The sequence below is a fragment of the Physcomitrium patens genome, chromosome 13 (genome assembly GCF_059467195.1).
Source record: "Physcomitrium patens ecotype Gransden chromosome 13, ASM5946719v1, whole genome shotgun sequence".
Classification (NCBI taxonomy): Eukaryota; Viridiplantae; Streptophyta; class Bryopsida; order Funariales; family Funariaceae; genus Physcomitrium; species Physcomitrium patens.
Genome location: NC_143422.1, coordinates 699,772 through 760,719, shown reverse-complemented (window position 1 = coordinate 760,719; position 60,948 = coordinate 699,772). Strand labels below are relative to the sequence as shown.

Below are 60,948 nucleotides of genomic sequence, written 5' to 3'. Positions count from 1 at the left end.
TTGTTTTGCAAGGTTTCATGGTGATGTAAGACTTGAGCATGTCAACTTGTGATGCAACCACCTTTTCAAGCTTCTACATCTAAAGAGAGGATGGCACCTACACCTCAACAAGAAAATTCACCTATACAACAACATAAGTAGCCTTAAATTAGTGTTCTAAAAACATTTAATAATACATGCTTGAAATTTTGAGGATTTATTAATCAAATTTGATTGCAACTACTCTATAATATGAGTGCTATTTAACAAAAGAGTCACAAGTTAGTTTAGTTGGCACCTTGCTTACATGATAAGTCTTATCTTGGTTTGCTCTTTTATTTGAAGAGAGATTTCTAATCTTTACCAACTTTGAAGTTTTTTTAGAATTATTTGTAGATGCACTTGGAGAACATGATAAGGATCGATGGACAATGACAAAGATTTATTCATTATATTAAGGATCACACTCTGTATTAATTTATACATCTGATTTTAGGCAATTAGCCTATGACATCAATTAGGATGAAGAAGTTCTTATGAGGCAATTCTATTAGAGACTAAGAGATAATATAAAAGATCTATTATTATTATTACCTCATTTTCAAATACTCAATGCTATGGTTCAAACTTCTTATAACATAGGACAAAAAGTGCTGATTTTAATAAGGCCTATACTTATATTATGGTGAAGAAGGTCACAAATCTGAATTTTTTTTGAAGAAACAACATACAACTAGGACTAGGAGTGTAATCATTCAAGAAAATAAAGAAACTTATTACAATAGAGACCATGCAGCTGAACATTTCAATACCTCAAATTCATAATAGTTCTTCTCTCTCTGTCCAACCTTCTTATTTTTTTACAATACCTTTATTTCTTAGTCCACAAAAACTTCAAACAAATACCTTATTAGACTCAAAAACATCTGCTTACTTTTTAGATGAAGAGTTTTTAAAATTTTACAAAATTCTTCTATTGCAAAAGCCAAAACTTATATATATATAGAAATAATAAATGGTTTGAAATAAGATCGGTTTATCTCAAGTATCCAAGACCCTTCTAATCCACAGCAACATAAAACTTCATCACAAAGTAAGACAAACCGGACTAAAATAAAATTGAATAGAACTAAACAAAATAGAACATAGAAGACAAAATTGGGCAACTAAAATTAAGACAAAACATAATAAAACAGGAAGATATAAAAACCAATTGTATTAAGAGAAAGGATCCAAAGCTATATTTGACCAAATACTTCAAAAGGCCTTAGCCAATCCTATTCATGCTTTGTTCTAGTACCCTAGACTTTCTAAAATATTCTTATGTGGTAGATCCTACCTAGATAACCACCTTAAGTCTTTTGTAGAAGGTTCTATAGTGGGCTCCACTTAGATATCCATTCTAAGTTATTTTAAAAAGATTCCAAAGTAGGCCTTATTTAAATAACTGCCTTAAATTCTTTCTAGAATGTTTTACAATGGATCTTATCTGATCCACTAACTTAATTCTAAATTTAGAAATTTTCATAGTTTTAACTATCTATTCCTATACAAAATATCTTTCTTATACCATGTTACAATTAATCCCCTTCCATTAATGCAGAATGTCTTTGTTTTGCTTTCAATGGTATTTCCAAATTGTCTCTTAAGAATGGATGAGGTTTTGTGCAGGTTCTCATGTTGCATCGTGAATGGAATAACCTTTTTAAAGAACTTTGTATTGAAGTTGTGGACGTCCATTACTACAACAAAAGTAGCGATGCTGCAAAATGTTATCCATTTCATATTCTTGTTTGTCATCAACTACAATTAGTGGTGGTGGTGATTGATGTCAATCCAAAAAGCACTTTGGCTTGATAGGCAATTCTTTCAATTACAAAACATAGAAGATTAGATGGATCCAAATATATGGCAGAAGCTCAAGGTGATATGTGATATCAAAAATCACTATAGAAATGTAAAAAGGTCAAAGCGATCGAGGTGTTAGTTTATAGATTTAGATTAATGTAGCAAGTGGAAAGTTGGCATTGAAGAGTAATACCTAATCACCTTCCTCGAAGGTCTTGTGTTGTTGATTGTTAACTGCATACTGCTTCTGTCAATTTTATATGGTAAAGAGGCAGTGCCTACTTCTTTGACACTTCATAGAAATGAATTCATAGATTGTATGTTGCAGAAGACTGAGCACATCAACATCATGTAGGGATGGACAACGAGGACGAATTCATCCCAGAGCCGAGGAGGATGAGGGAGCTGCTGTATTGAAATGTGCTTTCGATCACAGAGAGCCGTCGATGCGGGGTCCCGATCCACATTCCTCGGGGAGAGAAGTTGTCGAGGGGGGATTCTGCTGCGGGATGGACTCTCTTGGTTTTTTCCGGGTTTTTGTTTTCGAGAGCTCCGCTTTCTTTGGGTGCTAGGGTTGGTGCTGTTCAGGTGCGGTGTGTTGTGGTGACGGCAGCGGCGTTGCTGCAATCTTAGTTTTGCTACGTCTCTCCTGTTGCCATTCCGGTGGTCAATGCTCCTAGTGTGGCGACGCTGGTTTTGCATTCTCTTCCTCGCAGTCGTGCAGTTGGAGCGAGATCTGGCTTTTTGCTCGCGTTACTGTTCCCGTGGAGGGGGGCTGGTCGTCATTTAGGGCGCTTCTGCAACGCCGTTCCTGGCTGTTCTACCTTTTTTGTTGTCTGTGGCGATCCTGCTTCGGAGTGTGCTGCGATCAAGGCTGGTGGCTGCGGAAGCTCCTGTTGTCAACGTGATCTGGTTTCCGTACTTCTTCCGTTGGTCTATGGTTAGAGGGCGAGCGATACGGGTGTTCATGCTAAGGTGGTAGTTTTCGACGGCGCCTTGTTGCTCTATTGTTGTTATTGCGCCGCCGCCTACCACTGGAGTGTCGACGGGTTCCCTTTTGGGGTATTTGTTTTTTCTCCCTTTTTCCAGCTTCTGATTCGAATCGTGTTGCTGTTTGATGTAGTCGTGCATCGAGCTGGTGCTCGGCCCATGTTCTTCTTCATAGTGTGTGAAGGGGCGTTGGATGGTGCTGGTTGCACTGTGGTGGAAGCATCAAGTGTTCGACGGTGTCTCATGATTCTGTTCCGTTTAGTGCTCTCTGGTGGCGCTTCTTTTTTCGGGTGGGTGGTCCAGTGGTATTGAGGATTGTCGACGCTTTCTTGTTGCTGGCCTCGTCGTTTTCGCCTGGTGATTCTTCGGTTCTGTTCTCCATCATCTTGTTGTACGCCAAGGTTGTTTGATGCCACTGTTGCGGTTGTGGCTGCAAATTCTACTGCTTCACCGACTGTACTCCTTGAAGTCATGGCTGCTGCTGCAAGTTCTTGAAGAGAGTAGTGGACGTTTAGGTCGTGGTTGGTAGCTGTTGGAGAACTTGCGGTATTTGCTATCCGCCGACCCGCGTTTTTGTCGCCGTGGATGCTGGAGGATTAAGTCTTGCGGTGCAGTGCCGTCAATTTTGGCTGGTGGTCGACTTAATCCGGCTCTTGTTGCTGTGCTCGTTCGTCTCCGACTGGTTTTGGGCTCCGGTGTTGTTCGACTATCGCTGAGTTTCCAATCATCGTCGTCGCCTTTAGTCGGCACTGTCGGTGGACTGGCGGGGTTGGCAGGTATTGTAGAATGGGAGAAATGATGTTGTGCAACTAGTAGGCGGACGCGAGTTCGCTGGTGATGTGGGTCTTGATAGCAGATATCGATGCTTAAATTTGGAGATGTGACTGTGTCAGCGAAAAGTTGAGCAAGTAACTTGACGGTTAGGATCCCTACCGACAATTGCAGAGAGGCAACGTTGTTCAGAATTCAGTGTTGCAAGGGTGTTCGAAATGTAGTACCGATTTGTTAGTGCTGATGAGGTAAGGTGGTTGTTCATTAAAACACAAAATTGTGGTGTATGGAAGGTCCTCGTGAGGCAGGCATTGAAGTTGACAGCGTAGTGAAAAATTTATGTAAGCAGCTTGGTTGTCGATAGAACCGTCGGCTTCGCTGAAGAATATCATGTGAGCAGGTAGCATCTGGAGTTCGGATAGCTTCCTGTGATACTCTTGGACTCGGAACAATTGTGATACGATTATCATCCGGCAGCCCTCTTTTCCATATCCCGAGTTTCTGTTGCAAGTCATCTTCGCCTACCCAGTTTCATTTCTGTGAAGGGTTCTGAAGATCGAAGGACTTTGAGGCGCCAGTGGGTCGGCGAGCAATTCCATTTCTTCTTGCACAACTGCTATCGCAGCTACTCCAGGCTCGTTTTCGACATCTTCCACATTGCGGTGAGACTTCCAGATTGGATGAATTGTTGGATTGGACGACTAATTGAGTTGGATAAAGTTAGGTTAGGAATTTGATCTAGCCATGTGGATGAACAACTTGAATGAATACTCAGGTATGGGTGAATTCTTATTGTTAGATGACATCTCATTTATGGATGAAGTTTTGTATAAAGAGGAATACTTGTCAATGGATGAGAATATCTAAATTGAGTGATGATGGAGGAATGATTTTTTATTTATTTATTTTGGTTGCTTGCAATAATTGCAATTCATTGGATATTAAAATTTGGTGAATTATTGCATGGTTGAATAAGCTACCATTAGGGTGGTAATATTTATCTTGCAAGAATCTAATCTAGTTTTTCATAAGTCAAATACTAATATTTGATGTGTGCATTTTCTCATAAGTTAAATATTAATATTTGATGCTTGTATCTTCTATAGGTGACAAGGCCATTTTCTAGTACTAAATTTGAACATCCTAAAGCACTGTTTTCCAATTCTTCTTTGAATTATGGCTAGGTTGGATCCTACAACTCATATTTCAGAATCAATGTTGCCAAATGTTGATGGTGTGGGTAATGCTCTTCCCACTACAAAATCAATATGTCTTGAGTTCAAAATGGTTTTGATACCTTGGTTGCATTATTGTGCTTCTTTTATAATATAGGTAGTGTATTTCCCTATAGGCATGTTTTTGGTTTTTTCTAGTTGTAAGTAATGTTGTGCTAGTCTTTACAATGTCTTTTTGATTGTATTGACAACCATATAATTTAATATTGGTCCATGGTTGTGAAATACATGTAGATCATACTCTTGGTGGAGTTGTATCAAGCAAATATTCAGAGTTGCAATTGTATTTAAAAATTGCAATGAAATCCATGGAAAAAGTGAAGGAGTCAACTTTTCAAAGAGAGGCAACAAATTTGCCAAAGTTCAACAAAGAGGAATGTGAATATTTAGCTTGTAAACTCAAGCTCACCATTGAGAGTGCTAGTTCATTCTTTCTTGCCATATGCCATTGAAAAGACATTCCTGAAGAAGCTTTGGCAAGTTGTGTAGGTAATTTCAAGCTATTTGCTGCAAAGGCAAAAGAAATTGAAAGTTTCATCCAAGATTGTTGCAATGATGCATGGATCGAGGTTGCCATCATATTGACAAAAGTGCAAGAGCGAGTTTCATCATTAGGCTTTAATTTGGAATTATGTAGACTTATATTTGTTGACTATGAGTTTAGAGAACCACTAAGCAAAACTTGGACAGAACTTGTTGAAAAAATTGAAGAGATCAATAGCATTGAAACCAGGATTGTGCAAGAGAAAGCATTTCAAGATGAAGAGGTGTTGTTAAAGAAAGTGGATTTGGAATTGAAATCATTGAATGGTGAGGAGAAGGAGTTAGCTTACATTTTGCTTGAAAGACTTAAAAGCACATGAATTGCATCTTCACGAAATTCATTGAAGGGAGAATTGGAGAAGGTGAAGCAACGCAACCAAATAAGAAAAGGTGCATCTGCAACTGTATTTAAAGTTAATTGGTTAGAGATGGAAGTTGCAAAAAAGGTGTTTTATGGATCAAACAATAAACATTTTGAACAAGGAGTGTCAATTATATTGGGGGTGTTTCATGCAAATATTATGTCCATACTTCACTATACTTCAAGCAAGCATCAGTGCTCTATTTTCATGGAGTTGATGGATGGAGATCTTACTTCTCTAATATGGCATAGATTGGAAACTCTTCATCTAAATATACCATTTTCCAATATAGTAGTTGTTGACATTATTCTTCAAATTGCAGAAGGTATGGTTTGTCTTCACTCAAAAGATATTGTGCACAGGGACTTGAAACCAGACAATGTTTTGGTGAAGATAACAAATATGGAAACTGGTCATGTACATGCCAAATTGGCAGATTTTGGAATGTCCAAAATCAAGAAAAGTAGTTGTTCTACTCAAACACTCAATATAGGTACTACTAGATACATGGCTCCAGAAGTGATTAAAATCTATGAGAAAGGAAGTGAAAACCATATGCTTACAAGTGCAAACAAACGAAAGTATCCACCAAAAAGTGATGTGTATAGTTTTGGTATGGTGTGTTATCAAATACTAACTGGAAAAATCCCTTTCTTTGATCTATCTAATAGTGAAGCCAAGAAAAAGATAAAGAGTGGGGAGTGCCCATCTCTACCTCATCATTGTCCACCAATTTTGAAGAATTTGATAGAAGACTGTTGGAAATTTAATCCCAAAGATCGTCCAACCTTTATAGAGATATGCAAGGATTTAAGGTGTATAAAGTATTTATTGATGACATCATGTTCAAGCTTGATAATATTGCCAAATAAATCAATTAATTTTCTATCTTATACAACCTTGAGAATAAGTGAATCTTCAAGTTTGATATCATTGTTAAATAAATTGGACAATTATTCATCTTTGACTTCTTGTGAAATAGTTAAGTGCTCAAAGTTGACATCATTGCCAAATGAATTGTATAACCTCACATCTTTGATTTCCTTAAATTTAAGTGAATGTTGGGAGTTGACATCATTGCCAAATGAATTGGGCAACCTCACATCTTTGACTTCCATAAATTTAAGTGGGTGCTTGAACTTGACATCATTGCCAGATGAATTGGGCAACCTTTCATCTTTGACTTCCTTAAATTTAAGTGAGTGTTGGAAGTTGACATTATTGCCAAATGAATTGGGTTACCTCACATCTTTGACTTCGTTAGATTTAAGTGGGTGCTCATGGTTGATATTATTACCAAATGAATTGGGCTACCTCACATCATTAACTACTTTAGATGTGAGTAAGTGCCAAAGCTTGGTATCATTGCCAAATGAATTGGGCAATCTCACATCTTTGAATTCCTTAAATTTGAGTGCATGCTTAAACTTGACATCATTGCCAAATGAATTGGGCAACCTTTCATCTTTGACTTCCTTAAAATTAAGTGAGTGTGAGAAGTTGAGATTATTGCCGAATGAATTGGGTTACCTCACATCTTTGACTTCGTTAAATTTGAGTGCGTGCTCAAACTTGACATCATTGCCAAATGAATTGGGCAAACTCACATCATTAACTGCTTTAGATGTGAATAAGTACGAAAGCTTGGCATCATTGCCAAATGAATTGGGCAACCTCACATCTTTGATTTTCTTAAATTTATATGAATGTTGGGAGTTGACATCATTGCCAAATGAATTGTGTAACCTCTTATCTTTGATTTCCTTAAATTTGAGTGAATGTTGGAAGTTGACATCATTGCCAAATGAATTAGGCAACCTCACATCTTTAACTTCCATAAATTTAAGTGGGTGCTTGAACTTGACATCATTGCCAGATGAATTGGGTAACCTTTCATCATTGACTTCCTTAAATTTAAGTGAGTGTTGGAAGTTGACATTATTGCCAAATGAATTGGGTTACCTCACATCTTTGACTTTGTTAGATTTAAGTCGATGCTCATGCTTGATATTATTACCAAATGAAATGGGCTACCTCACATCATTAACTACTTTAGATGTGAGTAAGTGCCAAAGCTTGGCGACATTGCCAAATGAATTAGGCAACCTCACATCTTTGACTTCCTTAAATTTGAGTGCATGCTCAAACTTGACATCATTGCCAAATGAATTGGGCAACCTTTCATCTTTGACTTCCTTAAATTTAAGTGAATGTGAGAAGTTGAGATTATTGCCGAATGAATTGGGTTACCTCACATCTATGACTTCGTTAAATTTGAGTGCGTGCTCAAACTTGACATCATTGCCAAATGAATTGGGCAAACTCACATCATTAACTGCTTTAGATGTGAGTAAGTGCGAAAGCTTGGCATCATTGCCAAATGAATTGGGCAACCTCACATCTTTGATTTTCTTAAATTTATATGAATGTTGGGAGTTGACATCATTGCCAAATGAATTGGGCAACCTCACATCTTTGACTTCCTTAAATTTGAATGCATGCTTAAACTTGACATCATTGCCAAATGAATTGGACAACCTCTCATCTTTGACTTCCTTAAATTTAAGTGAGTGTGAGAAGTTGAGATTATTGCCGAATGAATTGGATTACCTCATATCTTTGACTTCGTTAAGTATGAGTGCATGCTCAAACTTGACATCATTGCCAAATGAATTGCGCAAACTCACATCATTAACTTCTTTAGATGTGAGTAAGTGCGAAAGCTTGGCATCATTGCCAAATGAATTGGGCAACTTCACATCTTTGATTTTCTTAAATTTATGTGAATGTTGGGAGTTGGCATCATTGCCAAATGAATTGGGCAACCTCACATCTTTGACTTATCTAAATTTAGATGAATGCTTGAACTTGACATCATTGCCAAATGAATTGGGCAACCTTTCATCTTTGACTTCCTTAAATTTAAGTGAGTGTGAGAAGTTGAGATTATTGCCAAATGAATTGGGTTACCTCACATCTATGACTTCGTTAAATTTGAGTGCGTGCTCAAACTTGACATCATTGCCAAATGAATTGGGCAAACTCACATCATTAACTGCTTTAGATGTGAGTAAGTGCGAAAGCTTGGCATCATTGCCAAATGAATTGGGCAACTTCACATCTTTGACCTATCTAAATTTAGATGGATGCTTGAACTTGAAATCATTGCCAAATGAATTGGACAATCTTACATCATTGACTTTCTTAAAGTTATGTGAGGGCTCAAGATTGACATCATTGCCAAATGAATTGGACAACCTCACATCTTTGACTTCCTTAAATCTAAGTGAATGTTAGAAGTTGACATCATTGCCAATTGAATTGGACAACCTCACATCTTTGACTTCTTTAAATATAAGTGGATGCTCAAACTTGACATCATTGCCAAATGTATTGAGCAACCTCACATCTTTGACTTCCTTAAGTTTAAGTGAATGTTGGAACTTGACATCATTGCCAAATGAGTTGGGCAACCTCACATCTTTAATTTTTTTAAATTTAAGTTGGTGTATGAACTTGACATCATTGTCAAATGAATTGGACAACTTCTCATCTTTGACTTGCTTGAGTTTAAGTTGATATTCGAACTTGACATCACTGCCAAATGAATTAGGCAACCTCACATCTTTGACTTCCTTAAATTTAAGTGAGTGATGCAAGTTGACTTCATTGCCAAATGACTTGGATAACCTCACATCTTTGACTTTTTTAGATGTGGGAAGTTGAAATCATTGCCAAATGAATTGGATAATTTTATATTTTTGAAAGTCATTGATGAAAAGAGTTAGATATCATTATCTAAAGCAATAATCAATGATTACTTAAGAATATATTTGTAAAAAAGTTTTTAAATTAATCAATTATAAACTTATTTGTTAATAAGAAATATAAAATTAAGCCTAGATAGGATATTTTGAACATACAATAGCACAAAAAAAAAAATAATAATAATTCTAGGAAGATAGAATTTAAATTTAGAATTTAGAATTTGGAGGATGAGATTTATATATTCTCTAATAAATTAATAGAATTTTTAAAGTTCTTAATAAAATTTAAAAATGATCAAAGTTAGAGAATGGGAGATAATAATTTTAATCTACTAAAACATTGGATGTTCTCTCTTTCTAATATTAATGCAAAACTTCAAGCTTTAGTATCTTTCTCTTAAATTGAAATTTTTTTTTCAAATGTTTCAAGAATATTAAAACATTACTCGACCATAAATACAAATAATATTATTCTACTCTAACCAAAAAAAATTCTTAGAACCAAAAGATTTAATTTTTGAGATCCTAATTTTTTTAAATCTTAATTAATTTTTTATTATATCATCTAATTGTGTTCAAATTAACAATACACATACACCACATATGTCTTCACAAATCCACAAAATTTTATTTATGAATTTGTTATAAAACTTATACACTTCATCAAAATAATTTTTTTTTATGTAATACAAAGAAGAGTCAGTCAAGAAAACTTAAATTATATAATAATATCACAAAGTCAATAAGCACTTAATTCCTCAAAACTAATGCTAAAATAAACTTTTTAAAGATTTTTATTAGATAGTGCTTTCAATCAACAAACAAATCCCACATTTGTTGGTATATGGTTTTATGCCTCAAGGACTAATTTTCACCTTGGTTCATTATCAGTTTTCTTTGAGCATCAATCTAAGACTTTTTTGATAATTTTTATTAAAAATTACTCTTTATTTTTACCTTAAGATACCTATAATATTATTTTTGTTAAATTAGTTTATTTTGAGTTATTTTTTATCCTATAATGTAAGTAGAAGATATTTTTTAAAAAAGAAGCATCAACTCTAAATTATTTTATTACCTTTTAATTTTTATTTATATTTTTAATATAATTTTTTATTATAAGATCTTATATAATAAAATTCTTCTATTTGTCTTTTACTTTTAAGCCATACCACAACATAACATTGTTTCTTTAATTGTAATAAGTTTTGTATAATTTTAAATAGATAATTGACTATCACAAAGTAAGATGTAAGAATTCGATAATTAAAAATTTGTAATGAAGTCCATTAAAAAAATGATTGAAGGTTTTCAAAAATACATAGAAGTTGTAAAGTCCATAGAAATGATATTATAGAGTCTTGATTCAAAAATAAATATCACAATATTAAAAAAATTTATTTATTTTATTTTATATTTGATGCTACCAAATATTTTTATAAATAGGATTTTAAATTAAATTATATTTAAAATATTACTTTGCTAGAAAGTCATGTTATACTTACAATGCACATAATAGTACTTAATCCTTTGGATTATATAGTCTTCTTTCAAAATAAAGAATTGTCTTTAAAATCAAATTTTTTAGAATTATTATAATGCTATTTTTTTAATATAAATAAAATAAAATAAAAAAAATTCGGAAAATTTAATTAGTAAAAGTTGTAAATATAAAATTCTTATAATAATGGCTTAAAGATTAGCTACTTTGATTTAATGGTCATCATATACAACATCTTCTTTTTTTTAATGCAAGATAAGAATATCTTGATAAAGAATTTAAAAAGCTTTATTTTTTTTAAAGAAAATACAAATAATTTAAATATAAATCATAACAAAGACATACTCCAACAACCTTGATAATTAATAATTTTTAAAATAATAAACTTGATTGTTTTAAATCATGTCACAAGCAAGCTATAAGAGTTTTGCAATACATATTGCAATTGAATGTGCTTTCTAATGAGAAGACTAGAGTTTTTTTTTACTAGTCTTTTGTAGTTTCTCTTTATTAATGTAATGGCAAATACCTCCAAAAAATATTTTGAATCATAAAAAAGACTTAAATATATATTTTTTTATTTATTTAAGATACAAAGTAAGAAAGAATACTTTTAAATAGAATTGAGTCTATAAATCTATTTAAGTAAATTCATCAAGCTATTAAGAAGGATTTATTTGCAAAAATATTACTCAAAAGACAAGTATCAATAGCCACATGGTACAATTATTGGAATCTAAATTTCAAATCTCTATTTCAAAAAATTCTTCAAAGTTTTTCAAAGAAGATATTCTCTATCCAACATATTTTACCTACTTCTACTTACTTCTATTTACTTAAGTAATATAGAAATTCATTTTAATCTCTAACTTAAGAATACTCAATACGACTTGATTATTAATACAACAATATTTTGATATTAATTATAAGAGTTGATCAATAAAGATCTTATGTCAATGCAAAATAGGTTGCAAAATTATAATCTTGATGCACCATTTTCTAATTTTGTAGCCATTGACATCATTCTTCAACTTCCAAAAGATATGCTTTGTCTTCACTCAAAGGATATTGTGCACAATGACTTAAAACTAGACAATGTTTTGGTGAAGTTAAAAAATATAGAAAATAGATATGTACATATGAAATTGATAGATTTTAAAATATCTAAAACTAAAAAAAATAGTTGTTTACTCAAACATTTAATATAGGTACTTTTAGATATATGGCTCAAAAAGTGATTAAAATCCATGTACTAGAAAGTCAGAACCATGTGCATGCAAGTGCAAAGACACAAAAGTATCTACCAAAAAGTGACACATACATTTAGTATGGTGTATTATAAAATATTAATTAAAAAATTCCTTTTAAAAAAATTAAATCTAAACAAAACAAAGAAAAAGATAATGAGTGGTGATTACCCACCTCTACTTAATCATTGTCCATCACTTTTGGAGATTTTGATAGAAGATTGTTGGAAATTTAATCTCAAATATTGTCCAATGTTTTTGGAGATTTTCAAAGTATTTAGGAATACAAAATACTTATTTATGACATCATGATCAAGTTTGATAATATTACCAAATGAATCAATGAATCTCACATCTTTCACTACCTCAAGAATTAATGAGTCCTAAAGCTTGACATCAATAATAATATTACAAATTTTAATTCAATGTAGTATTCCAAATCAAAACTGAAGACATCAATTAAATTCCAATAATAATTAATATTTTAATTTTATAATATTATTAACATAAATATTGATGTAGAGAGAATTAATATATTCTAAATGATAGCATGTGTCAAATTTATCGACATACATTTTCATGTTGTAATACGACTTATTGGTGAAAATATAAATAAAAAATATTTTATTAATATTTAGTCACCTTTGTTGATAAGAGCTCAAGATAATTTAGGAAGGCTCTATAAAAGCTTTTAGGATATTTTCTTGTCTTGATAGATAGTAGATAAAAGCTTGTCATTAAATTTTCTTTCTAGATTGTAGAAACGATTTTACCACTTTAGAAAGGCTATAAATTAGTAAAAATAACATACATGAAGTAAAAAAATGATATGGTAGATAATAAGATGAAGTTGAGGATAGGGAAGTGCTGAAAAATCTCTGGGATAAGTAGGATTGATATCCGGAGATGACCGTTTGTAGGTCGGGGTCAAAATCAGACCTCTAGCCACTAAAACGGCCGCCTAAGGCAAAATATGGAGGCATTCAGAGATTGGGATTTGGGGTCGGAGAGTTAGCTTCAAGCTCCTTCCAAAGGTATAAGATTTAGTTTCATAGGTTTGAAAGGACTTTGTAATCACTGTTCAAAGTTAGTGTTTGTATTGGTGATTTGGATTTTTTGCAATAAAATTGGGGCTAGTACTCTTGACTGTTTTGTGAAATTAGAGAAATATTTACAGTTGAAATTTTAGAGGTATCTAGATGGTTGAGTATACCAAGTGTATGCAAAGTTTTGAGTTAATCCAATGATTTGGATATTATGAAGGTAAAAAAATTGACATTAGAGCTGAACAAGGTTGAATTATTTCTTCAAGCTTGTGATAGAGAATTACAAGGAAAATTAGAGTTGCTTCTTGAAGACAAAGAAGAAGATGAAGGATTGACAACAAAGTGGAAATTTTTTGAAAATACAGTGGGTTTGCTTGTAAAAAGAGAAAGGAGGAAGGATAAGAGTAATATTCCAAAAGCAGTACAAGCAACTAAAATTCCAGTACATACAACACGACCAACAATGCCTATTGTTCAACCTTCAACACCTTTATCAAAGAAAAGAGATATGGGTATTGAAAAAATTATATGTTATAATATGTGAAGTCTTGCTTCAGAATACTCTAAGAACCTAGCTATAGAAGGAAGAATGGAAATTACAACAACAAAATCTTGATTCTAATAGAATACTAATCAAACTCAAATTAGATCATAATAATGCTAAGCAAGCTTTAATCAAATTCAAAAAAAACTCAAGAAATTTCAAATAAACAATAAGAATTCTTAAAGAAATATTAGAAGGATCACAAATATCACTCAAATACATCTCAATTCAATCTTAATTTAATCCTAGTTAAAATCCTATTGAACTTTAGGCAAAACCTAATTAAATCTTAAATCCTAATAAAATACTAAATCCTAAATGAAATCCTAAACAAACCTTAAACCAAACCCCAACCAAATCCTAAACCAAACTTTAACTAAATCCTAATCAAATCCTAAATCAAATCCTAAATTCTAAATCAAATTCTAACCAAATTCTAATCCAAATCCTAATTCTAAAGCAAACCCTAATCCAAACCCTAAATCAAAGCCTAAACAAACCTTAAACCAAACTCCAACCAAATTCTAAATCAAATCCTAACCAAATCCTAAACCAAATCCTACATCCTAAATCAAATCCTAACCAAATCCTAATCCAAATCCTAAATCCTAAATCAAACCCTAATCCAAAACCTAAATCCTAAACCAAGCTCTAACCAAATTCTAGTAATTCTTACAAAAAATTTAAACCTCAATAACTAATGAATAAACCGTTGATCTTAACTCAAATTTTGCTCCCTTCTTAAAAATTGACTTAAAAACAAACACAAAAAATTTGAAAAGGATTGAAGTTATCAAATTGATGTTAACTTCAAAAATGTTCTTGGATATTGACCGGCCTCCTTCTCCAATCTTAATGCCAATCTTCCAGAGCTGTTATCTCTCCTTTGTACTATTCGATTGATCTCTAAATTATCATGCACATAAGAAAATAAGTCTAATATCCTCTCACATTTTACTCCAATCCAACTAGTAGATTGTAAGAAATCTTAAAAATCCTCACTAGACTTAAAATTCTACTTTCTGAGACCTTGACCCACTTAAACCTCAATATCCTTCAATTCAATTGTTAGATCAAGCTCAAATTTATAATACATATTGAACACAACTATAACCATAAACTCACAAAATTTCACTTATAGATCTGCTACAAAACTCTCAAAATCACCCAAAACATAAATCCTATTTTATTTCATAAAATCGAAGCCATCCAAAGCAAATCTTGACTTTGCAAAGCTTTTATAAAGTCGTAACAACTCTAAATCACCAATAATCAATGCCTTTAGAAATCCTATTCAATCTGCTATCAAACCCCACTCTCCAATCTGCCAAAGAATCCTGGAGTCGTCGTCGAGACTTGGTTTTGTGCCTTAGGATCTGATTTCGATCCTGGTTCATAACTGGCCCTCTTTGGGTATCAACATCTAGTTTTTTTTAGTAATTTTTACTAAAATTTACTCTTAACTTCTTTCTAAAGATGTCTATATTATTTATTTTTCCAATCTACCTTGTTTTGCCTTATTTGTGGCTCTACAAAGTAAGTAGAAGTCACCTTTCTAAAAAGGCAGCATTGCTACTAAAAGTTTTATTATCTTCCTATCTTTTATCCATATTTTTTTACTTTTTCTTTTAACTTGGCTCTTCTATAGTAAGATCCATATTATCTTCTTTTACTATATAGTCGTGTTACAACATGACAACTTGGAATGCGAGATCTTCAAATCAAATTGGCAAGACTTGAAGAAAATACTTTTATAAACAATTTGAAGAATGTTTCAAAACAAGAGTATATACCAAGATGTATTTGGTGTGATGATGCTTCACATACTAGGAAGGATTGCAATGAATTTAATAATATGGTATAATAAAGAATTATTTATTGGAAAGATGGAAAGATTGCATTAAAGGATACAAAGGATCTTCTTCAAACCAATTTTGGCAAATGAGGTATGAGAGCATTGATTCAAGATTATTTAATAGAACATAGAATAGCAACATAAGAGAGTGCAAGTTATGGTGCTAGAGTAGATGATGACTTTGGTAGAAGTATAAAAACTAGTGAATTATGGGCTTCTGTCATTTCTAAAATATAAAAAAGAAAAATGCCTCGGGAAGCATTATTGAGGACTGCAACTACAATACGAGGTGTAATAGGTTGGAAAGATCTTGTTGAGTCTCTTTCAGTTCATGCATATATTGCTAAGAGCCAACATGAAGCCTTGATGGAAGAAAAGAGATGAAGAAATTTTGATGATACAAGAGAAGGAAATTCTTCTAAGAGGTAAACTTGAGGAGACAAGGCTCGTAAGGCGGCTTCACAAGAATTGCATATAAAGGACACTTCAGCATCATTGGAAGAAAAAACAAAGGAGATAAAAGATAAGAGTAAATCAATTGCTTATAAGCTACTTTCTGATATTGAAGCGGCAACAAATTTAAAAGGGGTGTTAGAAGAACATATATTAAATGTTCACGTGGAATTCACATTGAAAGAAATTTTAGAAATTACAAAGAAGAAATTTCATGATATCATTGACAGCATTAAGCAAAAGAGGCAATTAATGGACGAAGCTAGAATGAGTCATGCTATTGATACAAGATTATATAAAGATGAAGAAAAGGTTGATAATAGTTATAAGCAATCAATAAATGAAAAGAATGGATATAATCAACAAGTATATTTTAAAGATTATAGTGATAAGGAAATGAAAGCTTCAAGCCATTATACTCAAAAGTATTGGACAAGAGCAACTACTGAAGTATTGGACAAGAGCAACTATTGAAGTATTGATAAAAGTGGGAGATATAAAAGAACCAATTATTGCTTTAATTGACCATGGTTCTGAAATAAATCTTATATCTAAGGATCTTTATAAGAAGCAAAAATAGACATTCCATACGGAACATGGATGGGCAATACGAGCAGCTAATAATGTATGAGGCAAATTATATGGAGCTTGTCCAGATGTCAAAATTTGGATTAGAGATGTTGCGACAGAACAACATTTTTTTGTTCAAGTTACAAAATCTTATCCATTGATTTTAGGACAACCTTATATTATGGCAACACAAATGAAAACAAAAGTACTTGACGATGGTTCTGCTTATGCAAGGGTACATAGTGAAGATAGAAAGAAAGCTATACAATTTCTAAAAGTACCTCCTAATTATGAATGAAATCGATAATATATTTTTTCTATTTGTAATTTATATAACCACCTTAGCTCCAAAAAATAAAGATTAAGATGGTTTCATAATATTTAGGCTAAATTTTGTAAGGACCTTTTTTAAACTCCAAAAAAAATATCATAATTATATAATTTAAACTTTTTAAATCTATTATCAATAAATATAAACGATATTAAATGATGTTAAAGATAATGTTAGATTCTTCATTTCTAAATGCCACTTTATAAGGCTTATTTTCTTTTATAAAACTTCTAATTGGCTATAATTATATATTAATAAATTTATTTTTTAAAAAAATTCTATAATTGAATTTATGCTCTATATCTTAAATCTATTAGATTTGATATTACAATCTTTTTATTTTATGACATGATTCTCTATAATATAAATATATATTTTTACAAAAATAATTATCATTTATATCTTTTTATTGATTGTTTGAATTGAGTTGAATTGATCTATAAATATTTTGGGCCAAATTAATAGATATATAAAGATTTAGAAGTTATTATCATAACTTGGATTGTCATTCTTTAAATAAATATTTTTACTTGAAATCTTTTAAAGAATTGACTATTTTATTATATTGTTTAAGTGATGAAATATCTTAATGAATCTAATTTTAAAATTATCAACAATAAACTTATAATCTTATCTTTTATTAAAGAAACACAATAAGCAACACACAAGTAAGTAGAAATCAGCAAGGTTAGATACAAGAGAAGTGTGGAATGAGATACCTTTCATTTCCAACACCTTTTACTTATAGGTAGAGGTTACATCTATTTTGGCTAGTATTCATCTTACTTTCATCCAATTAAATCCTAGATTTTTCTTAACTTAGCCGCCACTTATAACCCTAGCTGCCACCTTGGTAACTTTCTTTCATCTTTTTGCTGCCTTTTGACTATTAACTTATCTAAGATAATATCTTTTACCTTCTAACTTATCTTCCATTTACTTTAACACTTCCACTTTACTATTGGTCAAAGGCTAATAAACCTAATGTCTTTGTCAATTTGTAATGTCTATCCTTCACCAATGCTTTTGTGAGTAAATCAGCATGTATGTCTTTTGTTGTACAATACTTCATGTCAATTACTCCCATCTCAATCTTCTCTTATATGAAGTGATGTTGAATGTCAATGTGTTTTATCTTTGAATGATACTTTGGATTCTTGGCAAAAGTAAGGCATCCTTGATTGTCATACTTCATTGGAGTTAGTTCCAATTGTACAAGTCCAATGTCTTCTAAAACTTGTCTTAGCCATATTGCGTCCATTGCACCATGATTTGTTGCCATGTATTCCACCTCCATTGTAGACCTTGCAATTGTTGGTTGTCTCTTACAATTCCATAAAATTGCTCCCACTCTAACAAAGAATACATATCCCATTGTTGATCTTTTATCATTTGCATCTCTAGCCCAATCCGCATCACAATATCCATGTAAAATAATACTATCACGTCCAAAGCACAATTTGAAGTTCAAAGTGTCTTTTAAGTACCTCAAGATCTTCTTAATGATTGTCGAATGAATTGGTCCAGCCTTTGACATGTGTTGACTCACAACACTCACCGCATATGCAAGATCCACCCTTGTACCATTGCATACATAAGTGAGCCTACGATTGCCTTGTATGGAACATCTTTCATTTCTTCTTCAACTTCATCAAATTCCTCATCTGTGAGCTTCATCAACTTCAAATTTGCCTCCAAAGGTGTTCCAATGGACTTGCACTTCTCAGTGTTGAACCGTTTCAATACTTCTTCAATGTACTTCTTTTGGCTCAATGTAATGATCTTCTTAACTCGATCTCTCACAAACTCTACTCCTAAGCAATAATAGAGCTCTTCCAAATCACTCATTTCAAATTCTTTTGCTAACTTTACCTTCTACCAATCCATCTTTTTCAAAGTATTGGTCAAGATGATCAAATCATCAACATAAAGAATAACGATCAGCAAGAAGGCTTTTGATTGCATTACATACATGGAATGATCAGCCTCACTCCTCACAAATCCTTCATTCACAAAGAAGGTGTCGATACGTTGGTACTATGCCTTTGATCATTGCTTGAGCTCATACAATGATTTCTTCAACTTATACACAAGGTGTTGTTTGCCTTCTTCAACAAATCCTTGAAGTAAATCCATGTAGATGTCTTCTTCCAATTCTCCATTCAAGAAAGCCGTCTTCACATCCATTTGGTGCATCTCAAAGTCAATTCCTGCCCTAATTGTCACAATGGTTTTAATGGTGGTGAATTTGGCCACGGGAGCAAATGTCTCATTGAAATCAATACCAGTAACTTGTGAGTAGCCTTTGGCAACCAATCTTACCTTATACCTCACAACATTGCCCATTGTATCCTTCTTTGTTCTAAACATCCATTTACAACCAATTGAAGCTCAATTTGGTGGAAGTTGAATCAATTCCCATATTCCATTGTCCATGAGTGATTTGTACTCTTCTTCCATAGCATTTTCCTACTTCATAGCATCCATGAACTTCATTGCATCATATAAATTCAACGGATGAACAAGAAGTGCAATATTAGCATGTTCTTTACTTGAGGAAAAATGTGGTCTTTTCACCATTCACCACGTTGCTTTCTATCTCTCAAAGGATATCTCCTTTCATTTGAAGAAGACTCAATTTGTTGCACTCTATGGTTACCTCCAACCTTCTTTTCTTTTGAAGATAGTCTTTTCTCACTCAAAGGTTCATAATCCTCATCACCATCATCATCAACATCTTTATGTTCTTCATTGCTGGTCTTAGCAATTATAAAAGCCTTCTTGTCCATCTTCTTTGCCTCTTCATCTTCATTTCTATCTTTACAACCATCATTGTCTTTGTTTTCTTCCTTCTTTATTGAATTTGAAGATGTATCTACAAACACACCATTACTTCTACTTGGAGACATCTCTAAGTGCTCACAAGTACTCTTATGCTCCAAAAACTCAACATCACAACTTTTGATGATCTTTTTAGTCTCCAAATACATGAGCCTGTAAGCCTTTATACCTTCACAATATCCAACAAATATACATTTCGTATCTTTTGCATCAAATTTTGATGTCATACAATCTGGTATCTTTACATATGTTATGCATCCAAAGGTCCTCACATGAAAAATACAAGGTTTTCTCCCAATCCAAGCTTCTTCTGGCATCATTATTATAAGTGCACTTGTAGGACACTTATTTCTTGTGTATATTGCATTCACTATTGCTTCCACCCAAAACTCATGTCCAAGGTGTTGTGCATGAAGCATACTCCTTGCCATCTCCACAATGGTCCGATTTGCTCTTTCAGCAACTCTATTTTGTTTTGGAGTGTAAGGAGTAGAGGTTTGTCTTGCAATACCATGTAACTTTAAGAAATCATTGAATTGCTTTGACATATACTCACCTCCATTGTCTGTATATAATACCTTGATTTTACATTCACATTGCTTCTCCATAAGTGCCTTAAACTCTTTAAACCTTGTAAAACACTCACTCTTTACTTTGAGGATAAAAATCCATACTTTCTTTGAAAAGTGATCAATGAATGTAACAAAATATCTTATACCTCCTATTGATGGCATCTTCATAGGTCCACAAAAATAAGAATGGAAAATCTCCAATAATTTAGTTACATGTATTGCAACTCCACTTGAAAATAAGGCCATTTGTTGTTTGCCTTGAATGCAACCTTCACAAGTAAGTGTCATAGCATTGTGGCTTATATGACCAAGATTTAAGCCACTTACCATGGATTAGAACTCCTTCATGCTCTTGGCATTCAAATGACCAAGGCGTCGATGCCAAATGTCAAACTTATCTTGATCTTGAGGAAATTCAGCAAATGTCGCCACTTCAACTCCATTCACCTTCTTACATTTGATGAAGTAGAGGTTACCATCTCTAAAGCCCTTTGTAATATGATCTCTTTCATATGTCTCCACAAAACACCCATTCTTATAAAATTATACTTTACAACCATGTAAAACAAGTTTACTCACCAAGAGGAGGTTTTTCTTCATCTTTGGCATATGTAAGATGTCCTTCAATATGATCTTCTTGGTTTGGCCTTTCACAACAATCTTTATAACAATAGAGCCCATTTCAATAGCTTGTACTATGCTATTGTCTTCCATGAGAATATTTGCTATTGAAATCTCTTCATAAGTGTCAAATGAATACTTGTATGGAGTCATGTGCTTGGTGGCACTAGAATCAATAATCCACTTGGATATGGCAGCCATGGAAGTACCTTCACTTGCCATGAATGCATAATCATCACCTCTATATTCATCATGAGCATTGTTTACACTTATCTTATGCTATCTCCTTTCTTAATTTTGTAGCAATTTCGAGCAAAGTGACTTGGTTTTCCACAAATGAAGGAACTTCTCACATTATCATGTTGGTTAAGATGACTCCCCTTGCCTTGTCTTGAAAAGAGAGCCGAATCTTCACTTTGGGGCTCTTTTTCTTTCATCTTGGTCACTTCATGGACAAATCTTGTTGTCACATAATCCATTATGTGTTCTTTTATTTTGATGGATTCCAATGCCATAATGAGGTAGTTGTAGGATTCGGAAAGACTCATAAGCAAGGTCATGATAATATCACTCTCTTCTAAAGGCTTGTCAATAATTGCAAGTTGATTAGCAAGGGCCTTTATCTTATTGACATGAGCCATGAGGTATCACGGACATACTCATGTAAGCTAGTAATTACATATATAAATAGATAGAAGTAAATAAAAATAGGTAAAAGTAGGTTAATTCTATAGTATTTAATATGGAAGCTTCTTAGAAGCTTCATAGATGCTGCTTTGACTTCATAAGTATCTTTAATTGATTTTTTGGATTAGAAACGTGGTCAACAAGTTGGCCATGTGCCACACATGTTGTTAGCTTGAAGATCAAGCTAACTATGTAGCCCACACATAGAAAAACTTGCCTTATAAGTCAAGGCATGTGTCCTACAAAGTCAACATATATTGGAGGTCTTATAGAACATTGCCACGTAGCCCTTAGTTAGATAGTATATATAGAGACAAGAGTGAAGCCTTCTTCACTCTTGTCAAGTCCTTTCTTGCTTTTAGTCTAGTTTCAAGGGTCTCTAATTTTCTTGTCTTTTGGCAATAGCCATTCTACTTTTTCTTTCAATATACATACTTATTTATTTATATTTTGTTACCTTTCTTTGAGTGAAGGCTCATTTATCTGGATTGTTTTTTTTTATCAAGTTCTTGTCCTTGACAGATTGACAAGAGTACATCTATAATATCAGAGCTTTGTCTAATCTTGATTAAGAGTGGATTAACCCTTTTTCTTGATAAGATATAAGCATATTAAAAGTTACGGATTACCCTCTTCTAAACTGATACTGTTCTTAGTATTTTCTTTGTTCTCAAGTCCTCTCTTCTATTTGTCTTGAGTGATATTAGACATCTTTTCTTTTCTAAGTATTATCATGGCAAAACTTCTTGAAATGAAAAATGCAATAGCACAAATACAAGAATAATTGAGGGAGTTAATGCTTGCGATGCATCAACTCAATTTACCACTACAAGCAGTAACAAGATTGGCAGAAAGTGAAGATTTAAAAATGGTTGGAGCTGCTTCAACATCTACACCAAACCATGTCCTTTTTTTTATGGTGGAACGTCCTTCCAGTGTTAGAGAACCAAGCATTATCCTACCCGAGAAGTTTGATGGCACCAGATTCAAGTTTCAAGGATTTATCGATCAAGTGTAACTTGTGATTGAACTTCAATTCCAAAGCTATCCAATTCCAAGATCGCAAGTTAGATTCATTGGTACGCTTCTTTCAGGTTCAGTACTATTGTGGTTTTCATCTTTTTTTGAACGATGTCGTGATGTAACACGATTAACAAGTGAAAGAGTGTGGAGATTATTATAATTTAAGAGATCTTAGTTCAAAGTATTAGAACAAATTATCTTAGAAATATAGTTACTAGCCAAAGGGGTAGAAAAATTAAAAGGTACCAATGTTGCCTTTTAGAAAGGTGACTTCTACTTACTTTGTAGTACCATAAGTAAAGTAAATCAAAGTATATTGGGAAAATAAATGATATAAGAATCTTTAGAAGAAAGTTAAGAGTAAATTCTAGAAAAAAGTTACTTAGAAAAACTAGATATTGATATCCAAAGAGGGCCGGTTATGAACCAGGGTCGAAATCAGATCTTGAGGCACAAAACCGAGTCTCGACGACGACTCCATGACTCTTTGGCAAATCGGAGAGTAGGACTTGAGAGAAGATTGAATAAGGTTTTTATGGGCGTTGATTTTGGATGATTTGGAGTTGATATAAATTTGTAAGAGCTTTGCAAAGTTGAGTTCTATTTTGGATGACTTGGGTTTTATGAAATAAAACAAGGTTTATGTTTTGAATGATTTCGAGAGTTTTGTTGCAGATCTATAGGTGAATTTTTTTGGGTTCATGGTTATAGTTGTGTTGAATACATTTTGTGAATTTGAGCTTGATCTAACGGTTGAACTGAGAGATATTGAGGTTTAAGTGAGTCAAGGTCTCAAAAAGTAGAATTTTAGGTTCAGTGAGGGTTTTTAAGATTTCATGCAATCTACTAGTTGGATTAGAGTAAAACTTATGTGAGAGGATATTAGACTTATTTTTCTATGTCCATGAGAAATTTGAAACCAATCTAACGGCGCAAAAAAGAGAAATTGGCTCTGGAAGGTTGGCAATAAGATTGGAGAAGGAGGCCGGCTAACACCCGAAGACATTTTTGAAGTTTTCGTCAATTTGGTAACTCCGATCCTTTTCAAAATATTTTTGCTTGTTTTGAACATGATTTTTAAGAACTATGCAAATTTTGAATTGAGATCGATGGTTTATTCATTAGATATTGAGGTTTAAATTTGTCATAGGAATTAGTAGGATTTGGATTAGGATTTGGCTAGGGTTTGATTTAAGGTTTGGTTTAGGATTTAGGATTTGGATTAGAGTTTAGAGTTAGATTAGGATTTGGTTTAGGGTTTGGATTAGGGTTTAGGATTTGGTAAGGGTTTGATTTAGGGTTTGGATTAGGGTTTGGTTAGGATTTGATTTAAGGTTTGATTTAGAGTTTAGGATTTAGAGTTGGATTAGGGTTTGGATTAGGGTTTGATTTAGGGTTTGGTTTAGGGTTTAGGGTTTGGAATAGGATTTAATTTAAGATTTATTTAGGATTTGACTAAGGATTTAGGAATTATTAGGGTTTAAGATTTAATTAGATTTGGTCTAAAGTTGATTGAAATTCAATAGGATTTTAATTAGAATTAAATTAAGATTGAATTGACATATATTTGAGTAAAATTTGTGATCATTCTAATATTTCTTTAAGAATTTTATTATTTTTTTGAAATTTCTTTGAGTTGTTTTGAATTGGATTACGTTTGTTTACCATTATTATAGTCTAATTAGAGCATTGTTAGTATTCTATTTAGGATTTTGTTATTGCAATTTCCATTCTTCCTTCCACAACCAGGTGCCCAGAGCATTCTCAAGCAAGACTTCACACATTATGACAACGACGAGATCCAATATTGGATAAACTAGAGGCTTTTCTGGTAGAGTTTCGATCCATGTACGAAGAACATGATGCAATTCGTGTTACAACCAATAAGATCCGTATTTTATGACAAGGCAATTGATTAGTAATGTTGTATGCTTCACAATTTCGACAACTTGTAACTGATACTAAGTGGGATGATGCTGCACTTATTAGCCAATTTATCTATGGATTATAATATGAGGTAAAAAAATTAATGCTCAACTTACCTGATCCTCAAACATTGAGTCAAGCAATTTACTTTGCTACGAAGTGCGACAATCACCTTTTTGAATTTTGATCTGAGAACCGTACAAGTGGACCTCAACGTTACTATAATTCAATGGCAACACCAACACCTCTTCAATACATACATTCGGAAGTAGAGGATATTCAAATTGATGCATTACGTTTCAAACCTCTTACTGAGCAAAAAAAGACTTGTCGTCGTCAAGAAGGATTATGTTTATATTGTGGAGAACCAAAGCACACTCCTCAACATTATCTAAAGAAATGTCGCAATTACAAAATCAGGAGTATGGCTGTGAAATAAGATGATATGTCAGAAAACAAATTTGTCCAGCTACAATAGGGACCGTGCGACTGGAATCTTGCACAACATATAGTAACGGTTCTATTCTCTCCTCAGAGCACTCTCTTTGTTTTACATTGAATATTAATTTAGGACCTAAACATTACAAAGTCTCTGTCTTGTTAGATTCGAGAGCCTCAGCATATTTTTTAGATGAAGAATTTACTAAAAGACATAACATATCTTTAGAAAAGAAAACTAAACCTGTTCATGTAGAAGTCATAGATGGTCGTCCATTGTCTTCTGGAGATATTACTCACGAAACCATTCCTATTGAAGTAATAATCAATGATCATAATAGTTTTGTAGTATTTAATATCATTAGATCTCTCTCAAATCTAGTCATTTTAGGTTTATCATGGTTAGAAAAATACAACCCTCAAATAGATTGGATTTCCTGAACTCTTACTTTCTCTAAAAGTACAACTAACAATGTAGTTAATCAAGTAGAGAGTCATAAGTCCAATTCAATTAAACTCATATTTATAGGTGCAAAAGCTTTCTTACATGCTGCTATGAAAGAATCATCATATATTATTTATGCCACATCTGTTCTTACTGGTGAAAAGACTTCAAGTGGCATTCCAAGCCAATATCAAGAATTTCAAGATACATTCGAAAAAAAGAATGCGGATACACTTCTAGAACATCGTCCCTAAGATTGCTCAATTGACCTTCAAGAAGGAGCACAACTGCCATTCGGACCAATCTATAGTTTATTACAAAATGAGTTGACTAAATTCAAGGAGTAAATTGAAGAAAATCTAGCCAAGAATTTCATACGCCATTCTAAAGCTCCGACAAGAGCTCCAATTTTATTTGTGAAGAAAAAAGATGGATCATTGTGGATGGGTGTTGATTATCGAGGACTCAACAAGATTACCATCAAAAATAAGTATCCACTACCTTTAATAATTGGACTTCTTGATCAGTTGAATCAAGCTAAGATCTATACAAAATTAGATCTTCGGGGAGCATACAATCTAGTACGTATCAAAGAAGGAGATGAATGGAAGACTATGTTTCGAACTAGGTATGGACATTTTGAATACAACGTCATGCCTTTTGGACTTATAAATGCACCAACAGCTTTTCAACATGTAATGAATAATATTTTTTGAGAGTTTTTGGACGATTTTGTGGTCTATTATCTAAATGACATCTTGATCTATTTTAAGAATCTAGAAAGACATAAACTTTATGTTGGTCGTGTGTTACAAAAATTAAGAGATGCAGGACTCTATGCCAAGATATAAAAGTGTGTATTCCACACTACTCAAGTTGATTTCTTAGATTACATCATTTCAAATGATGGACTTATGAAGGATCCTAAGAAAATTCAAACTATTATAGATTGGAAGATCCCAAAAATGATAAGAGATGTCCAATGTTTTTTGGGATTTGCCAACTACTATTAGATCTTCATCAAAGACTTTTCTCGAGTTGCAGCTCTACTTACACGTTTGACTTGTAAAGACAAACTCCAATGGAATCAAGAAGCGGAAGTTGCTTTTGAATCTTTGAAGATAACGTTTGTTTCTGCACCAATCTTGTATCGTGTTGATTTTTCCAAAGCATTCTTTATAGAAACACATGCATCAGACTTTGCTCTGGGTGCGGTTTTATCACAAATGGGAACAAATGACAAACTTCATCTAGTAGCCTTTTATACAAGATAATTCTCAACAGCAGAAATCAATTATGAGATCCACAACAAAGAACTTCTTGCAATTGTGGATTCTTTTCAAGAATGGTGTCATTATTTAGAAGGCACTTCCAGTCCAGTCACCGTGTATATGGATCATAGGAACCTCAAATATTTTATGTCAGCACATGTATTAAATCGTCGTCAAACTCGTTAGAGCATGTCTTTATCAAGATTCGAGTTCATCATCACTTATCGGCTAGAAAAACAACAAGGTTTGTCCAATGCCTTGTCTAGACGTTCTTACCTTGTATCAAAAGAAGGAGATGCAGCTTTTGAGTAACATAGAATGGTTTTCTTGAAGCCGGGGCAATTTCATCTTCGAGCAATAAAATCAACATTGACTGTTGATTTAACTTTTCTTAAGTAAGTCCAGTTAAGTATGTCTTCAGACCCTCTTGTTCATGATATCAAGAATAATTCTTCTAAATCTCATGATCTCTCTAAATTTGAATTCAAGAACAACCTACTCTATTTCGAAGGACGCCTATATGTTCCAGAAGGAGAAGCACGTTTACGTATTCTTCAAGCTTCTCATGACTTCTCAATAGTAGGACATTTTGGATATAATAAGACTTTAGAGCTGATATCTAGGGATTTTTGGTGGCCTCAAATGTGGAAGGCAGTCAAAGATTTTGTATAATCATGTGATGTTTGCTCAAGATCAAAAACTCCTCGTCATCGACCTTTTGGACTTCTTCAGCCATTATCCATTCCAGAACAACCATGGTCTTCTGTTTCTATGGACTTCATCACGGATCTTCTAATCTCAAGTTCTTATGATTCTACATTCGTGATAGTAGATCGTTATACCAAGATGGCACACTTTATACCATGTACAAAATCTATCATAGGTGAAGAAACAGCTAAGCTCTTTCTTGACAATATCTATCGCTATCATGGATTATCCAAGGATATTATATCAGATAGAGGAACTCAATATGTATTAAGATTTTGGTAGACTCTTTTCAAGATTCTAAAAGTGGATATAAAACTATCTTCGATATTCCATCCTCAAACTGATGGACAAACGGAGCATATTAATAAAGTTTTGGAGCAAAATTTAAGATGTACCACTAACTACCAACAAGATAATTGGACAACTCTTTTGTCATTGGCAGAGTTTACTTATAATAACACGGTACATTCTTCTACAAAACAAACACTTTTCTTTGTTAATTATGGTTATCATCCACCACTTGATACTTTTGATTTTTCAAAAGTTGATAATCCTGCTGCAAAAGATTTGGCGATTCATTTATAAGAGCTACATGCAACCATGAAGGCGTAGTTAAAAGAGGCTCAAGAACAACAATAGATCAATGCGGATGTCTATCAAAAAGAAAAACCACCATTCCTCTTGAGTGATAAGGTATGGCTACTTCATTGCAATATCAAGACCACTTGTCTTTGTGACAAGTTGGACTATCGAAGGTTGGAACCATTTTCTATTTCTGCACAAATAAATCTAGTTGCATATCGTTTACATCTACTAGAGTCAATGAAAATCCATCCAGTATTCTACGTGTCTCTTCTTGAACCATACAAGATAGTGGACATACCAAGAAGACGACAAGCTCCACCTCATCCTATAGAAGTGGACAATAATAAAGAGTTTGAAGTAAAAGAAGTCTTAGATTCAAGGCAGCGTCAAAATAAATTAGAATATCTTGTCCATTGGCACGGATATGGTATTAGTGAATGCACATAAGAGCCAATAAAGAATCTTGCAAATGCAACAAAGGTGGTAGAGGCTTTTCATCGATGACATCCATCAAAATCAAGATGAAATCCTTCTTTATAAAAGAAACAACATCTAGGCAAGATAACATTCTACTTTCAATCCTTGTTTGTAGTTTCTTTGTAGTTGTGGCGTTCAGGAGATGGAGAACCAACAACCAGTGGATTCGACTGAAGAGCCTGCATTTGCTGATCTACCGAACAAGACATTATAATTATCACAACCTTCTAGACGACGCAATGGAGATGAAGATCTTCAAGAACGATATGTTCTTCCTCAAATAGATGGCGAGATACAACGTGTTTGGTATCACGATTTAGAAAGGGACTTCCAATGTTTGGTGATTTTGTTAGAGATAGGAATAACTCTTGATGGTGTTCCAAATATTCTATTCGAAGGAAGTTATGAAGGCCTCAATAATGATCAAATAAGTGGGTGGTCTTTCCATCCTGATATGAGACACTATCGATGGTTGATAGGCCCTATCAATCATCTTCGAAGAGAACAAAGATTAGAGTATGTGGCGAATACAATTCGTCGCATCATAGATTTTCTCAACATATGATGACCACTCCTCATGGAACTCATTCCTGGAAGGAGGGGTAATGTCACAGACATACTTATGTAAGCTAGTAATTACATATACAAATAGGTAGAAGTAAATAAAAGTAGATAAAAGTAAGTTAATTCTATAGTATTTAATATGGAAGCTTCCTAGAAGCTTCATAGATATTGCTTTGACTTCATAGGTGTCTTTAATTGACTTTTTGGATTAGAAACGTGGTCAACAAGTTGGTCATGTGCCACACATGTTGTTAGCTTGAAGATCAAGCTAATTATGTGGCCCACATGTAGAAAAACTTGCCTTATAAGTCAAGGCATGTGTACTACAAAGTCAATACATATTGGAGGTCCTATAGAACGTCGCCACGTTGTCGTGTTGTAACACGAGTATACCGTGAAAATATAGAAAAAGGGGACTTTTATTAATGTTCAGTTACCTCGAATATTGGGAGCAACGATCAATTCCAGTACCAATATTCAGGGGCCAATTCAAAGACCCCATCACAATCGGTCAGGGCATACTTACCAGTAATGAAATGTTCCATTCGAGTCTAATAATAGGAGTCAATAGAATCGAAAGGACTAAATCGATGATTGAGCGAGCCTGACGCGAAGGACCAATTTGACCCAATTACGGTGTCGTGTTGTAACACGAGTATACCGTGAAAATATAAAGAAATGGGACTTTTATTAATATTAAGTTACCTCAAATATTGGAGGCAACGACCAATTCCAGTGCAAATACTGGGAGACCAGGATCAATCACTGCGTTACAGTCAGCGAGGGCATACTGAAATGCTTCGTTCGATTCCAATAATGAGAGTCAGCAAAAAAAAAAAAAAAAAAAAGACCAATTCAACGATGGGTGAGCCTGGTTCGAAGAGCCAATTGGATCCAATTTCAAGACATCCAATTCGGGTCCTCTTACCCAATATGAGACCTAAATTGGTCTAGTAACCCAATGCAGTCTAATTACGGGTATATTCGGGTCTTACTACTGGACTCTTAGCCAATATGAAACCTGAATTGGTCGGGCGATTCAATGTGGTCCCGATTACGGGGCTCCAATTCCGTTTCAGATTGTTCCGTCCTTTGTACCGTTTCGAAAACGTCCTTTCGGTAAAAGGATCTCTTAAAGGTAAAAATGGAGGAGAAAGCTCTGACAACGGAGCCAATTCCGAATCCAAGACGGAAGGAGCCAATTCTGGATGCAAGACGGAAGATTGAAGAAATTCAAAGGATAAGGTTTAGGAGAGTTTTTTTTTGAGTTTTTTTTGGAGGAGGATCAGAGAGGAGCTTCATGCTTTGGGGAAGAAAAGAGACAGAATTGGGTTTTTCTTCATAGGGTTTTGCGAAGACTGAGGCAATCGTTGCTAAATAGTCAAAGTGTTGTAATGGTGAATCAAGATTTTTAATGAAATGGGTTTGATTACTCTTGACTGTTTTATGAAATCGAGTTACGTGTGTGACAGAGAATTAAAAGGGTGTCTATAGGATTGAGTATGCGGAGTGAATGAAATTTTTTGGATTAATCTAACAAGACAGTCAGTGGATACAAGCTCGTGAATACAAAGCGGTATCGAAGATTAGCAGTTTGGGTTGTTTGGGGTTCTTTGTAACGTTTGGAGACATACCGGCTGGGACATAAAGGACTTCGGCGAGCAATCGAAGGGCATCCGTATAGATTTATGGTATATTCTTACAATCGTTTATATTCCAACAGTCAAAAATTGATAGACTGCTTAAATATTAGCGAATCTCCATACTACCTTCTACAGCGAAATGCCCGACGCGTTCTCGAGCAGGGAAGCACGTAATACAATAAAAATGGTGAACCCGACATGAAAGCTTGAGGTGGAAGGTATTGGATTTCATTTGGTTTTATTTTTATTTTATGGAAAACAAAAATAAAAATTTTGAAGGATTTTTGGGAGGAGTTTCTGGTGGGGGTTCTTCTAAAGGACAAGATATGCACATGGATCCGTCTATTACTAGTATGTTTCAAGCCTTCTCATTATCAATGCAGCAACAACAAAGCAATGATCGAAAGGAAGCTTTGGCAACCAAAGCATTGCAAGCAGTGGTCAATAAAATTGATCAATTTGATGGAAGGAATATTTCAAGGTATTTAAGATGTTATGTTCGTGAAATGGAATTAAATCGGGTTTTTGAGAAGAAAATAGTTGAATTATTTGGACTTGCCATGATACCAGAGATGAGAGACCATATTACATCGATTACGGATCGTTATGGGAATTCATGAGAGGTTTTTTTACATGCATTGAAAGACGAATATTTCTTGAAAGATGCTGATCACGTTCCTAAGAAGTTGTTTCTGGAATGGATTGAATGGCCTAATAAGAATTTGCAAGCAACAGAGCTACTAAGGGAATTTGAGAGGCAGTACTCTCAATTATAGAAGGTAGAAAAATTGATATTGGAGCCAAACAAAGTTGATCTATTTCTTCAAGCTGTTGATGGAGAATTGCAAGAAAAATTAGAACTCCTTCTTGAAGACAAAGAAGAAGATGAAGGATTGACAACAAAGTGGAAGAACATTGAAGATGCGATGGGGTTTCTTACAAAAAGAGAAAGGAGGAAGGATAGGAGCAATATTCCGAAAACAGTAGAAGCACCCAAAGCTCGAATATATACAACACCACTAACAATGCCTACAGTTCAACCTTTGACATCATTATCAAAGAAAGCAGATATGGAAATGGAAGAAATTATACGAAGAATGCGAGAGCTTCAAATCAAATCAGCAAGACTTGAAGAGAATACTTCTACAAACAATTTGAAGAATATTTCAAAACAAGAATATATACAAAGATGTTTTTGGTGTGATGGCGATTCACACACTATAAAAGATTGCAATGAATTTAATAATATGATACGGCAAGGAATTATTTGTTGGAAAGATGGGAAGATAGCATTAAAAGATAGGGACGATCTTCTTCAAACCAATTTTGGCAAAGGAGGAATGAGAGCATTGATTTAAGATTACTTAAAAGAGCAGAAAACAGTAGCACGAGAAAGTGCAAGTTATGGTGCTAGAGTAGATGATGACTTTGGTGGAAGTACAAAAACTAGTGAGTTTTGGGCTTCTACCATTTCTACAATGCAACAAGGGAAATTACCTCGAGAAGCGTTATTGAGGACTACAGCTACAGTACGAGGTAGAACAGGATGGGAGGATCCTGTTGAGTCTCTTTCAGTTCATGCATATATTGCTAAGAGCCAACATGAAGCTTTGACGGAAGAAAAGAGATGAGGAAATTTTGATGATACTAGAGAAGGAAATTCTTCTAAGAGGCAAACTCGAGGAGACAAGGCTCGGGAGGCAGCTTCACAAGAATTGCCTGTAAAGGATACCTCAGCATCATTGGGAGAAAAAACAAGGGAGACAAAAGATAAGGACAAATCAATTGCTTATAAGCTACTTTCTGAAATTGAAGCGGCAACAAATTTGAAAGGGGTATTGGAAGAACGTATATTAAATGCTAAGGTGGAATTCACATTGAAAGAAGTTTTGGAAATTGCAAAGAAGGAGTTTCATGATGTTATCATTGACAGCATTAAGCGAAAGAGGCAATTAATGGACGAAACTGGAATGAGTCATACTATTGATGCAAGAATATACAAAGATGAAGAAAAGGTTGATATTGGTTACAAGCAACCAATAAATAAAAAGAATGGGTATAATCAACGAGTACATTTCAAAGATTATAGTGATAAGGAAATCAAAACTTTGAGCCATTATATTCGAAAGCATTGGGCAAGGGCAACTACAGAGGTATTGGTGAAAGTAGGAGATATAGAAGAACCAATTGTTGCTTTAGTCGACCATGGTTCTGAAATAAATCTCATGTCTAAAGATCTTTATAAGAAGCAAAAATGGCCAATTGATATAGAACATGGATGGGCAATTTGAGCAGCTAATAACACACAGGGCGAATTATATGGAGCTTGTCTAGATGTCAAAATTTGGATTGGGGATGTTGCAACGGAGCAACATTTCTTTGTTCAAGATACAACGTCTTATCCGTTGATTTTAGGACAACCTTATATTACAGTAATACGGATGGAAACAAAAGTATTTGACGATGGTTCTGCTTATGCAAGGGTACCTAGCGAAGATAAGAGGAAAGTTGTACAATTTCTAACAGTACCTCCTAACCATGAACGGAATCGAGATAGGTTGAGGGAAAAGCCGTTGTCAAAGATTGTTGAAGGATTTAAGGATTTTGGGGAGGTACCACTGTAAAGCGAGATTATGAAGGTACAAAAGAGGAGGTACTCTCACGAGATGAAGGTGCCTTTGATGCCAGTTTTATTGGTATATTAGAGAATGGAAATATTATGTATAAGAAAGTTGATGATTTTAAAAGAAAAGAAAGAAAAAGATTATATGATATTGAAAGACAATTATGCAAGTTAGGTACATTGCAAGATGATGAGAGGATTTTAGGTGTTTATGAAGAAAATAGACTGGAAGATTCATTGGAATTGATTACATCTATTGGGTTAGGGGATAATGATAAGATTGTTGAGATTCATTCAAGAGAGGTTTATACCATACTTGAATCTTTTCAAGCACCAGAAGTCACTGTAGAGACGAGATATAAAACGGCAGATAAGAAGGTAAAGCCTGTTGCCAGACCATTACCAGAAGATTCTAAAGAAGAAATGAGAGAAGGATCAAAAGAAGCAAGTTTAAGAGATCTAATGACTATTGGACATCAGTTTACTAAAGAGACTTTTGAAGAGTTGAAGATTGGTTCTGATGGTTCTTTATTGTTGGAGGAAATTACTTGCTTCAAAAAGATGTTGGCTAAATAAGGTAGATCGTTTGCTTTTGAATCTCATGAAATTGAGTGTGTAGATTCAAATATTATAACACCTATGGTTATCTTCACTGTACCGCATGTACCTTGGAATCTAAGACTGATTCCAGTACCGAGGGTACATTTACCTAAATTGGTGGAACTATTAAAAGAAAAGATAAAGATAAAAATATTGGAACCCTCATTTGCGCCGTATTCTAGTCGATGGTTTACGGTACCTAAGAAGAATGGGTCACTACGGTTTATTCAAGATATGCAACCGGTGAATGCAGTAACTGTGAGGAATGCAGGAATTCGACCTATTATAGATGAATTTATTGAGGCGTTTGCTAGAAGGGCGATCTATTCAATGGGTGACTTATATTTCGGTTATGATCAATTTCAACTTGCGGAAGGAAGTAGAGATATGACAACGATGAGGACACTACTTGGATTGGTTAGAATGTGCACTCTTCCTCAAGGCGCGACCACCTCAGTTATGCATATGATGAATGGGATGAATAAGGTATTAAGAGATTTTATTATGGAGAAGACTATGCGTTTTCTGGATGATGTTCCTATAAAAGGATGCAGAGAAGGAGACAAAGATGAAACTTTAGATATGAAGGGATGTTACAAATATGTTGTTGATCATATACAAGATTGTGAAAAGATTTTAACTTGGCTTGGAGAAGTTCATCTTACATTATTGTGTATGAAGTTCGTATTTGGAGTACGAGAGGTTGTAATTGTTGGACATTTATGTGGATCTTATGGAAGAAGACCAGATCCGACTAAAGTTGATGGAGTTGGAAGGATGAAAGAGGATTGTGATTCTTTAACAGAAGTTCGCAGGTTTTTAGGTGCATGTGTATTTTATCGAATCTAGATCCCTCATTATGCTCACATAGTAGATTCATTATATGAACTATTACGCAAGGATTACCGATTTAAATGGAAAGAAAGGCATATTCAGACAAAGCAAAGATTGAAGAAATTATTGATGTCACCTCTAATATTGAGGAAGGTTGATTATAAAAGCAATAGACCAGTGATTCTTACTGTGGACGCTACTCCAATTGCCATTGGATGGGTTGTGGGTCAAGATGATTCAAGTGGGAATAGATTTGCAGTTCAATTTGGAGCTAAAGTTTTAAGTATTCGTTAGCGTGCATATTCGCAAGTCAAAAGAGAACTTTGGGGAGTTGTTTCGCTTATGAAAGCTGAAAAGGACTATTTGATTGAGGCAGTAGTAGTAATTGAAATAGATTGCTTGCCATTGCTTGGAATGATTATTAACTGTTCAACACCAGATATTGTAATGTTGAGATGGATTGCTTATATTTAGTTATTAAATTTGGAATTTAAGCATGTTATTGGGAAGGACAATTTAGTAGCAGACATGCTATCTCGAGCAAGATATGAGAAGGAGGATGAAATGGTTGAAGATATTGATGACGTCGGATTGAAATTCTATTCAATATCAAATCTCAAAAGGGAAGACAAGCTATTTCTTGAAGAATCTTATGAAGGAGAATTATTGGATATTGGTCATTACTTGAATATCTTGACTAAGTAGGGAAGTTGGTCTACAGAAAAATTCAAACAAATAAGAAAAAAAGTATATGGATTTTTGCTTCAAGATGGATTCTTATGGAAGAGACCAAAGAAAGGAATTGGGATGCCACAATGAGTGATAGGCAAAAAGGAAGAAAAACTAAAATTATTAAAGGAGTTCCATGATAGTTTATGGGCAGGGCATAGAAGAATCTGGGCTACTTTTGCTAAACTCAAGGAACGATATGAGTGGAAAAATATGTATCGAGATGTGCTCTCATTTATAGAGTCATGTGAAATTTTTCAATCGTATTCTAATATCTAACATCGAGATGGTCTTCATCCTACGTATCCTCTGGCTATTCATTTTAAATGGGTTGTTGATTTGGTTATTATGCCAGTTGGGTTATGACAGATGAGATATTTGGTTTTAGTTCGTGAAGATTTATCAAATCAAGTCAAAAGAAGAGCATTGAGGACAAAATCTACAGAGGGGATTTGTAGGTTTTTGCTTGAAGATGTCATTTGTCGCTACGAATGCGTAGGAAAAATCATTGCAGATCGTGGAGAATTAAATGCACAAGAAGCTCGTAAGTTCTTTGAAAGATGTAGAGTTAAACTATCACTGACTATTGCTTATAATTCGGAAGGGAACGCAAAAAGCGAACGCGGTCACCCACCGATTGTGAAAGCATTAGTTAAAGCTTGTAATGGGAAAGTTAAAGAGAGGCCACGGCTTTTATCATTTGCATTATGGGTGATCAAACAACACATAGTTCGGTGACAGGATATATGCCAGTAGAACTTATGACAGGTCGAAAATCAATTATGCCGATTGAAGAAAATGTACTTACTTGGAGTATGCTACTATGGGAAGATAGATTGACAAGAGAAGAACTTCTGGCTATTAGGATTCGACAATTGGAGCAAAGATCGGAAGATGTGCAGATAGCATCGGAAAGGTTAAAAAGAGCAAGGTTACAAAACAAGGCGCGATTCGATAAGCAACATTGATTGAGACCTAAAGCAATCGAGGAAGGTGACTGGGTACTTGTTTATGACAATAGTCTGGATAATCAATATAGTACTTTGCGAAAATTTTTAAAACGTTGGTTTGGGCCATATGTGGTAACAACAGTTCATGATAATGCGACTTACTCGTTACGGGAGTTAGATGGTACAAAATTGAAAATACCAAGTGCAGGGAAGCGAGTAAAAATATTTAAACGAAGTCACACAGAGATGAATATAGAAGATCTTAATGAAGGTATAGAGATTCCGTAGCAAGAAGAAGAAAGTGATTTGGATAATGAAGGTCACCAAGACAAACTGGACAAAGACGTAGAGAATATATTTTAAATCAAACAGCAATTGGATAAATTGGTGCATACCGGAGGATGCATAGATTCAGAGGGGGTGGATGTTGTGTTGTAACACGAGTATACCATGAAAATATAAAGAAATGGGACTTTTATTAATATTAAGTTACCTCAAATATTGGGGGCAACGACCAATTCCAGTGCAAATACTGGGAGGCCAGGGTCAGTCACTCCGTTACAGTCAGCGAGGGCATACTGAAATGCTCCGTTCGATTCCAATAATGAGAGTCAGCAAAAAAAAAAAAAAAAAAGACCAATTCAATGATGGGTGAGCCTGGTTCGAAGAGCCAATTGGATCCAATTTCAAGACATCCAATTCGGGTCCTCTTACCCAATATGAGACCTAAATTGGTCCAGTAATCCAATGCAGTCTAATTACGGGTATATCCGGGTCTTACTACTGGACTCTTAGCCAATATGAAACCTGAATTGGTCGGGCGATTCAATGTGGTCCCGATTACGGGGCTCCAATTCCGTTTCAGATTGTTCCGTCCTTTGTGCCGTTCCGAAAACGTCCTTTCGGTAAAAAGATCTCTTAAAGGTAAAAACGGAGGAGAAAGCTCTGACAACGGAGCCAATTCCGAATCCAAGACGGAAGGAGCCAATTTTGGATCCAAGACGGAAGATTGAAGAAATTCAGAGGATAAGGTTTAGGAGAGTTTTTTTTTGAGTTTTTTTTGGAGGAGGATCAGAGAGGAGCTTCATGCTTTGGGGAAGAAAAGAGACAGAATTGGGTTTTTCTTCATAGGGTTTTGCGAAGACTGAGGCAATCGTTGCTGAATAGTCAAAGTGTTGTAATGGTGAATCGAGATTTTTAATGAAGTGGGTTTGATTACTCTTGACTGTTTGGGGAAATCGAGTTACGTGTGTGACGGAGAATTAAAAGGGTGTCTATAGGATTGAGTATCCGGAGTGAATGAAATTTGTTGGATTAATCTAATAAGACAGTCAGTGGATACAAGATTGTGAGTACAAAGCGGTATCGAAGATTAGTAGTTTGGATTGTTCGGAGTTCTCTGTAACGTTTGGAGACCTACCGGCTGGGGCAAAAGGACTTCAACGAGCAGTCGAAGGGCATCTGTATAGATTTACAGTATATTCTTGTAGTCGTTTATATTCCAATAGTCAAAAACTGATAGACTGCTTGAATATTGGCGAATCTCCATACTACCTTCTACAGTGAGATGCCCGGCATGTTCTCGAGCAGGAAAGTACGTAATACGACAACGGGAACATCCAGGTCTTACTACGGACCTCTTAGCCAATATGAGACCTGATTTGGTTGGGCGATTCAATGTGGTTCCGATTACGAGGATTTCGGTTCCGTTTCAGGCTGTCCTGTTCTCTATGCCGTTTTAGGGAACGTTGTTTCCAAAAAAAGAACCTTTTAAAAGGCAAAAAATGGAGGAAAAAGCTCTAACGACAGAGCCAATTCCAGATCAAAGACGGAAGATTGAAGAAATTCAAAGGCTAGGATTTGAAAGAGGGAGAATTAGGGTTAAAATGGATAGATTAAGAAATGAAGGGGGGGAGAATTAGAATTTTTAAGGGGCGGAGAGCAAGCTTCATGCTTTGGGGAGGAGAAAGGTCAGAGAAATAGGGGTTTTATTTTCTTCATAGGATTTTGGAAAGACTTCCGGCGATCAATACTAAAAGGTCGATGTGTTGTACTGGTGAATTGAGATTTTAATAAAGTGGGTGTGATTATTCTTGATTGTTTTATAAAATCGAAGTTACGTCTATGATTGAAGAATTAAAAGGGTGTCTATAGGATTGAGTATGCAGAGTGAATGAAAATTTTTGGGTTAATCTAACAAGACAGTCAGTGGATACAAGATCGTGAGTATAAAGCGGTATCGGAGATTAGCAGATTGGATTATTTGGGATTCTCTGTAACGTCTAGAGACCTATCAGCTGGGGCAAAAAGGATTTCAACGAGCAGTCGAAGGACATCCGTATAGATTTACGATATATTCTTACAATCGTTTATATTCTAACAGTCAAAAATCGATAGACTGCTTGAATATTAGCGAATCTCCATACTACCTTCTACAGCGAAATGCCCGACGCGTTCTCGAGCAGGGAAGCACGTAATACAATAAAAATGGTGAACCCGACATGAAAGCTTGAGGTGGAAGGTATTGGATTTCATTTGGTTTTGTTTTTATTTTATGGAAAACAAAAATAAAAATTTTGAAGGATTTTTGGGAGGAGTTTCTGGTGGGGGTTCTTCTAAAGGACAAGATATGCACATGGATCCGTCTATTACTAGTATGTTTCAAGCCTTCTCATTATCAATGCAGCAACAACAAAGCAATGATCGAAAGGAAGCTTTGGCAACCAAAGCATTGCAAGCAGTGGTCAATAAAATTGATCAATTTGATGGAAGGAATATTTCAAGGTATTTAAGATGTTATGTTCGTGAAATGGAATTAAATCGGGTTTTTGAGAAGAAAATAGTTGAATTATTTGGACTTGCCATGATACCAGAGATGAGAGACCATATTACATCGATTACGGATCGTTATAGGAATTCATGAGAGGTTTTTTTACATGCATTGAAAGACGAATATTTCTTGAAAGATGTTGATCACGTTACTAAGAAGTTGTTTCTGGAATGGATTGAATGGCCTAATAAGAATTTACAAGCAACAGAGCTACTAAGGAAATTTGAGAGGTAGTACTCTCAATTATAGAAGGTAGAAAAATTGATATTGGAGCCAAACAAAGTTGATCTATTTCTTCAAGCTGCTGATGGAGAATTGCAAGGAACATTGGAATTCCTTCTTGAAGACAAAGAAGAAGATGAAGGATTGACAACAAAGTGGAAGAACGTTAAAGATGTGGTGGGGTTGCTTACAAAAAGAGAAAGGAGGAAGGATAGGAGCAATATTCCGAAAACAATAGAAGCACACAAAGCTCCAGTACGTACAATACCATCAACAATGCCTACAAATCAACCTTCGACATTCTTATCAAAGAAAGCAGATATGGAGATAGAAGAAATTATACGAGGAATGCGAGAGCTTCAAATCAAATCAGCAAGACTTGAAGAGAATATTTCTACAAACAATTTGAAGAATGTTTCGAAGCAAGGATATGTACAAAGATGCATTTGGTGTGATGATGCTTCACACACTAAGAAAGATTGCAATGAATTTAATAATATGATACGGTGTCGTAATGTGTGAAGTCTTGCTTAAAAATACTCCGAGCACTTGGCTTTAGAAGGAAGAATAGAAATTACGATAATAAAATCCTAAATAGAATTTAACAATGCTCTAATTAGACTATAATAATGATAAACAAACGTAATCGAATTTTAAACAACTCAAAGAAATTTCAAACAAACAATAAAATTCTTAAAGAAATATTAGAATGATGACAAATTTTACTCAAATATATGTCAATTCAACCTTAATTTAATTCTAGTTAAAACCCTATTGAATTTCATTCAACTTTAGATCAAACCTAATTAAATCTTAAATCCTAATAATTTCTAAACCCTAAGTCAAATCCTAAATAAATTTTAAATTAAACCCTATTCCAAACCCTAATTCATAAACCAAACCCTAAACCAACCCTAAACCAAATCCTAATCCAATCTTAAACCCTAAAACAAACCTTAAATCAAATCCTAACCAAATCCTAATCCAAATCCTAAATCAAATCCTCACCAAATCTTAAACTCTAATCCAAATCCTAATCCAAATCCTAATCCAAATCCTAATCCAATCCTCAACTCTAATCCAAATCCTGAACCCTAAATCAAACCTTAAAGCAAACTCTAATCCAAATCCTAAATCAAACCCTAATCAAACCCTAAACCCTAATCCAAACCCTAATCCAAATCCTAAATCAAACCCTTACCAAACCCTAAACCAAACCCTAATCTAACTCTAAACTCTAATCCAAATCCTAAATCCTAAACCAAACCTTAAATCAAACCCTAGCCAAACCCTAATCCAAATCCTACTAATTCCTATGACAAATTTAAACCTCAATATCTAATGAATAAACCGTCGATCTCAATTCAAAATTTGCATAGTTCTTAAAAATCAAGTTCAAAAGAAGCAAAAATATTTTGAAAAGGATCGGAGTTACCAAATTGACGAAAACTTCAAAAATGTCTTCGGGTGTTAGCCGGCCTCCTTCTCCAATCTTATTGCCAACCTTCCAGAGCCAATTTCTCTTTTTTGCGCCGTTAGATTGGTTTCAAATTTCTCATGGACATAGAAAAATAAGTCTAATATCCTCTCACATAAGTTTTACTCTAATCCAACTAGTAGATTGCATGAAATCTTAAAAACCCTCACTGAACCTAAAATTCTACTTTTTGAGACCTTGACTCACTTAAACCTCAATATCTCTCAGTTCAACCGTTAGATCAAGCTCAAATTCACAAAATGTATTCAACACAACTATAACCATGAACCCAAAAAAATTCACCTATAGATCTGCAACAAAACTCTCGAAATCACTCAAAACATAAACCTTGTTTTATTTCATAAAACCCAAGTCATCCAAAATAGAACTCAAATTTGCAAAGCTCTTACAAATTTATATCAACTCCAAATCATCCAAAATCAACGCCCATAAAAACCTTATCCAATCTTCTCTCAAGTCCCACTCTCCGATTCACCAAAGAGCCATGGAGTCGTCGTCGAGACTCGGTTTTGTGCCTCAGGATCTGATTTCGACCTTGGTTCATAACCGGCCCTCTTTGGATATCAATATCTAGTTTTTCTTAGTAATTTTTTTCTAGAATTTACTCTTAACTTTCTTCCAAATATTCTTATATCATTTATTTCCCAATATACTTGGATTTGCCTTACTTATGGTACTACAAAGTAAGTAGAAGTCACCTTTCTAAAAGGCAACATTGGTACCTTTTAATTTTTCTACCCCTTTGGCTAGTAACTATATTTCTAAGATAATTTGTTCTAATACTTTGAACTAAGATCTCTTAAATTATAATAATCTCCACACTCTTTCACCTATTAATCGTGTTACATCACGACATCGTTCAAAAAAAGATGAAAACCACGATAGTACTGAACCTGAAAGAAGCGTACCAATGAATCTAACTTGCGATCCTGGAATTGGATAGCTTTGGGATTGAATTTCAATCACAAGTTACACTTGATGTAGTTATAAATACCTCCAAGAAATAGTTTAAATCATACAAAAGACTTAAATCTTTTTTTTATTTTAGATGTAAAGGAAGAAAGAATATTTTTAAATAGAAGTGAGTCTACAATCCTACTTAAGTAAAATCATCAAGCTATCAAGAAGGATTTATTTGCAATAATATTACATAAATGACAAGTTCCAATAGCCATATGGCACAACTATTGGAATCTACATTTCAAATCTTTATTTCAAAAATTCTTCAGAGTTTCTCAAAGAAGATATTATCTATCCAACATATTCTACCTACTTCTACCTACTTCTACTTACTTCTATTTACTTAAGTAATATAGGCATTTATTTTAATCTCTAACTTAAGAATACTCAATAACACTTGTTTGTCAATACAACAATATTTTGATATTAATTATTAGAATATCAAGATAAGATCTAGTAATATATATATATATATATATATATATATATATATATAATTTGTCAAGATATTTTATTTATAATATTTATTTTATTTATAGTATTTATTTTATTTAATAAAATAAATATAAAATAAATATTATAGAACTCATTATATATAATATTTTATTTATAAGATTTTGGTACTATTGATTCTAAAATATAATAAATATAATTTTATTAATAATTATATAAATTATTATAAGTTATGCAAAAATCTAAGTATTTTATAACTCCAACATATTATATTTGATTATAAATTCTAATCAAAGATAAGTATCAAGGTAAGAGCTAATGATATATATATATATATATATATATATATATAGTATGGAAACCATTCAAGATTTGTGCAACCATTATGTTTCGATATATTGTAATTTTTTTGATTTATTTTAAATAAATACTATACATATAGAGCATGAAGATCAAGGTGGTGGCCCATTGAAGAGGTAGTACATTGTGTGGGTCGGAAGCTCCATCTTGGCATCTCTAGCACCTTCCAACAGGTGAATTACATATGCATGACATTTACTACATTTGATGTGATAAATATTAAAAAAAAATTAACTCAATACTAAAAATTTCAGTATATTTTGAGTGGTTGGTTAATTTGATGTTTTTACATATTATTCTTTTTGTGGTGCACTTGTGAATTGAAAAAATCAGAGTAAAATAAGTCAAGTCCATCAATTGGATATAATAAGTGTTTCTAGGTCAGTTGTATGTATCACTTTATTTTTTCATTTTACACCTTCGGTGACACCAAGTTCTTAGATTACAAAACTTCTGTAGCAATTGTGACTAATCTCTGAATTTGGCTAGTAAGCTCAAATTAATTAATTGCCAATGTTACAAAAAACTTTTTTTTGTAAAACTAAGAGATATTAGGGCACACTATCAATGGCTATTACATATAAGGATTCACTTTAACTAACCAAATATGTTAAAGTATAGTCTAACATTAATTTTGTTCTAAATATTAGGGCCTTCTTGAGTGAAATAAAAGCTTTCTAAGTTCTTATAAGATATAACATTATTCTAGTGATAGTAAAAGATAGCATGAATAAAAGCTATGAATTAAGATTCTATAAAGATTCATCTTTAAAAATGGTTGCCATTCTTGTAGGATGTATCTTTCAACCTCTATAAACTAGATTTTGTTCTGTAAAAATAATTGTCATGTCGAGATAATGTTACAACAAACTAAACAGAATAGAGAATTCTTTCATATTTCTTTTTTTTGTGTTATTATAAAATGAGATTACTTAAAGGTAGTTTTTTCTTATTTCTTTAATTTATTAGCTAAGTTTTATAAATGATATATTTTTTAAAAAAATTATCTTTATAAAATCCATGCTATAATATCTCCATTATAAAACATTAGCAATATGAGCACCAACTAATGCAAATTACTTCAGGGATTACAATAGAGCAAAGGATGAATAGCCTTCAAGGTAGACATCATTGACTCATAGCTTTGAGTGCATCCATGATTCCAACAAATGTAGAAGTACATCCTATGTTGTATAATAATAGGGCATATTAAGCACCTCCATGAGTTGCGCAACATATCTATAATTTCTTCCTAATCTTGAACGATTCCAAATTTAAGCTAATATAAAGACATTCATTACACATGCCACTAACAGTTTTAGAATTGAAAGGTTCACATGAAAAAAACAACTGACTATGATACCAATTCTATGATATAAGATAAATTTGATTTCTATTTTTAGCTTAGATATCTAAATTTAGAGCTAATTTGAAGGCCAATTATTTTATAAATGTACATTAGAATTTACACCTAGCTTGAATCCTAACAAGGCATAATCAACAAAATAAAAAAAAATACACCTAAGAGGCATCCAAAAGATAGTGTGAATAAAAGCTTACTAAGTTCTTACTGAAAAGAACCAAGCTTCAAATTGAATACTTGGTCTAAAAAGACTAAAGAAATTGATGTGGCTTTGTAATGAATTTAGAAACTATTTTTCTAAGTCATTAAGTAAAAGTTAGCTTTCATCATCTTTTTTGATGTTTCATCATGCATATATTCATAGATTGTATGTTGCAAAAGATTGAAAATATGAACATCATATAGAGATGGACAATGTAGACGAATTTATTTCTATATACTTAGAAATAAAAAAATCTTCAATAACCTTTAAAATCTAATTTTTGAGATTTTAATTTACTTCAATTTCAATTTTTTTATTATTATATTATATAATTTATCTCAAACTTATAATACATATTTAGCATATATAACTTTATAAACCTACAAAAGTTTACTTATAGATTTGCTACAAATGATCTTTAAAGTTAAATTATATTTAAAATATTATGATTTAGAAAGTCATTATACTTGCAATGTATGTAATAGTATTTAATTCTTTAGATTATAAAAACTTCTTTCAAAATAAAGAATTGTCTTTAAAATCATATTTTCTAAAGTTATTATAATCCTAATTTTTTAACATAAAAAAGAAGAGAATTTTTTAACATATTTGGAAAAAAATTATTAATAAAAGTTGTACTATCTAAAATTCTTATAACAATAGTTTAAAGATATTAATAGCTTAAAGATATAAGAATCTTATAAATACAACAAAGAAAGTTGAAGTTTTTTAAAGACGACATCCATCAACATCAAGATGAAGAATAACAAATCTTTACTATAAAAGAAACAAGATTAAAACAAGATAACATTCTACCTTCTATCTTTCTTTGTAACTTTTGTGTATTTGTGACATTAAGGAGATGGAGAACCAACAACCAATAGATTCAAGTCAGGAACTTTCATTTGCAGACTTACCAAATGAAACATTGTGATTGTTACAACCTTCAAGAAGACAAAATTAAGATGAAGAACTTCAAAAATGACATGTCTTTCCTTGAATAGATGGCAAGATACAACGTGTTTGATATCACAATCTTAGAAGAGACTTTTGATATTTGGTGATTTTATTAGAGGTAGGAACAACTCCTGACGATATTCTAAATATTTTATTTGAAAGAAGTCACGAAGGCCTTAACAACAATCAAATAACAGGGTGATCTTCTTGCCCTAGTATGGAACACTATTGATAGCTTAGAAGGCCTATGAACCATCTTCGAAGAGAACAAAGATCAAAGTATATTACAAATATAATTTGCTGCATCTTAGATTTCTTCAACATATAAAGACCGCTCTTTATGGAACTTGTTCCTAAAAAAAGGGGTAATATCATGAATATACATAGGTATTTTATTAAATATCTATATAATCAAGTAGGAATAGGTAAAAATAGATAAAAGTAGATTAATTTTATAAGACCTTCTAGAGAAGTTTTTTAAAAGCTTCATAGATATTGCTTTGACTTTACATGTGTTTGTAGTTGATTGATAGGTTAAAAACTTGGTCAACAAGTTATCCACATATTAATAGCTTACAAAATAAGCTAACTATGTAGCACACATATAGAAAACTTACCTTACAAATTAAAATATATGTCTGATAAAGTCAACATCTTTTGAAGGTCTTCTAGGACATCGCTACATAGCTCATAGTTAAGAGTATATATGGAGCTAAGAATGAAGCCTTCTTCACTCTTCTCAATGCCTTTCTAATCATTAGTCTTATTTTAAGATTTTTTAGTCATTTTTTTTTGGCAATAGCCATTCTAGTTCAATATTATATCATCTTTGAATGACTTTCTAGTTCCTTTCAATGTCACAAGAGAGTATTGAGGATTTTCTTTCTTCAAGATTCATGTCTTTGACACTACTTTTTAACATCTAATGAATGATGTCTTTTATAAATTTTTAGATATTTTTATTATCTATTATTTGGATAATATCTTAATCTATTTTAAGAACACAAAAGAGCATGAAGTTCATATTTGTCATATGTTACAAAAAATGAAAGATGCAAGATTTTATGCCAAGCTAGAAAAATGTATATTCTACACTATTCAAGTTGACTTTTTAGGATACATCATTTCTAATGAAGAACTAATGATGGATCCAAAAAAAGCTTAGACTATCATAGATTGAAAGATTTTAAGAACAATAAGAGATGTGTAATGCTTTTTGGACTTTGTCAATTACTACCAAATCTTTATCAAGATTTTTTTTTTAAGTTGCAGTTCCACTTACATATTTGACTTGTAAAGACAAATTTGAATGGAATAAATAAGCCAAAGCATTATTTGATGCTTTAAAGAAGAAGTTTACTTGTTTACTAATCTTATATTGTATTGACTTCTTCAAGACATTTTTTATGGAAATAAATGCATCAAACTTTGCTTTGGGAGTAGTATTATCATAAATGGGAGTATATGATAAACTCCATTTAGTAGCTTTTTATTCCAAGAAATTTTTAATAACCAAAATTAATTTTGAGATCCACAATAAAGAGCTCCTTGAAATTGTGGATTCATTTTCAGAATGGTATCATTATCTAGAAAGCACATCAAATCCAATCATTGCATATATAGATCACAAGAACCTTGACTACTTCATGTCAACATGTATTTTGAATCATTACCAAACCTATTAGAATATGAATTTATCAAATTTTGATTTTAAAATAAATTATCTATCTAGAAATATATAAGGTTTGTCAGACATTGTCGTATGGCGTGATTTTCTATCTGGGAATACACCAGGTATCTAGCTGTAGAGAGTTTAGGTTTCTTTTTTATATAATGCCTTAGCTCCCAAAAACAAACTCCTTGCTTTGTATAAAAATTCAAAATATCTTAAAATTCTTCAAAATATATTTCTTCCCGCCAAGGACCTTTTTACATCAGACTTTGAAAATTCATAAAAGCTAATCGAACCGTTCAATTTGTTTCAAATTTCTACATAAGCTAGATGCTATACTTAAATTTTACCACAAAAAAATAGAACCGTACATCTATCACCGATCGTTCGGCATCTAAGAAACCCTAGCAGGTGCACAAAACCCTAACTTACAAGCACCCGAAAACTATTTTCCTTATATCTCTTAAACCCAAGCTCCAAATCACACAAAACTTGTATAGAAAGCTTTATAACAAGATTACACTCAATCTAGAAAATTTTGAGCTAAAACCTCATCAAATTGTCTAAGATATAGCTCAAATCACAAGCACAAGTAATTCGGACTACTTACTACCCTTAGATATCAAGCGCTGACTTCAACTGCCAATATCTCCTTCATAAAAGCTTGGAATTCGATAAACAGTATGCACAAACTGTAGCCGAAAAAGTGTTCTCTTCAAATCCGGTTGCCGATCCTCGTTTGCCATCCGTACGCGTGCGGTATGCTCAAAAGAGTGACAGTACGTCGAAAACTTACACCTTAACTTTGAGCGCCTATAACTTCTTAATAAAAACCCCAAATGACACAAAACTTGCACCAAAACCTTAACCAAAAACCAAAACCTTCTGACCCTAGCCTTCAAAGTTCGAATGGCCTCGAGAAACTAACCCTAATCCCTAATATGGCCTCGGGCAGCCTCCTCAAAGCCCATTGGTCATGATTTTTGACCAATAGGAATAGAGATTTTTATTTTTCATCTCCATTCATCTATATTGGTGCCCTAATTACTCCCTTTGCTACCAAAATCCTTCTTCAATCCTTTTTCTTATAAGATTTACATAATGTATGCTTTAAACACCAAATAAAAGAACCAAAATAGTTTTTTAAATGTCACCAATGTCTAACAAAGGTGACTCTAAATATTTAGAAGTTACTATCAACCAAAACCAATCTTAAAAGCCACTATCAAAAGAAATTAAAGTTATAAAATTTCTATAGTAATTTTTTTAAACAACCTCTTCTCAAAGTATTAATCAAATTATATCCTACAACCAACTAAAATCTACTAACATGGCTCTTACCATGTTACTTAATAAATTATATATTAAGTACATAATTACATTATTTTCATATAGTAGCAGAACCACAACACGACAACATTCTTTCTAAATATTCTTATCTTCTTCCAAAAGATGAAGATGTATTTTTTTATCAACAAAGAATAATTCTCTTGAAGCCAAAATATTCTTACCTTTGAGCAATAAAATCAATATTGACTATTGATTCAACCTTTATCAAGCAAATTCAATCAAGTATGTCTTTTGATCTTTTTGTTCATGATATCAAGGATACTTCTTCTAAGTCTTATAAAACTTCCAAGTTCAATTTCAAAAACAACCTACTCTATTTCAAGAGACAACTATATATTCCAAAAAGCAAAGCACGATTACATGTTCTTCAAGCTCGTTCTGACTTTCTAATAGCTAAATTTTTTAGATATAAAAAGACTTTGGAGCTAATATCAAGAGATTTTTCGTGGCCTCAAATGTGGAAGGTAGTTAAAGACTTTATACAATCATGTGATATTTTTTCAAGATTCAAAAGTCCTCGCTATTGATCTTATAGATTTTTTTAGTCATTACCTATTCTAAAACAATCATGATTTTTTTTTTTCTACAAATTTTATCATAGATCTTTCAATCTCAAGTTTGTATGATTTTATATTCATGATAGTAGATTATTTTACTAAGATAATATATTTTGTACCATGTATAAAATCTATCACAAGTAAAGAAATGGTTAAGTTTTTTTTTGGCAACAACTATCACTATTATAGATTGCCTAAGGATATTATATTGGATATGGGAACTCAATTTGTATTAAGATTTTGAAGAACTTTATTCAAGATTTTAAAAGTAGATATAAAGCTCTTTTCAACTTTCATTCTGAAATTGATGGACAAATAGAACAAGTAAATCAAGTTTTAGAGCAGTATTTGACGTGTATCAACAACTATCATCAAAATAATTAGACAATTTTTTTTCAATTAATAAAGTTTAAATAAAATAATTTGATATATTCTTCTATTCAACAAATATCTTTCTTTGCTAATTATGGTTATCATCCATGACTTAATATTCTTGACTTTTCAAAAGTTTAAAATCCTATAGCAAAAAATTTAGAAAATTATTTGTTAGAGCTACATGTAAAAGTGAAGGCATAATTAAATGGAGCTCAAGAACGACAAAAGATAAATGTAGATGCCTATTGGAAGGAATAATTAAAATTCAACGTGAGTGATAATATATGGTTATTTTGTTGCAATATCAAGACTACTTTTCCTTGTGACAAATTGGACTATCGTAGGCTTGAACTTTTTCTTATTTGTGAAAAAATCAATTATGTTGCTTATCAATTATATCTATGAAGTCTATGAAGATCCATCTCATATTCTATATGTCTTTTTTTGAGCCATATAAGACAGTGGATATCTCAGTAAGAAAACAAATGCTACTTCTTCTTATAGAGGTGGACAATAATGAAGAATTCAAGGTAGAAGAAGTCTTAGGTTCAAAGCGACATCAAAATAGATTAAAATATCTTTTTCATTGGCTTTGGTATGATGTTAGTGAATATATATGAGAGCTAGTAAAGAATCTTACAAATACAATAAAGAAGATTGAGGCTTTTCATTGATGACATCCATCAAAAACAAGATGAAGAATAACAAGATCTATAAAAGATGATGACCGCTTGTTATAGAATTATCTTTAAAAGAAAGGATAATATCACGGACATACATATTTATTCCAATAATTACCTATATAATTAGGTAGAAGTAAGTAAATATAGATTTATTTTATAATATCTTCTAGAAAAGCTTTCTAGATGCTATATAGTTGTAATTTTGATTTTATATGTATTTATAGTTAATTGATAGGCTAGAAACTTTGTCAACATTTTAATCACATATTGGTAGCTTGTGGAATAAGCTAACTATGTGGTGCATATATAGAAAACTTGTCTTGCAAGTTAAGATACATGTCTTATCAAATAGAATACATGTCTTACAAAGTCAACATGTTTTGAAGGTCCTATAGGACATAGCCACGTAGCTCATAGTTAAGACTATATATGAATGTAAGAGTAAAGCCTTCTTCACTCTTATCAATGTCTTCTTAGTCTTAGTCTTGTTTTAAGACTTTTCAATCTTCATTTTAGGCAATAGCCTTTTTGTTCAATACATTATTATTTTTGAGTGATTTCTTAGTTTTTTTTAGTGATATAAGAATATGTTAAGACTTCCTTTCTTTGGAATTCATATCTTTGACATAAAGTGGCTTTCATTGAACCTTTTTTTATGCCTTTAATTGATCTATCTTCTTTGTTTTTAATATACATCATAATTTTCTTCTTCCTTGTATTATTCCAAATTAAACCATGTTTAATTCAAAATTTCCAACTAAAGTCTTCTTATGATTTTTCATACATGATATTTATTACTATAAAAAAAATAAGTTAATACGTATATATGTCATAAAAAATTTAAAATATAATATAGATTAGAATAGTATTTTTAATAGAAAATATCTTATATATATATATATATATATATATATATATCCCTCAAATATATTGAAATATCAAAAATATCCATATATCCTTTATTGTAGTAAATATATTCCTCATATTTGTAATAATAGTAAATTTATCCTCATTAGTGATAAGATATTATCAATATTCTTTGTTTAATTGTCTTTTAGGGTCCAAACCATCATTATGTAGTATCACAACTATATGGTGAAAAATAAAAATATGAATGTTATTATTGAAGAGCCTAATAGAAAGATGTAGCAAAAAAATAAAGATAAATGATAGGAAGGTAGTAAAAAATTTAGTCTTAATATTATTTTTTATAGAAAGAATTTCTAATTACTTTATAGAGGCATAAATACCTCAAATCAAAGTAAATGAAATAAGTAAATAATACAAGAATCTTTAGGAGAGATTTAATGATATATTTAAGCAAAAATCATCTTAAATTAACAAATATTGATACCTGAAGAGGACCAATTCTAAACATGGATCAAAATCAGATCCTATGGTAAAAAATTGTAAACCTATGGTGATTCCAGCATTCTTTTGTCACTGTAAGAGTAGAATTTGAGAGCAAACAAAAAAAGAGATTTTTGAGAGCTAGTTTCATATCATTTGAATGGATATTAAGGTTTTGAGGGCTTTTCAAAATTAGAGATATTCTTAGTGGCTTATTTATGGGCGAAATTTTGTTCAGTTATCATTTTATTTTTTATGAATATGTATGAGAAATTTTATGTCAATTAAGTAGTAAGATTGAAGGTTATCATAGTTTTTGTAGATTGTGATCTTGTATAATTGAAATTTAGGATCAGTGAGGATTTTTGCGATCTAAAAAAATCTACAAGTTCTATTAAAGAAAAATTTGGTGAGAGAAATTTAAATTCAAATATCTATACACAACCTACTTTTTTGAATAATTTAACAATTCAGGAAAGAGAAATATTTGTTAAAAGATACACATTCAAGTTAGAGAAGGAAGACATTTAACATTTGAGAGGTTTTGAGAGCTTTTTTTACAATTAGTGAGTTTGATTCTTCTCAAATTTTATATGCCTATTAATTGCTTATTGATTGAAGATTGAGTGAAATTTTAATTAATATCAATGATTCAATTAGTATTTATTGAGGTTTCAAATAATTATAGTAATTGATTAAGATTTACTTAGGATTTCTTTGGAGTTGTTTAAGATTTGGTTTAGGATTTAATTAGAAATAGTCTAAGATTTGACTAGGATTTGATTAGGATTTAAAATTTCATTAGAATTTTATTAGAATTTAATCTAAAATTTGGTTAAGATTCATTAAGATTTCAATTAGGATTTATTTAAGGTTTGACCTAAGATTTGTTTCGGATTTAATAAAGATTTGATTATGATTTATTTAGGATTTATTTTAAAATTTCTATTTTTAATATTTTGAAAGGATTTTTTATTATTTCCTGAAAAATTTTTATTTCTAGTATTTCTTTAATGCTATTTTTATTTCTTTAATATTTTATTTTTTATATTTTTTTAATTTTTAATATTTTTTTTAGATTAATTTATGGCTTTTGTATTTTTTTTGCAACTTCTTTTAAAAAAAATTTGGATTTGTTAAAGTTTGATTAGGATTGTTAAGGATTACTTGAAGTTTATTTAAGACTCTATTAGATTTGATAGGATCTTATTGTTGCATTTCTACTTACATTCCACAACTAGGTGCCTAGTGTATTTTCAAGCAAGAATAAATTTAATATGATACTTTGAACTAGGCCTTAAATGAAAATTAAATAAGAAATGTTGGTGATACTTTATCACCAAAAAAAATATATTTGCTATAATCACAAATTTAAAGGACATATTTTCTATTATTAAAAATATTCTTAATATTTTTTATTTTAATTATTTAATCATTTTAATTCAACTTTCTAAATAAATATTTTATATATCAATAATTTATTTATTTAAGAATTTTGTATCAATGACTTTACACATTTTTCTTTCTAATGTTTACATGAGACATAATAATTTGAAATATCATTTTCTAGTTTTATTACAATATTTTAATTGAATATAACTTCAAATAAAATATATGAACAATCTTTAGTAAATCACTCTTCTACACATTAGTCTTAAAAACATTTTAAAGACGTTATTACAAAATAAAAATTATATTACAAATAATAGAATAAATATAGGATGAAAGACATAGAAGAATCAATTGATAAGTTTAGGACATGGAACAAAACATTAGCACAAAAAGAACAATACATATATATCTATCTATATATATATATATATACTAATGTATACATAAATTTAAATTTATTTGTGTTGTAAATATATTCTTATTTTACAACTTGGTATGGAAATTTTACAACCATATAAATTAACTAAATTTGAACACTAAAATACAAACAAAGAAAATAAATAATAATCTTGTATTTTAGCATTTTGTAAATATCACAAATTTCATTGATATGATGTAAGTTCAAATGTATAGTCCAATCAATAACTTAAATTATTAATTGTCATACAATATATTGAAAGTTTTATATTCTTAAATACAATTAAGAAACATTTCAAAGTTTAAATGATCAATTTTACTTGTGTTAAAGATTTTGAAATGAAAAACTTCAAATCCTAAATCCATTCATATATAAGGTTGTTTTAAGACTTTAGAAAATGACACTGGAAATGGTTATATAGCCTTACTCAATTTTAAAAGTCTAATTGTGTGTGTGTTATAAATCTTGTAGATTTTCTATAAAACATGTCTTATTACTCTAGATAAATATAACATACACAAACATATGCAACTATCTTCTCATAATATAGATAATATATCATCAAATTTTTTAATCTAATTAAAATTAAGTAAATTTTTGTTTGAGTTTTTAAATCGGAATTATAAATATTCATTTTAATTTATTAAAGGCTTAATTTTCTTTTTAAATATGCTGCCATTATAGAATTCTATTAAATATTTTTTCAAAATTTGAGATTTAATCAAAGATAATAGACAAGGATAATAAATAATTCTCTATTACTTATTAAATTTAATTTTTAAATATTTTTTAGACCATATTAACTCTTAAAACTAACCATGTATGCACTAATTGACATACGAAATATGTGAATAAACAAATATGTTATAATCCTAAGACAGTTTAGTAAAATGATATATTATTATTGTTAAGAGTTTTAAATCATTGCATCATCTTTTTGTAAACATAACTTAACTGATTTGGTATTAAAATAAATAAATTAATATTTAATTATAATTAGAAATATATATATATATATATATATATTAAAAATGAATAATTCTTAAGAAATATTTATTTTAATTTTTAATAATTTATGTAGCCAACAATATATTCATATAAAAAATTAAGAATATTTTTGTCAAAAAATATGAGGTATGCATTGCTATAAGATTGAAGTATGATGTGGAATACATATGAGTTTGTTATCCAATCATCAAGGATTTTAGAGAACTAATTGCTTGAAATGAGTTTTGGATTTTAGCCCTTATAACACAATGTCTTTTGATATAGACTTTTTTGTACAGATAGACTAATAACTAGTTTACTTGCCAAGATCTAATTGATATGTGGATACTTGTCTTGTTAGGCTACATAAAAACTTGGTAGGCAGCAATAACTATACATGGACTACCAACTAATATGACAGCTACAAGTTATCAACTAATAATATGGTTTCAATTGCCTACATATATAATCACGTAATGTCTAATAGGAATTATACATCTATATAAATATTCTTTTAATACTACTACTTAATAATAATTTAGACTAATTTAATTTAACATTTTCTATCATCTTTTTAAATTTACAATGTTTTTCATTAATTAGATCTCTAATTAAGACATTTGTAACCATGTCTTTTGTATTGCCAAAAATTAAGTTGATTTCACCATTCTCAATCTTCTTACAAAAAAAGGTGATTTTGAATTTCAACATGCTTAATATGAGTATAGAATGTTGGATTCCTTAAAAAAAAAATATAACTTTAGTTATTATTAAAAATAATTATAAGACTATCTTGTGAAAATCTAATGTCTTTGAATAACTTGTAAAACTAGACTATTTCTTTTGTTGAATGAGTAAGTGTGTTGTATTCTACTTTGGTTATAGGCAAGGCAAGTGTTGATTGCTTCTTATTGTTCCAACTAGTAACACCACTAGCCAACAAAAATTCATAGTTAGTAATAGAATATTGAGTGTCAATATCTCCCACATAATTTGTATTGATGTAATCAACCACTTACAAACTTAAAGAACTTCTACCATATCATAGCATATGATCCAACATTCTTTTTAAATATCAAAAAACTTGCTTAATTGCAATCCAATGTTAGGGACGAAGATTTGCCAAGTACAAGCTAATAAATCCTATTACACATGAAATATTAGCTCAAGTGTCTATCATTGCATAGACTAAACTGTTAATTATCTTTTGGTATGGAACATCTTTTATTGCTTCAATTTCTTCAAGAATCTATGGACTTATGTCTCTTGACAATTTATTGTTAGAATCTAGAAGTATAGTCAAAGATTTACAATCTTTCATGTCAAACCTTTTAAGTATGTTCTTTAAGAATTTTTGTTGATTAAAGTAAATTATATAATTTTATTGATCTCTTATAACTTATATGTCCAAAATATAATGTATTTCTTTCAAATCCTTTATTTCAATTTTTTTTATTAAGTAACACTTTGTCTTCAAAAGAAGTCTTTTATTATTACAAACTACAATCAAATCATTTATGTACAATGTAATGATAATCCCATTAGTATTCCTTAAAGAATAAAAGTTAGGATCTCTATGGCTTTTCTTCAAACTTTATAAATTAAAATACTCATCTATCTTCTTGTACCATTCTTTGGAGATTGCTTGAATCCATATATAATTTTAGAAAACTTATAAATCAAAGATTCTTTGTCTTATAATATGTTACTATCAGATTGGTTCATATATATCTCTTCTTCAAGATTTTCATTTAAGAATGTCATCTTTGATAAACTTCCAAATTATCTACTACAGTAACTCCACAAAGTATACAAATTGAGGTCATCTTTATAACTGAAGCAAAAGTCTCATTGTAATCAATACATTTTTTTGTGCATAACCTTTAACAATAAGTATTGCCTTGTAGTACTCCATTGAACCATCTATATTGTATTTAAACTTAAAAATTCACTTGCATCAATATACTTTTTTACAATATATTTTTTACATACCAATAAAGGTACTAAAGTCCAAGTCTTATTATCTATAAGACTTTTATATTCTAGGCCTATTGCTTCTTTTTACTTCCAAATATTATTTTTTTTTTACAGCATCAATGATAATAATAAGTTCTTTAGTGTTTATATAAAAAATACATATTATATAAGCTAAAAATATAAAAGACTTAAAAGGCATTCCAGCCAAAGTTGATTCATCAATTACTTGTCTTTGTGCCAATTTATGTACTTAGGTTCACCTATAATTAAGTTAACACAGGTGAAGGTAGAATTGGAGGTAAAGATAGAGGTACAGTTGTACTAATTTGCTTATGACCAAGTACAAGAGCTTGCAATTGGATCTTCTTTATTAAACATGAAGGTTCAACAATAGGGTATTGTTGACCATTGCCATTTTCAATAATTCTTACTACATCTTTGGTTTCACTCTTAGAATTAGATATAAAGTTTATAAATTCAATTTTAAACAATGTATCTAAAGATTTGTTATTAGAAACCTCAAAATTTTCTTTTGTTTGCGAACTACTCTCACATTCAACAAACTTAATACTATAGTTCTTGATAATTAAGCCATTCTAAATATCGAAAAGATGATAGCACATAGTACTCTCAATATAGCTCAATAAAATATATTTTTTTACTTTTAAGATCAAGTTTTGTATATTTTTTATTTAAAAATTATATATAGCCATTATATTCAAATACACAAAGGTGTTAGAATGAAGGTTTCATACTAGACTAGACTTCTTTGAGTATTTTTCTTCTACAACCATGATAGGAGTTCAATTAAAGATATATGTTGTTATATTAATGGCTTTTGCCTAAAATATATTAAAAAAATTTCTATGCTTTTACGTGCATCTTATAATCTCAAATAGAGTTTTTTTTTACATTTTGAATTTTTCAACTCTATTTTTCTAAGGTATATAAAGCACAAAAAATTAACATTCAATGTTATTTTTTTTAGAAAAATGCTTCAAAGCTTTGAATGTATATTTACCACCATTGTTACTACATAATTTTTTAATCTCTAAGCCATTTGCTTTTCAACCAAAGTCTTGAAAATTTTAAATTTGTCCAAAATATCAAACTTTTGGTTGATAAAGTATACAAAAGTGTTTCTTGAAAAATTATCGATAAAGGTGACAAAAATACATCTTTATTTTATTTTTAAATATTTTTAATTTTTTTTAAAAAATAAAAATTTATCTATATATATATGTATATATTTATAACTCAAATACTATTTTTAGATTACATAGGTCACTTCTTAGAGTAAAAAAGGGCATTGATGATAAATAAGGTAAAATAAATAATAAGTATCAATATATATAATTTTTTAGAATTTTGGCACAAACATAATATACTTGATTTTGAATTAATTATTGTGTATTTGATTCACATTCACATCTAATTCTCAAAGCATAGATTTTTTTAGTTATACTTTTTAAGCTACTAACCTCTTTTGCTAGAAATTTTGAATTGGAACAACCTTTACCAATAATAAAATAACAAAGCATTTCTAAAATTTTAAATATTTTTTTATGAGTTGATAATGAAGTTGGAAACTATTAGATATATTTATTTTTATATACAACCACTATTTTAGTCTTAGCTTGACTTTTGATTCCATATTAATTTTTATCCATTTTTATATTTTTAGAAAATTTATTTTTTATGATTGAAATAATTTCTACAAATTTTCCAAAAAAGGTGATTTAAATTTTAAAAAATAATAATTTTAAGAAAAATCAAGAAAAATAGATAAAAAATGTAATTTAAAAAATTAAATAGTTGTTCTTTTGAAAATGGTTATTAGATGGATAAATATATAAAAATTTTAAAAACTATTAAAATAAAAATAATAAAATTTTAAATTTAATTTATTTTTTAAAAATAAAAATGTATAATATTATATATATTTATTAATAAAAAAATAATTATTTTAATATTAGATAAACAAAAATTCAACCATAGAAGAAGAATGTCACTATTTACCACCATTAGATTATCTATTTGATAATCAAAGTAGATCTTTTAGCACAAGGTATATATATTTAAAGACCTATATTTTGTGATTGATATAATAAGAATAATAGAAAGCTAAAGAAGTATGAATTAGTTTTTTAATATTAGACTTCTAGCTTGAAGCAATTTATATTATATCATTATGCTAATTTTAGTTAAGGCTTTGAACATTTTTTTGACTATACTTTGTATTTTTTCATTCTTTAAGCTTTGTATAAAATTTGTCTTGTTATTATTGATAATTATCAAAACTTGAGTATCAATTTTTTACTTAATCTTAGTTGTAAAGAATTGCTTCCATTTTTTAAGAAATTATGAGACTTCTTTATTGTAATAGAAAATGTCTATTTTAAAACCACTTCAAAACTCAAGGTTTGTTTTGTTTTGTTTTTATTTTTTTTTAAAAAAAATCTTATTGCAGCTTTGTTTTCTGCACTTTTCTTAAATGGTGATGGTTTTTTTTGTATTTTGAACATTTTAAAAATAGAATAAATTTAATTATCTAATATTTCATTTTCTTATCACTAGAATTTATATTTGATGCTTGTTTTTAATATTCTTGCTATTGTAGCTTCAAAGATTGATATAAAAATAATTATTAAAATTGCAGTACCTAGTCACCATGTTATATTATATAATACAAGTATTAATAGAATTTAATTATAATATGCATGAGTATAGACTATGAATATGTTCCTCTTTAGACTTTGTGTTTGCTCACCCTTTAAGACTCTTCTTAGTATTTGATCAATCATTAAATGTCTTGCTCTACATTATTTTTTTATAGAATATTCTCTTTGTACAAATATATGCTAATTAGAGTCAAAGCCCAAACATGTTAATTCTAATGCTTGGATCTTTTGTAAAAATATCATACTTAGTTGGTGATTTGAACAATTATCTTAATGATGATACTTTGAATAGCTGCATTTAAACAAATACTATTGTTATATATATATATATATATATATGTGTGTGTGTGTGTGTGTGTGTGTGTGAATGTGTATTTTTTTAACATATATATATATATTGAATATTTTTAATTAAGTAAATAAATTAGATTAAAAAAAATTTGTGTTAAATCTTATTTTTGTACTCATATATATAGATACATACATATTTAAAACATAAATTAAAAAAATGATTCAAGAAATAATTTTTTAAAGTTATTTTTTTAAATTTTGTGAAGTATAGTTGTTACAAAGATCAATTTTTGTAACAAAGATGACTTCTCTCTATATTAATGATTGTATGTTAGAACTTTGTGACAAAATTCAATTTATTCAATCATTCTTATTAGAATTACTTTACAATGTTTCTTATCCTTATTCTTTAGATTTGTCAAAGATTGTGCTTTTTTATATTTTATTCTAATTTAAAAATGAACATACACAATCATGCATACAATAATACAAAAGGTCATAATTTTAAACATTTAAAACCATGTACTTTGTAATTTTATTTGCACTAGTATTTAAAATATTTTTTTGTTACTTGTTAGAAGTTTCATTTAAAATATGTTCATGAATTAAGTTTTGGAATTTTAATTTTTTTTAATAAAAATATTTCAATGTTACTTTTTTTATCTAAACTTTGTATATTTTATATAGATATTATATTTTAAATAAAAATTTCCATTTATACATTCAAAGAGATAAAGACATCAACATCAAGTAAACTACTATTAGCTAGTTTATGATTATATATAGTTATAATTTAAGCCTACAATAAAACAATATGCATATGAAAGTACAGTTATATATATAGGGTATTGCTAATGTCACCGCCAATTTTTGCTACTGTCACCTACTCAACATATTTCTTTAGTTATTTTATTCCATCCAAAAAAAATGTAAATATTTTTGACATATATTAAACCACAAAAAATGGTTGTGGTGGCAATAGAATCATCCTATATATATACATACATATTTATATACATAAGTTTTAAATATATTCTTTGCATAAAAGAAAAATCATGTTTATTTTGAATTTAAGATGCAAATAATTGTCAAAATGCAACTATTTTTTATATAAATATTTTTTATACATAATTCTATTTATTTATTTATTTAGTAATGTAGAAAAATAAATTTGAAATTTGATAAAAATATACAAGTATTCAAGTATTTCAAGAATTGATATTATTTCTTTCTTCCAGTTAGATTGCCATTGGTTTGTGTTTTAATTTATATGTTTTTACAGGTATCTTGAAATAATAAATTCAAAAAAGCAAATTTTTAAAAGTATTCTTCAGGAATTCAATTGTGTGAAAAAACAAGTTCACTATGTATAATAATTCACTTGAGATCTTGTTGTATTCTTAAAATTTGCAATAGACTTTGTGTAGCCTCTAATTGTCACTGTTATTTATGTTTAGATAAATTTTCTTTGCTATAAGTTAAGGATATATTTGAGGACCTAGAATTTAAGATTTACACAAAATTTGACTTCTGATGTACATGAGATTGAATAAGAGATTAGACAATGCAAATATTCATTTAAGATATATTGACTTTAAAAAAAATAATCAAAGAAACAATGTTTTGATAAGATTTGCAGTTAATAAAAATAAAATTTTGTTGAGCATAAGTTTCATGCTTAAAAAAAAAAACCAAATAAATAACAATAAAAAATCAAACAAACAAAGGATGGGTTTCTTAACCAACTAACAAAGATTGAAAGAATCTAATAACTTCAAATGAGTTCCAGTA

The 60,948-nt window shown here is 31.2% G+C and overlaps 1 protein-coding gene across 7 annotated transcripts; it reads left to right on the top strand.

Annotated features, from left to right (window-relative positions):
- The first annotated feature begins 2,965 nt into the window (after positions 1 to 2,965).
- On the top strand, positions 2,966 to 9,134 carry LOC112290516 (uncharacterized). 7 transcript variants are annotated; one of them, XM_090255132.1, is made up of 5 exons: positions 2,966 to 3,107; positions 3,287 to 3,593; positions 3,989 to 4,250; positions 4,695 to 4,828; positions 5,058 to 9,134. In XM_090255132.1, exon 5 carries the CDS (start codon positions 5,795 to 5,797, stop codon positions 9,023 to 9,025), a length of 3,231 nt encoding a protein of 1,076 aa, XP_090111258.1. In that variant the 5' UTR covers positions 2,966 to 3,107; positions 3,287 to 3,593; positions 3,989 to 4,250; positions 4,695 to 4,828; positions 5,058 to 5,794; the 3' UTR covers positions 9,026 to 9,134. The 7 variants fall into 7 exon arrangements, with proteins under 7 accessions (XP_090111258.1, XP_090111256.1, XP_090111257.1 ...); XM_090255130.1 differs by having other exon boundaries at positions 3,882 to 4,250; XM_090255131.1 differs by having other exon boundaries at positions 3,287 to 3,836.
- Positions 9,135 to 60,948: the final 51,814 nt, after the last annotated feature.

Coding starts and splice junctions, on each gene's coding strand:
- LOC112290516 (XM_090255132.1), top strand. CDS start 5,795: ATGGAAGTTGCAAAAAAGGTGTTTTATGGATCAAACAATAAACATTTT.